At 38.8% G+C, this 72,089-nt stretch overlaps 1 protein-coding gene and 1 non-coding gene across 2 annotated transcripts; both read left to right on the top strand.

Annotated features, from left to right (window-relative positions):
• Nucleotides 1-38,646: 38,646 nt before the first annotated feature.
• On the top strand, nt 38,647-38,753 carry LOC142173124 (small nucleolar RNA R71). The gene has a single exon (XR_012702554.1). It is a non-coding gene; the product is annotated as a small nucleolar RNA R71 (small nucleolar RNA).
• Nucleotides 38,754-51,226: 12,473 nt separating this feature from the next.
• Nucleotides 51,227-58,296, top strand: LOC107777390 (GSH-induced LITAF domain protein). Its single transcript, XM_016597399.2, has 3 exons — nt 51,227-51,568; nt 57,737-57,863; nt 57,968-58,296. The coding sequence occupies exons 1-3, from the start codon at nt 51,321-51,323 to the stop codon at nt 58,049-58,051; spliced, it is 459 nt and encodes a 152-aa protein (XP_016452885.1). The 5' UTR covers nt 51,227-51,320; the 3' UTR covers nt 58,052-58,296.
• The last annotated feature ends 13,793 nt before the right edge of the window (nt 58,297-72,089 follow it).

Raw genomic sequence — 72,089 nt, 5'->3', positions numbered from 1 at the left:
AAAACCGAGGAACTTTCCCGAGCTTACGCCGAAGGCGTATTTTTCGGAGTTTAGTTTCATGCTGTATCATCTTAATATGTTGAAGGCTTCCTTTAGATGACCAATATGATCTTCTTTCCTTTTCGACTTAACCAGCATATCGTCGATGTAGACTTCCATTGTTTTGCCGAGTTGGTTTTTGAACATTTTGGTGACCAGTCTCTGATATGTCACCCCCACATTCTTTAGTCTGAACGACATTACTTTATAGAAGTATGTTTCCTGGTGAGTGATGAAAGTGGTTTTCTCCTTGTCTTTTTCTTTCATGAGGATCTGATTGTAACCCGAATAGGCATCCAAGAAGCTTAGCAACTCGTGTCCTGTTGTTGCATCGATGAGCTGGTCAATGTGTGGCAATGGAAAAGAATTTTTCAGACATGCCTTGTTTAGGTCCGTGAAATCTACACACATCCACCATTTTCCGTTTTTCTTTTTCACCATGACCATATTGGCGACCCATTGAGGATATTTCGATTCCCGGACGGAGCCATTTGCGAGCAACTTATCGACCTATTCGCTGACAGCTTTATTGATAGCGGCATTGAACTTCCTCCTCATTTGCCGTACCTGCGGGTATAGGGGGTCGACGTTTAACTTGTGGGTGGCGATATCTTTTGGGATGCCTAGCATATCTGCATGGTAGAAGGCAAACAGATCGGCATGGTCAGTCAAGAACTTACGAAATTTACCTAGTTCTAAGAGGTTGTGGTCGATATGAGCCTTTTTTGTGCTGTTGTTGCCGTCTAGCAGGACTTATCATTGATTCAGATGCTTCCTCGATGTCGGGGTCATTGATAACGTCTGTCCACACGTTAAGTTTGGCTCCCAACATCGTTGATTGTTATGCTTCCGTATTTGCTCCTTTGAGTTGTTGGGTGTGTGTGCAATCTTGGGCGATGCGATAGTATTCTTATGCGGTGTGTTGCTCACCTCGAATGCTGAATATTCCCCATGGGTAGGAAACTTGATCACTTGATAGAGACTGGAAGGGACCGCTCGCATATCGTGTATCCACGGGCGCCCTATGATGGCGTTGTAAGTTGTTTCCTGGTTCATGACGTGAAATGTTGTTTCCAGGGTGACTCCTCCGACTAGGACGGGTAGCACTATCTCTCCAGAAGTCCGTTCAATTGCATTATTAAAACCTGTTAGCGTTATACAACGCGGTATTATTTTATCTTCGAGTCTCATCTGCACGAGGACTCGAGGATGGATAATACATGCGCCGCTCCCATCGTCTACCATTATTCTTTTTACATCAGTATCTGCAATACGTAAAATGATAAAGAGGGCATCATAGTGAGAGAAAGACAAACCGTCGACATTTGACTTATCGAAAATGATACTGTCTTCGAGGTCATCATACCGTTCGTAGGTGATTGATCGTTTGAGTTTATGTGTGGTAGTGAACTTGACATGATTTATCGATGCGTCGTCGCCCCCGCCGATGATCATCTGTATGGTGCAAGTGGGAGAAGGCGATTTTGGAGGTCCTTGGGGTTGTTCGTGTCCGCGGGCGAAGTTAGTCCGTCCTCGATCGCTCAGTAGCCCTTTCAGGTGACCCTGGTTTAGCATTCGTACTACTTTCTTTCACAGTCCTATACAATCTTCGATTTTGTGACCCCTTTCTTAGTAAAATTCGCAGAAAGCGCTTTACTTCCGAGTGCTGGGGTTTGACCTCATCTTTTGCGGCCATTACACCTTTGGAACGAGTTTCTCCAGAGCGTATACTATTTGTGAAGTAGAAACACAAAATTGTGAGTGGATAGGAGTTGAGGCAAACCTTTCTCGTGTCGATATGGTGACGTATGTCGAGGAGGAGCATCCGTGCGCCGTGGTGGAGGCGGGGTAAATGTCCTGACGTAGGGTTGATGCCTTTACAGACCGGGGCGGGACTCCAACTGATCTCTTCGACCGTCGTTGCGACGATCTTTCCTTGCTTCAGTTTGGAGTGACGTCAACCGTTAGGTCAGGCAGTTTAGATCATCCTTGTCGGCTCGTACCTCGGCGCAGTAGGCGTTATGGATCACTTCCCAAGTAGTTGGAGGGTATTTCATGAGCCTGCTTAGCAATTTTCTGGTCGCTCTCGATCCATTTCTGTTTAATCCATTTTGGAAGGCTGCTACTGCTATTCCTTCTAACATATTCGGCAAGCTCATTCTCACCCTGTTGAACCGAGCTAAGAAGTCCCTGAGTCCCTCGTCGTGCATCTATCTTATGCAAATATAACATTTACCCTAGCCTCTGCCTTTTTGGCTCCTGCATGGGCGTTGACGAATTTGTCTGCCATTTCCTTGAATGTTGCTATCGAGTGTGCTGGTAATTGAGAGTACCATGTCAAGGCTCCCCCTGTTAGGGTTTCGGCAAACTTTTTCAACATCACCGATGGTACCTGCTCTTTTGAGAGATCGTTGCCTTTTACGGATGTAACGTAGTGGATGATGTGGCCTTCTAGATCAGTAGTACCATCATATATCTTTAAGTAGGGCATCATTTTGAAGGTCTTTAGAATGGTGTAGGGGGCCGCTTCTTCACTATATGGTTGCTCGATGAATCGACCAACATCGCGTTTTGGCACCAACTTTGGAGCGCCTGGTATTTTGTCAACTCTCTCTTGGTGTTCCTTCATTTGGTCACAGAGTGCCTTATTCTCATTTTCCATCTCCTCCATTTTCTTGAAAATGGTGCAAGTGTATCATTGCCTACGTTACTAGCAACATAAGTGTTACCTGCACGGAGGGCGTCTTACTCACCCTCGTTTATCGTGACATTTGCATGTGCCACATTCCTATCATCCTTTTGGGCGGGTTTATCAAGGATGGTGTTCAGATAACTTGTTAGCCATTCTTCCATTAGTCTTCTTACTATCGGTGGTACCTCTCCTATTGCAAATGTGGAGGCTTCCCTTTCGCGTGAAGCAGTCACGCTTCCGTGATGGGGAGGTGAAGTGTCTCCCCCGGGTGTGATGTTTGGTGTTTCATTTTCGTGATCCTCTCTGCTATCTTTGTTTATGGTGTTTAGGAGGTTGGCTGTGACGCATACTATGGCTTTTTGCCTTGCATCTCCTTTCCCTGCCATTGTTGGTTTGTACCAAGCTCGGAGAAGTGATTATCCCTTTCAAGAGTCTAGATGAAACTATAATCTTAGATAAAGAAATCCCCACAGACGGCGCCAAATTATTGACCCAAAAGATGTTAAAACCTTTTTGATTAAATCAATTAAAGAGGATGAAGGGGTAAATCTCAGCCAAGTATAATAAACTCTAGAATGAGAGACATAAGGGATGAATAAGGTAGATAATATTTAATGATCTCATGGAACCGAATGATTAAGCGTGAAAAAATGATCACTCAGAATGTAGAAAGATATTACAATGGATGCTCTTAGCCAAAAGTTCCTCTCTCATACAAGGGTTTCTACTCACCATATATAAGGGACAATCCCCTCCTGAACCCTAAAAGACATGCCATAGAGAATATTCAAAAGTATATTCCTACTGCCTCATGTTGGGCCTATACTACTGTGAAGGTCGTGCGTCCTTTAACCGCTGTCAATCGTCGCTGTCTTCAACGACCACAGGACGTCGTGTCGTGGAGACCTCGTCTCGTGTCGTATTCAACAGTAGCCGTGGTCGTCCAAATTTGGACCTATACAGTAGGTAGACATGAGACGTAGCAATCTCCATCTTTCTAAAGCAACAAAAATTGAGAAAATAGAGTAAACATAAATTAATTTTGGATGAACTTAAATATAAATCACCACTTCGAAACTTTTCAGTTGATTCAAACTTGGCCCAAAACTGGACGTGAAGTTAGTGATTGGTATTTAGAAAGTTGTTTGGATTTGTTGGACAAAATGGAAAGACTGTTATAAAATATAACTCAAAGTAACAATATGAGACAAGGAAATAAAAGCAATTTAGTAAAACATGAACAAGAATATGGAGATAGAGAGAAGGGAAAGTTTTTCTTCTTCAATTGTGTGTATTTTTCTATCTATTATAAGGCTTTTATATAGGCATAAAAAGTAAAGAAAAATATGTCACTCAATATGCCATTAAGCATAGAAATATGTCATTGAATATGTCATTAACTAGTTGAGAAGATGATGGATGAATAGTAGACATCCACCATAATTTGACTTTTCTTATAACACTCCCCCTTGGATGTCCATAGATAATGTGCATTTCGGTTACCTCGTTAAAACCTTGCAAAGAAAACCCAGTGGGACAAAACCTTGTAAGGAAAAAAGAATACAAAGCGTGATGGACATAAAGTGGAAATCCATCCACAAACTATTCATACATGGACTTCATCCACATACCATTTACTATACTCCCCCCCTGATTAACATATCACTTAAGGTCTCAGAGACGCTGCATTCCAATCTTGTATATTAACTTCTCAAATGTTGAAGTTGGAAATGCTTTAGTAAGCAGATCCGCCATGTTATCACTTGAACGAACTTGTTGAACATCTATTTTACCATTCTTTTGAAGATCATGAGTGAAGAAGAATTTTGGTGAAATATGTTTTGTTCTGTCTCCTTTAATATATCCTCCTTTCAGTTGATCTATACATTCAGCATTGTCTTCATACAATGTTGTTGGAATATTTCCTTTCAAAGAAAGACCACATGTTTCCTGAATATGTTGAGTTATTGATCTCAACTAAACGCATTCTCGGCTTGCTTCATGAATGGCTATTATCTCTGCAGGATTTGAAGAAGTAGCAACCATAGTTTGTTTCGATGGACGCCATGATATGGTTGTACCTCCACATGTAAAAAATTATCCTGTCTGAGATCGAGCTTTATGTGGATCAGATAAATATCATGCATCTGCATAACCAACTAATGCTGATTTGGATTTATTTGAATAGAATAAACCCATATTAATGGTCCCTCGCAAGTATTTGAATATATGTTTAATACCGTTCCAGTGTCTTTATGTTGGTGAAGAACTAAATCTTGCTAACAAGCTTACTGAGAAAGATATATATGGTCGAGAATTGTTGGCAAGATACATTAATGCCCCAATTGCACTAAGATATGGTATTTCGGTACCAAGAATCTCTTTATCTTTCTCATGAGGTCGGAATGGTTCTTTATTTATATCAAGTGATCTTACAACCATTGGGCTACTCAATGGATGTGCTTTATCCATATAGAATCGCTTTATGATCTTTTCGGTGTGTGTTGATTGATGGACAAAAATTCCACCTTTCAATATACTCAATTTGTAGACCAAGTCAAAATTTTGTCTTTCCAAGATCTTTCATTTCAAATTCTTTCTTCAAACAGTCTACTGCTTTTGGAAGCTCCCCAGGAGTTCCAATGATATTAAAATCATCAACATACATAGCGATTATAACAAATTCAAATCCGGACCTTTTTATAAAGACACAAGGATAAATTGGATCATTCTTGTACCCTTCTTTCAATAGGTACTCACTCAGGCGATTATACCACATGTGGCCTGATTGTTTCAATCCGTATAAGGATTTCTATAGCTTTATTGAACAAGTTTCTCGAAAACCTTTATGCACTTCAGGCATTTTAAATGCTTCAGGAATTTTCATAAAGATTTCATTATCTAATGAGCCATACAAATAGGCTGTGATAACATCCATTAGACGCATATCAAGTTTTTCATGCACTGCCAGATTTATAAGATACCTGAACGTGATAGCATCCACCATAGGAGAGTATGCATCCATATAATCAATGCCAGGTCTTAGCGAAAATCCTTGTGCCACAAGTCATGCTTTATATCTAACAACTTTATTTTTATCATTTTGTTTTCGCACAAAAACCCATTTGTATCCTACTGGTTTTATACCTTCAGGTGTTTGAACTATGGGTCCAAAGACTTTACGTTTTTCAAGTAAAGTTAACTCTGCCTGGATAACATCTTTTCATTTTGGCCAATCATTTCTCTGTCTATATTCATCGACAGATTTTGGTTTAAGATCCTCATCTTGTTGCATTATTTCAACAGCAACATTATCAGCAAAAATGTTATTGATAACAATATTATTTCGGTTCCATCTTTTTCCTGTTGAGACATAACTGATTAATATCTCTTCATTCTCATTATTTTCAGGTACCTGGACCTCCCCCAAGGTCTTATAATTTGTTATGTCTTGGGGCTCTTCTTGAGCTACTACCTCCGTGTTATGATCACTTTGATCATTTGCTGCTTTTCTTCTTTGAAGATTTTTATCTTTAGAACTGATTGGTCTACTACGTTTCAAATGTGACTTAGACTCATTTGCTTTAATTGATTGACCTGCCGGGATATCAACTCGAATAGGAGCATTAGCAGCTGGAATGTGTGACTTAGTCACCCTTGGTAGGTCAGTGAATGCATCTGACAATTGATTTGCAATATTTTGTAAATGAATAATCTTTTGAACCTCTTGTTCACATTGATTTGTTCGAGGATCTAAATGAGACGGCGATATTGCATTCCAATCTATCTCATTTTTCAACTGCTTATTTTCTTCCCCTAATGTTGGGTATACTGATTCATCAAAATGGCAATCATAAAATCTTGCCGTAAATAAATCTCCAGTCATCGGCTCTAGATACTTTATAATAGAAGGAGATTCATATCCAACATATATCTCCAACCTTCTTTCGGGGCCTATCTTTGTGTGTTGTGGTGAAGCAATTGGAACATATATCGCACAACTAAAGATTCTAAGATGGGAAATATTTGGCTCCTGACCAAAAGCCAATTGCACTGGGGAGACTTTATGATAACTTGTGAGCCTTATCCGCACAAGTGTTGTTGTATGTAAAATAGCATGACCCCATACAGAAATGGAAAGTTTTGTTCTCATAAGCATTAGTCTAACAATTAATTGGAGGTGTTTGATCAATGATTCCGCTAGACCATTTTGTGTATGAACATGGGCAACCGGATGCTCAATTGTTATCCTAGTTGATATACAATAATCATTAAAGGCTTGGGATGTAAACTCACCGGCATTATCAAGACGAATTGTCTTAATTGCATAATCTGGAAATTGTGCTCTTAGCTTTATTATTTGAGCCAACAATCTTGCAAATGCCATATTGCAAGTTGATAGTAAGCACACACGTGACCATCTTGTAGATGCATCTATCAAAACCATATAATATCTGAATGGTCCACATGGAGGGTGAATGAGCTCACATATATCACCTTGTATACGTTCCAGAAATGCAGGGGGTTCCATTATAACTTTAAAAGTTGATGGTCTAATAATTAATTTGCCTTGAGAACATGCACTACAATAGAATTCCTTAAGTTGAAGAATCTTCTGGTTCTTTATTGAATGTCCATGTGAATTCTCAATTATTTTACGCACCATATTAGAACTAGGATGACTCAATCGGTCATGCCAAATAACAAAATTATCTTGATTAGTAAACTTCTCGTTTACTATGGCATGTGTTTCAATCCTGCTAATACTTGTGTAGTATAAGCCAGAGGAAAGAGCAAGTAACATTTCAAGCACATATTTCTTACCAGACATTATTGTAGTAATATAAAGATATTCAATCTTTTCATCATTTGTGGTCTCAATATGGTAGCCATTTTGGCGAATATCTTTGAAACTTAATAAGTTTCTTTGAGATTTACTACAATATAGTGCTTCATCAATAGCAAAATTTGTTCCTCCTGGTAGTAATAAATTGGCTCTTCCAGAACCTTCAATTAATCTTGTACTACCGGATATTGTATTAACATTGGCTTCTTTCATTACCAAAATAAGAGAAACATCTCTTATCTCTTAAAATAGTATGTGTTGTGGCACTATCCAGAAGACATATATCATCTTTATTAATCTTGAGTCCAACTGAAGACTGGGGAATTTTCATATTTTGATCCGAGGAGGAGAATAAGCACAACTTAGAGATTATGGATTTGGTTAGAGCCTCGTGCTGATAACGTAAAAGCAATTTAGTAAAACATGAACAAGAATATGGAGATAGAGAGAAGGAAGAATTTTTCTTCTTCAATTGTGTGTATTTTTTTATCTATTACAAGGCCTTTATATATGCATAAAAAGTTAAGAAAAATATGTCATTAAGCAATAGAAATATGTTATTAAATATGTCATTAACCATTTGAGAAGATCATGGAAGAAGATTAGACATCCACCGTAATTTGATTTTTCTTATAACAAAGACAAACAAGTAAAAGGACTAATAGTTCAACAATTTTCTGTCTTTTATATTTATCCATCTTTTTGTGGGTTTGGTGGGGAAGGCGAGGAATATGTTAGACAGAAGATTGTGACAAGGAGGATGTATATAAGAATATGGTGTTTGGACCTATGGGTATTGTGGGTTTTGCAGAATGTTTAAGAATAAATGTATGCATGGACTAAAATGAAATTAAGATGGGGCGAGCAGTTCACGAGATAGATAGATATATTGTCGTGTTGAGCCAGAGCTAAAATTTGAAGTTTATGTGTTCTAAACTTGGTATCGCATTTACAGCTCGTTTTAGTTACTGTGCTCATAATTATATATGCATACATATTTTTAATAAATTTTTCGATACAAATACATAATTTAAGTAAAAATTACTGAGTTCATCCAACCTGATCCTATTATTGTAGCTTCGACCCTGTCGTCATGCACTCTTACAATATAGAAAACGAGAGTTGAGTTGTTATGCGATCCATTACGAAATATTCTTTTAATTATATGACCTATTTTATACAAGATTTTTAAATTAAAATACAAGAGATCGGCAATATAACTCAATGGCGCATAACTCAATGGACGAATGCCCATAACTCAATGGCGCCAACTGCTGAGGTTTGGAGTTGAACCCCAAAAATTGGTGGGGTCTCCTTTTAATTGATTTATACTTTTGGAGGAGATGGTTCATATCATTATATTTATTATTTTAATTTTTTTAGTAATTTATATTTTTAAATGAGATCGACAAATGTATTGTATAAATTACGAGTTTATCCAAACCTAATAGTTTCAGCTCAAATTTTGTAAATGTTAATAAAAATTTACTAAATAAGAACAAATAATAAATCTAATGGATTGTAATAAAATTTCATTCATAATATTTAAGGGGACATTTGGCCATAAGAATTGTAAAATTCCCAAAAAAGTAAAACAAAAATTCAAGCGAAAATGGTATTTGAAAATTAGAGTTGTGTTTGGACATGAATATAAGTTTGGGTTGTTTTTGAATTTTTGTGAGTAATCTGAGTGAAAATTTTGAAAAACAGCTTTTCTGAGTTATTCAAAATTTTGAAAAATTCCAAAATTCATTTTTAAGTGAAAATTAAAAATTTTATGGTCATACACGGATTTCGAAATAAAGTGAAGATTTTTCGAAAAAAAGTAAAAATAAATTTTATAGCCAAACGGGCCCTAAATCTTGAACTGGCCCCGACCGAAGTGGGGGTTGGAAGATTGGGTCAGTTTCTGTTGCTGCTTTGCTGGCCGCTGTGGTGCGTCTTTGTTGTTGGTTGGACACCTAGGCTTTGGGCTTAGCAAAAGCAAAGGCCAAACATAATTCGTAGTTTTCCTCATGTGGAATCTATTCTGAAACTCTTTGCAATCTTTTCCTCTGACATTCATGGGCCAAGGCAAAACATGCATTCCTTCCTCTTCTCCATTTTCTCAAAATTTTAGCATCACTTTACTCCTCTGGACATTGCCTCTTTCTTTTTCAGACTGCAAATGCAACAATATCTCTTGCTTCCTCTTAGGAATCTGGTGACTGTTATACATACTAATATGTGCCAGTTCTAGTTCATAATGCCTCCCCAAATGACAGACCTAAGATTACCATTATTTTTCCGACAATATTTTCATATTAATTATATTCAGAATTTTTAACTAGAATTGGCACATATGAATAGAAGAAACACCATTTCAATAAAATTGGTGAGCAAGTCTGTTGGCACATGAAAGTTCAGAAAAAAGGCCAATGCAATAATGTACCATCAGATTTTCAAAGATCTCGGACTACGGACGTATAAAATAATAGAGAGATGCATTTTGAGGGAATTGTAATTCTTAAAAATTTGGTGGTACGAAAGGCAAATGAATGATAATGTTGCTTAGAAAATTTAACTTCTATGCATTATCATCGTACATTTTTTTACACTATCAAATCAAGGTGACATATAACACATAGTATATGTCAATAATAAAGTAAATAACTTGAAACCAGAGGCAAATTTAAGTTGTTTTTATTGCGAACGTAAACTCATGATCTTTTCATAAAATTAAGTATTTTATGTATATATTTTATAAAATTGATCTAATATTATCTATTGGTCCTCGTGTTCTAAAAATATTGAATGCTACAACTAGTTGAATGCTGAGTAATTTTTCGGTGATGCACCCATATTCTTAAAAAATTTGCTCCGCCTCCGCCTGTAAGGGATTAAAATACAATATAAGTGTAGAAATTAATTAATTGGATGATAAAAAGGTGCAAAAGAGGTAGATTTTGAGGTTCCCAATTCATTCTCCCACACATTGCACGAAAAATTTGATCCGTGCAAGAAGGGAACATACTCTGCTGCTTCTCCATTCTTGAGGCCTCAAACTCCATGAATTCTTTAAAGCTCTTCCCAATACCTCAATTTACTCTAATCATTCTTTATTCCTAATATTTTATCCATGCACATGAAGGTATTATTATTCACCCTCTTCATTTCATGCTTTTGCCCACTGTCCCCATTTATTTTACTATATAAACTAATTCCTTTTTATGCTTTCAATATCTGTTTTCCCAATTTCTTGCTTTTCCTTTTTTTTTTTAACATGAAACAACCTATATGGGGTATCTCGTTTGACAGATTTGAGGTCCCGATGTACTCGAGAGTTTTTGTTCAAATCTCGCAAATGATGGGTAATATCTAATTAATTAGTGCCCTAGTCTAAGTGATCTTCTAGTTTTGAATGAATGATTTGTTTCACCTTGTATTCCTCCGTCTTATATAATGACGTTTGACTGAATATGTAAATTTAAACTGAAAGTTAACTTATTAATTATACTAATAGTAATAGATGAAAATATTCTTATTTGTGGGATAACACTAGTCACTAGGTATGCTGTTATTGTTGTTATTTAAATGAAAATATCAATATAATAAATAATTGAAAAGTAAGTATGATAAACAAAAATATCACATCAGTAATTTGAAATTTTGGATTATTAAATGAATTTGAATTCTTAAAATATATAAAAGTTGGAATGGTATAAGAACGTCCAAATATGAAAAGCATGTTATTTAGATTTGAAAGGAAAAAATCAGCAGTACCCGAGATTAATTGACCTATCAATTAAAAAGAGGGTTAATTTCATGGATTGTTACTCATTTTTTATTTTATTGCACCAAAGTTATTAAATTATACTCCATCCGCTCACTTTTACTTGGCATGTTTTGACTTTTCACACTCATTAAGAAATAATAAATAAAGTGCATAATTTACCATGATACACATATTAATCGATACATGTTTTATTGGATATGAGAAAATAATTTGAAATGAGTAATAAATATTGTGGGTATAACAGGAAAAAAATTGTCTTCTCTTGATATGCGTAAAGTGACAACTATGCCTTATAAAAAGGACTAAGAGGTCGTTGCAAATATATTTCGATTAAAAAGTCCGGAGTCGAATTCCACAGGGAATTAACCTATTAAGCACAACTATTAGACTCACACAAATTCACGTTATCAATCTTCAGAAATATTTAAGTAATAAAGTGAACGTTTACTAACTAAATAATACGTAATGAAAATGCAATAAATAATAACTAACTACGAACTGGTTATAGACAAGAATTGGAATGATCTAAGGTTATGATTTCCCCTAATGTTGGAATCCTTTCCGCTACGTTTTCTATAAATTTGCCTAAGTCTTCTCTACGGATCATGAGCACTCTGACTGTCGTAACTCTCTCCCGAGTAATTACCACAATATACTAGACATATTCTCCCGAATTACGCTAGTTGGCCTTAAGTACAGCTCACTCAGATTGCACCAAGGTTTCGTCATCCCTAATCCCACCTTTAAACCCTTCGTATTGATCCCTCATATACGTTAGGAGTGATGTTGTTCAACAACTACCTAAATATGCACTCTCTCCCGAGTACACACTAAATAGGCACAGTTAATTGAGGGTACGTCAACCAACAACAATAATAATATAGTTGAATAAATAGAGAAAATACTGTGGCAAATCCATATTAACGTAACAAAAAAGTCATCCTCCAATAGATTCCATCAAAACCCTAGATTAGGAGTTTAGCTACTCATACTCATTGTAAAAATATCCGAAGTATTTTGTATAATTGAATTACAAAGTAAGGATAAAGGAACGTAGAAATCGATGATTCTAACTCCCAACGGTTGTTCCACGAGCTATCCTTGTCTCTGGTTGCAAAAGTATCCTCAAAAGTGGCGTTTTTAGGTTTATTTATATATTTAGGACAAGACCTAAATGTGTAGGTCAAATCCTAGTCAAACCAGGAGATGAACTAAGTCTTTAAAACTCAGACTGGATCTCGCCCCAGGCCTGGCAACATCTAGTTAAGCTTGGCCTCTGCCTTGCCTCGCCAGTCTCTCTCCAATTTCAAGCCTGGCGTCGCCACGGATATCGCCAGCTTCAAGCCTGGCGTCGCCAGGTTCTCTCATTCAATGTTCCTGCGCACGTCAACTTGTAAGTATCCTTTTTTCTCTACTTTCATCTCCAATTCACCTACACACAAAATGGACCCTATTACGCGCAATTAAAGTGTAATTTATCATTAAAGCGTATAAAATGCAAGGCGAATAATGTGCTAAATCATGAATTATAGCCACACATCAATACCCCACACTTAGACATTGCCCGCCCTCGAGCAATCAAACTATACTTATAGACACAACCTATTAAGCAATCCCCTTAACTCATTATACCAAAAATCTTTAAAATAGTTTAAGCACAAAGGTGTGACATCCTCGTCTCAAGATTCAACTCACAACTACCATGCCTTATTCACAATTTACTTACTTACTCTAACATGGAAGTCAACAGATTACCTTTCCTTTATGAATCATGTGCCTTCACCCAATCAAAGAGCTTAGTTTCACACACAATGAATTCTAAGAATATGGGAACTCAAGGTAGACAAAATTCACTCGCTCTCAAAAATGATCTTCATATGCCACGAATGATGCACCATAGGCTTGCCCGTAGTGTAATACTCAACTAATCGAGTTTATTCAGTCTAAAATCAAGTAGGACTTTCATTGGTTGTAATGTAGGCTGCGGGTCGGGTAGGATACATTTGGATATGAGTGACTACACCTCCCTTAAGCACTTTAATACATACACTTTAACATTCAAGCCCATACTTATTTCAAACCAAAACTCCACCTTAACTTCACTATATTTTACCTCCTACTTCTTTAAGCACCAGCATATCACTAGCCACCACCATCAAGAATTATTTTTCATACAATACAACTATTATTTTCTTTATTTCTTTTTTTTCTTCTTTTCTATCCAAATGGCTTTTATCGACATATTTTTTTTCTTTCAAATGGTGCACCTTTCTCCTTATTTCAATTGTTCCACTCAAAAGCCAACCCGCCAACCTACACTTTAACTTTTTTGTAATTCATCACAATTCAAGTGCTCATGAGAGGCGACAAGGTTCAAATATATGGTCGATTCAAATAAAAAGGGTACGATTTGTAATGTGGTTACCAAAAAAACAGGATTATAGGCTCAAAAAGGCTAATTACGATATATAACATTTAGGTGGGTACTCTATAATATCTGGCTTAACAAAGAAATGTCTATATCACTTCTCAGACTGAACAAGACTATTATTTCACTTTGCACACACGGGACAAGTTCTAGACATCAAATGCAATGCACAGAATAGATACAAACCTCACACAGATATGGCACATAACTCATTCAGGATTGGTTTTTATCACGACACTCCAGTCAAAGCAGTTAAGCAAATTTAAGAATCTACGATTTAAGGTACTTATACTGGAGTCAAAAATTGAGCTTAAGCGTCAATACAAGAGTACTAACTATTCTCAAGGCATCACAAAGCTAAGAGATATTGTTGCGATTAAATGCATAGTCCCGTGGTTCCTCCTCTTAAAAATTAAACTTAACTACACTCGGTTCAACTAAAAACCCTTGGAAAAGAACCGCGGCCTAAAGAAAAACCAAGGGGGAATTACTACACTACCCAAAAAAAATCTTTTTGGTATTTTTTTTATACTTACTTCTCTCAAGAAAACTGTCTAGAAGATCCATCATCGGGAAGAGTCCAAAATTTTTATGTTATATATATATATATATTTTTATTCTGACCTAAAGCAAATAACAAGAAAAACAAAAATGAAAAACAAATTCTTAAAACAAATAACTAAAACAATTAGCTAACGAAAATGACATTTACTAAAACACCAAAAAACAACTAATAACTACTAATTTCTACAAGTCCCCACCCCACACTTAGATCATACATTGTCCTCAGTGCATGCACAAATTGACAAAACAAGAAAAAAGAGTAGGGTGCAAGGAAACTCCCTGATCAAGCAGTGTCTTCATCCTCTGACGCTCTCCACTCTTCATCATGTTCATCCTCCTCATCATCATCATCTTCATCACCATCTGACTGCTCCGGCTCGGCCTCAAACTACTCAGGTGTGTTGATATCCTCATCATCAAGGAGTCTGTATCCATCTCCTAACCCAACCAGCTGCTAGGCATGAGCATTGAGCGGGTACCGCTGCTCCAATATCGTCCTCTCCTTAGATGTGGCCGGCCGACCCCCTATCCTCAGCTGCAAATCCATCATCCCATAGGGATGGGCCATAAAACTATCATCACGAGTATTATGCTCAGCACCTATCAATGATGGCATGGCAGTCTCGTCTTTCAGCCGGAGACTATTGATGTTCATTTGTTGGATGGGCTGATTGATGGTGTGGTCAAAATCGGGCTCCTCCTCAACCTCCTCGTGTCTTAAAAACTAATTCAAAAAATTACCAAATGGCATTCGATCTACTTTCTTACTCGTTCTTACTGATGACATATGGTAGCGGATCAAATGACCTACATTCACCCTTTGACCCGTCATGAGGAAGTAGAGCACATAGGTCCTCTCATGGCTAATGAGCGTGTCATGATTGCACGATAGGAGCCGTGCATTTATCAGTTTAAGCCACATTTGAGCCTCCTCCTTCATCTTCTTCTTGGGAAATCTCTTGTGTCGATTTGTTACCTTATCCCGAACCCATGTTGTCATAGAGTCGACACCACATAGCGTGTGTCTCAACTCTCTATATGTAGGCCGGCAAATGAATTGGTCCAATGGCTCCACAGGAACATCTGGCACACCTAAAAAGTTATATATGGTTGTGGCTGAAAATTCTATTAAATGTCCACGAATTGGCACCAGTTGTTCCGTATCTTTTGGATCAAACCCTGCATAGAATTCCTAGACTAGATTGAGATTGATGTCCCATGTGTTCTTGAATACATAGATTAACCCTAAATCCTGGATGCCCCGCCAAATTGCCTGATACTTTGTTTTCAGGCTACGTTCCTCGATAGTTGCTTCCGAGTGGACATGTTTAGGCCTACAACGCCTATACCAATCCTTTGTATGCGGGAGTATACTGTTGATGCCAAACTCCCGTTGGCCTTGAGGTTGTGGACGCATGGCTGCTATAGCTGCCACAACTTGTGCTCCACTTAGAGTATAGGTAGATTCTCCCCCTTTTCTCTTCTTTGGGGGAGGTGCAGAGGTCGCCTTTGCTTTAGCTGGAGCAGTAGAAGTAGCCTTTCCTTTGCTTGTGTCTTTTTCGGAGGCATCTTCATTCCTACACAAGTAATCAGTAATCAGTTAAAATTGTATTACACATTACGCACATAGTCGTGCGCAACTTACCGAGGTTACTCAGACTTCACCTCGTATTTTCTTCATATTAGAATCAAGCAACAACACATAGGCTTCCCTTGAGCCACCCCACACTTAAGAGTTTAATGTGGTGCACGACTACACAACACTAGTCTATTAATCTTGGAGACTCGGGCTCCAATGGGGAAAAGGAATGCCAATGAGGCATTATATAAAACACTTAAAAAGCACTAGTGCCATGTGAGTGCTTGTAGAGATGAGGGATTTCCTCACCCTCCCAAATTGGTTTGGGAGTTCCGTACTACCACATGTCCATACAATCGCAGCATAATTCCTATGGGGTTCATGGGGTTGGGGCACATAAACACAATACTGCAATGAAGAACAACCACCAACTTATGTGTGGAATTGCATACCTTTACCCAACTCGAAATTGCAAGGGAAAGAGATAAAAAATCATACCTTAGAAGATTTGGGGGGAGGGGGGATATGCCTGAGAATTGCTAGTGAGTGTGAAAGAAATAGCAGGACCAAGTTTGACTTCAATAGGTATGGGAGAGACAACGATGGCAGTGTTCTGGTAAGTGTGTGCGGGTGAGAAAATTTGTGCAGTGTGCGTTTGATTGAGAGCAAAGCTGGTGAGCAGTGTTGTGCGTTTGAGAATTTTTTTTTTTTGAGCTTGATCTGTGTTTGGTATAAGTTAGGCTAGGGTTTGTTTTATTTTGTTCAGTGTTTTAGGCGTGTAAGTGAGGAGGTTTGAAAAAAATAAGGGGAAAATAAAAAGAAAAAATATTAAAATAGGTCGAAAAAAACTTACCTGGTGTCGCCATGTCCTTTACCTGGCCTTACCCAGGCGTCGCCAGTCCCAGCGCCAGCCTTGCCTGGCCTTAAACTAGATGACGCCAGCTCTAGTGCCTGGTGTACCTGGCTTTACCCCAGGTGGCACCAGGCTTATCGCCTGGTGTCCTTCAGGTGATGCTGAAACCATGCTCGACTTGCCCAAAATCACCTGTAAACTTGTTAGTACCTGAAAACAAAAAGAAAAATTCTAACTATACTAAAATTCAACTATGAATTGGGTTGCCTCCCTACGAGCACCTTAGTTAACGTCGTGACACAACGAATACAATAGTCCAATGGGTTGCCTCCCATGAAGCGCATGATTTAACGTCACGACACGATGTAGGTAAGTGCATTAAGGCACGCTCAATATCGGTGGCTCGAGCAAATGAGTCACCGACACTACTTTTGCATCATCCATGCCTAAATAATGTTTTAATCTGTGCCCATTGACTCTGAACTTGCGAGAGTCATTTTCCGTAGCAATATCTACGGCACCAGTGGGATGAATCTCTACTATACGAAACGGTCCTGACCATCTTGACTTTAATTTTCCTGAAAATAACCTCAGTCTTGAATTGCATAGCAATACCATATCTCCGGGTTTAAAACTCCGCTCAAGAATATTTTTGTCAGTATCATCTTCATTCTGTCCTTGTATAGTCTTGTGCTCTCAAAAACGTGGTATCAAAACTTATCAAGCTCGTGCAACTCGGTGACTTTACTCATACCCGCAACATCTTTATCGAGATTCAACTGCCTCAATTGTCACGACCCAAACTGGAGGATCATGACTAGCACCCAGGCCATACTTGCCGAGCACCAACGTACATTTTCTGAACTTCTTTATTATTTTTAAGGGCCGACGAGATCATTATAATGGTAGATATGGATCATGAACAACAAACAATGAAAGATAATGGAATGAACATACATAACATGGGATGAAAAGACTGCCAAGAAACTACATATAAGGTACGAGCTACCACGCTCCCATGAAAGACTATACAACAAAATCAGCCGACAAGGCATACCAAACTATACATGAGTCGACACCTGTCTATGAGCCTCTAAAAGAGCATAAGTGCTGCAACATTGCTGGAATAGGGCCCCGACATACCCATAATATCTATAATAAAAATACATACCAAGACCACGGCAAGTCCGGAGAAGGAATCTCGCCAATAACCGCTGAACTGGAAAGCCTACTGTAGTGGATGAGCTGGGTCTACCTATCTATCAGGACCTGCGGCACGACATGCAACATCCACAAATAAAAAGGAAGTCAGTACGAATAAAGTACTGAGTATGTAAGGCAAGAAAGCATAAGTACGAACAGTAATGTAAACAGGAATAGAGAATATACAACCTGTAACATCTGGGTACCTCTGAGGGCTACTGATAAGAAATTCATGATACATACATATATATACATAAACTTTTAAAACATACGCCTATGTGGGCATCCTCATCATCATATCGTACCCGACTGTAATAGGCTCAATAAAAACGTACCCGGCCATCATAAGGCTCGGTAGAATCGTACCCGGCCACGTGGAGCTCGGTAAAATCCAACTGATCAGTGGTTGCACAATAGGTGTCGTACCCGGCCGACTATAGCGCGGCTCGGTAGAGTAAAATAGATACATATATATAATGTATGCTCGACTCATGGAATCACATTCTAAACCTTTCGGAGTGACGTAAGGTCGGTATCCTAAGGTCGGTATCCTCCGTACACATTTTAGGACTAACTCTTCATCATGAATCTTGTAAGAATTAGGAAGTACCAACAACATTGATAACATAAGAATAAGAGAAGCAACATCAACATCAATCGTTCCATAAGAAGGGAAACAATGTAAGTACCGCTAGCTTCTAAGAGTAGAGTATCTTTGGAAGCTCGTTCATTACATTATGTACAATCGAAGTCGTGCAAAAAAAGGAAAGGGATAGCCTCACATACCTTGTATATAAATTGCCCAACCTTAAGCTATGCAAATGTCATGACTACTTAGTCTACAATAAGAGAAATGACACTATCATTATTTTTTAGGCATTGTAACTATTATGTATCGACCACAACCTATTTCACGATGAAATGGATAGCGCCTCCCCTATATATATGACTTCACACAAGTCAAAAAAATCACCAAATAGACCAACATACCCCGATCACTTCATACACAACACGACAACCATAATAGTGTCAAACAATCCGAAAATGTTACAACGAACGACCAACAAACAACCCTGCCATTATGTGGTGTTTCTCCACACCCTTTCTCCTCTCAACTCCATAAAAATAGTAGCAAAAGAGACAATCCAATAGCAACACGAAACATCCCACAAAACAGTCTCACAAGTTCGGCAACTCAAAATTAATTTTTCAGTTTACTTACACACATTTCGACTTATCTTTTCTTTCAAATTGAGAAACACAACCAAAACTATATAATTATACCTCTTATCTATTAAACCAGCCATGAATTCAACTTAAAAATAATTTCACAGCCAGCCAACCATGACACAAGAACAAACAACATACCACTCTTTCGAAACTCGCTAGGTCTATTCTTTACGATCGAGTTACAACTCGCAAACGCATAGATAATGGAAGGAGAAGAATAACCTTACCTTGTACTGAGTATATCCCACAAATCCTGGTCTTTCTTCATCAAAAATCAGTTCCTCAATGTGGCTACAAGAAGGAGAAAGAGAAACTAGCAAGCTGTCCGGACTTTTCGGCACTAGAATCACATCGTAACACCCGAAATACCCTAGGGTTTGTGTGGAATTTTTGGGGAAGAGTTGCAGGGGTTCAATTTGGTTTTCAAGGTCTGAAATATGGGTGAAATAAATGAGTTTATAATCCCTTAAAAGTCACCTCTTGGGCTACTTTGGGGCTTTTAACTGAGTCCTCTCATTTTGGCAAGTAGGTGATGCACCTACTTGTCACCTACCAATATGTGCAGTCTCACAAAAATGCAAATATATGTATACTCCGAGATCATATTGACAAACGGTTTAATGCGTTGGAAACTAGACTCATAGATCTTCAATTTAGTGGGTAGATAACCCTAAAATTTCCAGTAAATTGGGAGAAAAGCTTAGTAAAATTTGACCTAAAATTTAAGTAAAATTATGAACATAAGTTGCGACAATTTTTGTCGACTTTTGTTTCATAACTCGTTTGACTTCAAGACTTATGATACGGATATTATATGATTCAAGTACCATAAAATACAACCTCTTAAGAATATTAGCACCCCTAGGTTTACCCAAAAATACGGGTTACAACATCCTTGATTCGTTTAACTTCTAATACTTGTTAACCTTTCTTATACACCATTGTATCATTTAAGACCAATAGGATTAACTTCTTATCATCTCAAAGATAATATCTTCTCATATTTACATTGACTAACTTATAGCATGAACCAACGTACTTGAATATAGGTTGTAATACTCTCCTCCTCTTAGGAACATTCGTCCTCGAATGTAAGGGTTTATGGGGAGTCTAACTCATATTGGACACTTGCCAAACTTGCAAGCAGTTAAACCCAACGTATAGTCTCACAAGACTATACCAAGCATTATGGATATGTACATTTTCTATGTATCACCATTTTGTATTAAGGAAGAGTATTCTCAAGCTACTACTTACCTCATAGAGCCATTTCACCTTCTAATGTGTCCTGCATTCCCCCGGCATCCTCATTTATCTTGAATCTTGAACAAGTAAGGGTATTTAGACTTCATATCCTCTTCTGCTTCCCATGTCATTTCTTCCATGTTTTTGTTCCTCCACAATACTTTGACAGAAGCTACATCCTTTGTTCTCAGCTTGCAGACTTGTCGATCTAATATAGTCACTGGCACTTCTTCATATGATAGATCCTTTGTAACTTGTACATCTTTGATAGGGATGACCCGGGAAGGGTCTCCAATACATTTCCTCAACATGGATATATCGAATACCGGGTGGACAAATTCCAATTCGGATGGCAATTCTAACTCATAAGCAACCTGTCCAATTCGTCGAAAAGTTTTGTACAAACCGATATACCGCGAACTCAGCTTACCCTTCTTCCCAAAATGCATAACACCCTTCATCGGCGAGATCCTCAGGAAAACCCAATTACCAACCTCAAACTCTAGATCACGACGTCAGACATCAGAATAAGACTTTTGCCTGCTTTGCGCCGTCCTCAGCCGCTCTTGTATCAGTTTCACCTTCTCGATGGCTTGGTGAATCAAATCTGGCTTCCGACTTCCAACCATCCAAGTGCTGATCTACATCTCCTCCTGTATGGTGCCTCGTATGGGGCCATTTTAATACTGGAATGGTAGATATTATTGTAGGCAAATTCTATGAGTGGAAGATGGTCATCCCATCCCCCCTTGAAATCTATAGCACATGCTCGTACCATATTTTCAAGTGTCTGAATGGTACGTTCAACCTGTCCATCAGTCTGTGGATGGAATGTAGTGCTGAGATTCACTTTTGTGCCTAAAACCTTCTGAAAAGACCTCCAAAAGTTAGCCGTAAATTGCGCTCCTCGGTCTGATATAATAGATACCGACACACCATGAAGCCTAAAAATTTCATTGACATACAACTTTGCATAATCTTCAAGTGTGTAAGTTGTCTTAACTAGCAGAAAATGGGCATATTTTGTAAGTCGATCAACTATCATCCAGTTGGAGTCAAACTTATGATAAGAGCGAGGTAATATAATAATGAAGTCCATATTAATCACCTCCCATTTCCAGGCCGGAATCTCTATATTCTGAAGCAATCCACTGGGTTTCTGATGCTCGATCTTTACTTGTTGACAATTAGGACACTGGGCTAAAAATTCTACAATAGACTTCTTCCTGTTATCCCACCAATACTGCTCCTTAACATCATGATACATCTTTGTCGAGCTGGGGTAGATGGAATATCGGGATTGATAAATCTCTATCATAATATTCTCTCGCAATCCTGCCACATTAGGCACACAGAATCGGCTTTGGTATCTTAGTGACCCATCTCCCCCAATCTCGAAAGCCATAATTTTACACTACTGAATGCTCTCTTTCAATCTTACTAAGGTAGGATCTTCGTATTGCTGTGCTTTTACCTCATCTACCAAAGATGATTCTACTGTATTCTGTACAGTAACACCTCCATCATTAGAGTCTAACAATCTGATTCTCATATTGGCAAGCTGATGAAGCTCTTTAGTCAACCATTGTCTACCTGCCTCAATGTGTACTAAGCTTCCCATTGACTTACGACTGAGAGCGTCTGCCACAACATTGGCTTTACGGGGATGGTACAATATCTCGACATCGTAATCTTTCAATAATGCAAGCCACCTACACTGCCTCAAATTCAACTCCTTCTACTTGAAGATGTATTGTAAACTCTTATGATCAGTGTAGATGTCAACATAGACGCTGTATAAGTAGTTCTGCCATATCTTCAAAGCATATATTTGCTAGATCTTATTTTAATGATGCGAATAATATACATGTGGAGGAAATCAATTACAATTAAAGGAGGCCATCTGCAACACCCTTACCTATTTCCTGCGCCGCTAGCATACAATCGGCAAATCTGGAAAGGTCTCGCAAATCTAGGCGGAATCTAATCAACAAATCAATCAGCAATAACAACGATTAGCTGAGTTGGAAAGAATCAAATAAGCCTTGAGTAAAGGCACAAATCAAGGGCAGAATCACAGAAGATTGAAGGATACGAGGAGATTTGGTACGCGACCGCATTTGGAAGAACCAATAATCAAGGAGCAATATTCATTTGTATCTCTGTTGAAGGAAAGCAATCCAGAGAAGCAACGACTCATTCCTTATTCTTGGAAAGAATCAATTCTTTCCAGGGATCAAATCTCTTGGGTTGTCAAGTCTCTACCATCCATCAAAGCATTTATACCTCGTTGTAAACCCTAGTGTTTATACTTTGATCAAACCAAAATCACTTTCTTTATTATACTGCAAACAAGCATTGTAGTTCACTAGGATCTGCCGTGTAACAAGTCAGGGAAAGAAAGAGAGCATAACACTGGCGAGGCATTGTATCAAAAACGAGTGCTAGAGAACCAGAGTGAAACTCACTACAACTGTACTCGGAAGAAACTCATTTACTAACGAGAACTCCCTTAAAAACCAAGGGGACTGGACTAGGATTCACATTGAATCCGAACCAGTATAAAAATCCTGGTGTCTTTAATTCCTCAAATTACTTTCTGCAATTTACTTCCTGTTATTATTTCTGTCAATTTATCATATCTAGTCGACTACTTAAGTAATAAGTCAACTAATAAGCAATTATTTTTAAAAGAGTTACAATTCACCCCCCCTCTTGTACTTTCAATTGGTATCAGAGCCTGTTTCACATTTTACTTTTGCATAACAGCTTGTGAGAAAAGATCATGACAAATCAGTTTATCATAGGAGCCTTTTTCAGGAAGGAACTTCACAAGTTAGACCACCATACTTCAATGGACAACATTTCTCTCATTGGAAAGTACAAATGGAAATCTTTGCTAATACTTACGATGTCAAAGTCTAGAGAGTCATCAAAAAGGGAAACTATCCCCTACCGGCTAGCACTCGACCACTTGCTTATCCTGATGATATAGATTCATACTCAAAAGAGCAACTGGAAGCGGTACAAGTGAATAACAAGGCAAGAAACCTGCTTCATAATGCTATAAGTGGTGAAGAATACGAGAAAATATCGAGTTGTGACACAGCCAAAGAGATGTGGGACAAACTTGAGGTCACCTATGAGGGAACCAGCAAAGTAAAGGAAACACACATCAACATGCTAGTTCATGATTATGAACTCTTCTTAATGAAAGAAGGAGAATCCATTGAAGAGATGTTTGCTAGGTTTAGCAAAATAATTAGCGACTTAAAGGCATTTGACAAACCCTACACCAGTGGTGATCAAGTAAGAAAAATTCTTAGAAGTCTGCCAACCACTTGGCAGACCAAAGTAGTCATACTAGAATCTCAAGACCTAAACAAATTATCCTATGATGAACTACGAGGAGAACTCATTGCTTTTGAAAGAATGCATCTGAAAAAGACAAATCAAGAAGAGAAAAAGAAAATAGTTGCGTTCAAAACTTCTACTGAAATGGCTGAAAATGAAATTGATGATCCTGAAGCTCTACAAGATGAGATTGCTATGATGTCGATAAATATGGATGGACTGATGAGAAGATACAGAAACACAAAGAAAGGAAGATACCCACCAAGATGATCCAGACAATACAACAAACAGGACAAGAACAATGGAAAATGCTATGAATATGGAAAATTTGGGCATATTCAAGCTGAATGCCCAGAACTGAAAAGGAAGATCTCTAGAGGCTTCAACAAGAACAAATCCTTCGGAAGCTGGAGCAATGCGGATGACTCTAACCACGAAGAAATAGCAAATCTTTGCTTCATGACAATTCTGGAAAATGAAATAAACAAAACTTCAGGATGTTGGACAGATGAAGACGATTCAGATGACGAGAATGAGAACTGTTTCATGGCATGGGATGAAACTAGTGAGGTAAGATCTTATGACTGTGAAAGATGTAATGAATTGTAGGATATTCTTGATTCAACCTTGAAAGGGTCTCAAAAAATGATGAATGAGCTTAAGAGACTCACTAGGGAGGTTAAAGACTAGAAACTCAAACATGAAGTATGTAAAATTGAAAAGGAAGTACTTCAGGAAGAGTTTGAGGTTTTGCAAATGCAGCTCAACAGCTTGCGCAAATCCATCAGTCATAGTTCTGTTAAGTCAAACCCGACGACTTACAAGTCGACTGGAAAGGAACCAACCAGAACCAAGTCAACCAGTCGGTCGGACCAGGTGACTTACAAGTCAACTAAGAAAGAACCAGCTAGAACTAAGTCAGCTAGTTCAAACACTTATGAAAGACCTATAAGCAGGTCTGAAGCTACATGTCATTACTGTAATAAAAGTGGGCATAAATATTCCTTTTGTTATTTTCGTAAATCAAATGTGTTAGGATGGGTTTGGAAACCAAAAAATTCTAAACCTAGTACTACTAACCTTCCAGGACCCAGGCAAGCTAGGGTACCTAAAAGAAAGTAATCATCTTGTTTTGCAGGAACACCACAGAGTAAGCCGCAAAGGAAAATGGTATCTAGATAGTGCGTGTTCCAGTCATATGACAGGAGACAAAAACCTGTTCAAAGAAGTTACAAAAATCGATGGAGGAAGTGTTAAATTTGGAGACGATTCAAGGGACAAAATAGTCGGTACTGTAACAATTCCCTTCAATAACAATTGTGACATTACTGAAGTTTATCTCGTCGATGGACTAAACTACAATCTCTTGAGCATAAGTCAACTCTGCGATTCTGGATATGAGGTAAAGTTTAAGAAAACAGGTTGTGCTATTGAAGACGAATCAGGTAAGATAATTCTTCCTGGAAAAGGTATGGAAATGTTTATATACTTGATGGTTTTGAAAATATAGATGGCCATATTTGCTTATCTTCTATATCTAATGATCCATGGTTATGCTATAGGAGACTAGGTCATGCTAGCATGCATTTGATTGAAAAACTGTCCAAACATGATTTAGTTGTTGGTTTGCCTAAATTGAATTTTTCTAGAACTCATGTTTGTGATGCATGTCAAATGGGTAAACAGACCAGAAATTCTTTCAAAAAATAAAGATATAGTATCTACTTCAAAACCTTTGCAATTACTTCATATGGACTTATTTGGGCCTACTAGAACTGCTAGCATAGGAGGAAAGAGGTATGCATTTGTTATTGTTGATGATTTTTCACGTTTCACTTGGGTAATCTTCTTGTCTCATAAGGATGAAGCTTTAAGAAATTTTGAAGTTTTCTGCAAAAGGGTTGAAAGAGAAAGGGGACATCTGATCTCAAAAATTTAGAGTGACCATGAAGGAGAATTTGAAAGCAAAGCTTTTGAAGACTTCTGTAACGATCAAGGATACACTCATAATTTCTCTACACCATGCTCACCACAACAAAATGGGGTTGTGGAAAGAAAGAACAGAATTCTCCAAGACATGGCAAGAACCATGCTACTAGAACATTCATTGCCAAACCACTTCTGGGCAGAAGGTGTAAGTACTGCTTGTCACATCCTCAACCATTGCCTCATAAGGCCAATTCTGAAAAAGACCCCATATGAACTCTGGAAAGGTAATCGTTCGAATATCAGTTACTTCCATCCCTTTGGAAGCAAATGTTTCATTCATAATAACGGTAAGGATAATCTTGGAATGTTTGATCCAAGAAGTGACAAAGGTATTTTCTTGGTTATTCATTAAATAGCAGATCTTTTAGAGTCTATAATAAACGTACTTTATGTGTAGAAGAATCTATACATGTTATATTCGATGAAAATAATCCCTTGGTCGAGAAAGGAACTACTGTAGGTGAAGAAGATCAAACTCAAAAAGCTCAGGATAAAGGAAAATCACAAGAGTCGACTAATACATCTGGGGTTATCGAGTCAACTGGTGAAAATAGTAGTAATATTCCAGATCCACAAATCGAGTCGATTACAAATGCAATTCAACCAAATGAATGGAGAAGCGAACCCGAATATCCTCAGAAATTTATTATAGGGGATCCAAACGAAGGAATGAAAACCAGGGCTGCTCTCAAGAAGAAAGCAAACATTGCATTGATTTCTCAAATTGAGCCAAAAAAGATAGAGGAAGCACTAAAAGATTCAAGCTGGGTGCAAGCCATGCAAGAGGAATTAGATCAATTCAGCAAGAATCAAGTGTGGAAACTAATACCCAAACCTGATAATATGTCTGTAATCGGAACAAAGTGGGTATTTAGAAACAAATTGAACGAGGATGGAAAGGTCATAAGAAATAAAGCTAGACTAGTTGCTTAGAGCTATTCACAGCAAGAAGGAGTCGACTATGATGAGACTTTCACCCCAGTAGCTCGTTTGGAGTCCATACGAATTCTTCTGGCATACACATCTTTTAAAGGATTCAGGTTGTTTCAAATGGATGTTAAAAGCGCCTTTTTAAATGGATTTATCGAGGAAGAAGTTTTTGTGAAACAACCTCTAGGCTTTGAGGACTCAAAATTTCCATACCATGTATACAAGCTTACTAAAACACTGTATGGGTTGAAACAAGCTCCACGTGCCTGGTATGATAGGCTGAGTACCTTTCTTATTGATCATGGCTTTACAAGAGGTAAAATAGACACTACTTTATTTATTAAACGATCATCAAAAGGTAACCTCATTATTCAAATTTATGTTGACGATATTATATTTGATAGTGCTAACCCTCTTATGTGCAAGGAATTTTCAAATCTTATGCAAAGCGAATTTGAAATAAGCATGATGGGTGAGCTTATGTTCTTCCTTGGGCTACAAATTCAACAATCCAAAGAAGGAACTTTTATAAGTCAGACCAAATATACAAAAGGGTTGATTCAAAAATTTGGTATGAACAATGCAAAATCAATTGGCACTCCAATGAGCCCCGCTACAAATCTAGACAAAGATGTACATGACACCCCTATTGATGAAACCAAATATAGGGGAATGATTGGATCACTACTATATCTGACAGCAAGTCGACCAGATATTATGTTCAGCGTATGTAAATGTGCCAGGTTTCAGTCATCTCCTAAGGAGTCACATTTGACTGCTGTAAAGAGAATCATTCGATATCTCATTGGAACTGTATCTTATGGATTGTGGTATCCTCGCTCTAACTTTTTTAAACTAGAAGGTTTTTCAGATGCTGAACTTGCAGGTGATAAAGAAGATAGAAAAAGCACAAGCGGCACATGTCAATTACTAGGAAAGACTTTAATATCCTGGAACAGTAAAAAGTAAGCATCAGTCGCTTTGTCCACTACTGAAGCTGAATACATTGCTATTGGACAATGTTGTGCACAACTAATATGGATGTCTCATCAATTGGGTGACTATGAGCTTTCGTTTAAACCTATACAAATCTTTTATGATAATTCTAGTGCTATTTGTCTTTCAAAAAATCCTGTGCATCATTCCAGAGAAAAGTATATAGATATTAAGCGTCATTTTATTAGAGATCATGTTCTTAAGGGAGACATAGAAATATCCTTTGTTGGAACTTCTGCACAATTAGCTGATATTTTTACTAAGCCTTTGTTAGAAGAAAGATTTTGTACTTTGAGAAAATTACTTGGTATTATTTGCATTTCTAATAACTTTTAGGACCTATGTGCTTAGTTACTTTTAAAGTGCTATAATTGCCTTTTCCCACGCCTTAATTACGCCTCCGATTTTTTCCTCTCTTTTTTGCTTCTTTCACATCAATTCGCAGTTCAAAGATGGAAAGCCAATCATCACGTCTTCTCAACTGACAACTTTTCCTTTCTTGTACTCAACCGTCAAAACCCTCTTCTTAAGTTAGAAAACCCCATCTCCATCTCCTCTTCAATACCTCTAGCAAAGCCCCTTCTCTATAATGGTGAAACACTCCAAAAATCCCTCTGCCTCCACCAGAAAGAGTATCCGCTCCAAAGCAAAAGCCCCTTCTGCGCCTCCTGAGCAAGTAGACCCAGGGTCTGATTGCTCTGAAGGCTTCGCCTCATCTCAGGGAGATTTCTCTAAACACTCCCAACTTCTAAGAGAAAAAGCTTTAGGCAAGCGACCCATGGAAGATCCCCCTATTTTATCCACCCCAAAGAAATCAAAGGTTGATTTCTCCGCCTCACTCGAGTCTGACCTAAATTTCTGGGATACCCCAAATAGGGATCTTTTCATTACTCTTAAAGACAAGCCTATCGCCCATGGAAGGGTCGTAGATCTTGATGATATGAAAGCCCTTAACTGTAAGGTTAAAGAACTTTTTGTTTATCAAGGGTGGGAAAAATTCCTCTCTATTCATCCGCCTAAGGTATTTGAACCCCTGGTCAAAATGTTTTATGCAAATTTTTGCTCTAGTAAACCGGATAGGTTGGACTAGGTAAGCGCATTGTTCTTGATTGTGCCTTGTTTGACTCACTTTTTCAATGTCGTTGCTATGGTTTCCCTACTCTGTTTAAAAACGTGTGTCCTGATGACTTTGAAATCTCTTTTGACCAAGCCAAATAGTGCATTGTTGAGTGTCCCTCTGAAATCCTTCCAAACCAATTGGGCCTCAATGATGTTAGTTTTGAAACTCGGGTTCTGGCCCATATTATGGCAACCACCCTGCTTCTCCGAACTAGTTCCTTTTCAACCTTCTCTCAAAGAGATACATTCTTTGTCTACTGCCTTATCACCAAACTCAAAATCAAGCTTTCCTGGGTTATCAATTTCATGATAGAAAGTGCTGAAGATCCCACTAGTTTACCCTATGGCATGGCAATCACTCATATTCTGGAAGCCCATCAAATTTCTCTGTCCAACTATCCTTTCATCACTGTCTCCAAGTCCTATAATTCTAGAGCTTTTGCTAGTATAGGCTATGTGAGTATCAAGGGATCCTGAGTTAAGAAAAGTGAGAGTGAAGCAAAGTAGGCCCCTATAGAATCCAAACCTTCACCCGCTATTCCTCCTCCTACTCTTGTCAGTTCTGAGCTTAGTGAGAAGCTTTGCACTATTAACTCCCAACTCTCTAACATCAAGAACCTTCTTTCCGCCACTTAGTCTACTATGGGTGACATTCATGCTATTTCCAAGGAAACAGGGTCTGACGTGTCAAAAATCAGAGTTGTTGTTCTTAGAGTGAGGGAGAATGCTGTCAAAGCTTTCAAGGAGGTTCACGACAGGCTGGATGGTATGAGCGTCTCTGCAAATACAAGCTTCGAACAGTTAAAGGAGGTCATCTGCAACACCCTTACCTATTTCCTGCGCCGCTAGTGTGGATGTTTTTAAGACTATGTGTTTGTTTTTTATTGGCAATTTGTTTTGGTGGTTTGTGGGCTGTGGTTTAAGCCCCTAGATAATTATGTTTTTGCTGCTACTGTGGGCTGTTTTACCAGCCGCTGGATAATCTCTTTACCTCTTCTGCTTTACTGCTATCTATTCTCTTATTTCCTCTTTGCTGATGACAAAAAGAGGGAGAAAATCTATGTGTATAGGTAGCATATATTGGTATATTGTATAGGTACAATTAGGTAGCATATATTGGTATATTGTACAGGTACAAGTCGACTGCATACATTGAGGGGGAGTATCATGGACAAGTCAAGTCGACTAGTAAAACACAGGGAAGTCGACTGGTGTTTACTTCTTTGCATTATTATATTATTTTGTCATCATCAAAAAGGGAGAGATTGTTAGATCTTATTTTAATGATGCAAATAATATACATGTGCAGGAAATCAATTACAAGAAGTAAAGAAGACTGCTGGAGTGGTTCATGATGTATAAGGAAAGAAATCAATTAGCATACAATCGGCAAATCTGGAAAGGACTCGCAAATCTGGGCGGAATCTAATCAATAAATCAATCAGCAATAACAACGATTAGCTGAGTTGGAAAGAATCAAATAAGCCTTGAGTAAAGGCACAAATCAAGTGCAGAATCACGGAAGATTGAAGGATACGAAGAGATTTGGTACGCGACCGCATTTGGAAGAACCAACAATCAAGGAGTAATCTTCATTCGTATCTCTGTTGAAGGAAAGCAATCAAGAGAAGCAACGACTGATTCCTTATTCTTGGAAAGAATCAATTCTTTCTAGGGATCAAATCTCTTGGATTGTCAAGCCTCTACCATCCATCAAAGCATTTATACCTCGTTGTAAACTCTAGTGTTTATACTTTGATCAAACCAAAATCACTTTCTTTATTCTACTGCAAACAAGCATTATAGTTCACTAAGATCTGCTGTGTAACAAGTCAGGGAAAGAAAGAGAGCATAACACTGGTAAGGCATTGTATCAAAAACGAGTGCTGGAGAAACTGAGTGAAACTCACTACAACTGTACTCGGAAGAAACTCATTTACTAAAGAGAACTCCCTTGCAACCCAAGGGGACTAGACTAGGATTTATATTGAATCTGAACCAGTATAAAAATCCTAGTGTCTTTAATTCCTGCAATTACTTTCTGCAATTTACTTCCTGTTATTATATCTGTCAATTTATCATATCTAGTCGACTACTCAAGTCTTGTGATCTGTGTAGATATCAACATGGACGCCGTATAAGTAGTGCCGCCATATCTTCAAAGCATATATTACTGCAGCCAATTCCAAATCATGAGTCGGGTAATTCTTTTCATGCTTCTTCAATTGTCTTGATGCATAAGCAATCACCTTCCCACGTTGCATCAATACGCACCCCAAACCTATACATGAGGCATCACAATATACCACATAACCTTCTGTTCCTTCTGGGAGAGTGAGCACTTGCGCGGATGTCAATTGGTTCTTTAGCTCTTGAAAACTTCATTTACAAGCGTCAAACCACTGGAACTTAGTAGCTTTTTGTGTTAACTTAGTCAATGGTGCTGATATAGAGGAAAACCCTTCTACAAATAGCCTATAATATCCTGTTAGCCCCAAGATGCTGCAGACTTATGATGGTGTTGTAGGTCTCGGCCAATTCTTTATTGCATCGATCCTCTAAGTGTCGACACTAATACCCTTGTCAAATATCACATGGCCAAAGAATGCTACTGAGTTCAGCCAGAATTCACATTTGGAGAGCTTAGCATATAACTTATGATCCTAAAGCGTCTGTATTACTATCCGCAAGTGGCCCGTATGTTCCGCCTCCGAACGAGCATACACCAGAACATCATCAATGAATACAATCACGAACGCATCAAGATAGGTCCTGAATATGGTATTCATGAGAAACATAAAAGCTGTTGGGGCATTTGAGCCTGAACGACATCACCAAGAACTCAAAGTGCCCATATTTTGTCTGGAAGACCGTCTTTGGAATATACTTCTCCTTAACCCTCACCTGATAATACCCTGAACGTAAGTCAATCTTGGAGAATACTTGGCACCCTGGAGTTGGTCAAAAAGGTCGTCAATCCTTAGAAGTGAATACTTGTTCTTTATATTAAATTTATTCAACTGTCGATAATCGATACACATCCTTAACGGCCCGTCTTTCTTCCGCACGAACACAATGGGTGCACCCGAAGGTGAAGTGATAGGCCTTATGAAGCCCTTATCCAGCAAGTCCTTCAATTGCGCCTTCAACTGTTAGAACTCTGTCGAGGCCATCCTATATAGAGGAATAGATATGGGTTGAGTGTCAGACAACACATCAATGCTAAACCCAGTCTCCCATTCAGGAGGAATTCCTGGGAGTTCATCTGGGAAAACATCTGGAAATTTATTAACCATGGGGATTGATTTTAGAGTAGGCGGCTTCGCCTCCGCATCCCTAACGTGAACTAGATGATAAATGTAGCATTTTGAGATCATCTTCCTTGCCTTAAGATAGGAAATAAACCTATATTTCGGTGTCGCAGTGTTCCCTTCCATTCAACGACGGGTTCACCAGGAAACTGAAACCTAACCATCTTCATACGATAGTCAACATTTGCATAGTATGAGGCCAACCAGTCCATTCCCATTATCACATCGAAATCAACCATTTCTAACTCAAATAAATTCGCCAAGGTTTGACGACTACAAACTATCACTGTGCAACCCCTATATATGCTTCTAACAATCATAGAATCTCCTATCGGAGTAGATACCACAAGTGGTTTACTTATCAATTCAGGTTCAACGCCAAACTTATTAGCCACAAAGGGTGTAACATATGATAATGTAGATCCCGGATCAATCAGCGCGTAGAGTATCTTTGGAAGCTCGTTCATTACATTATGTGCAATTAGAGTCATGCAAAAGAAGAAAAGGGATAGCCTCACATACCTTATATATAAACTGCCCAACCTCAAGCTTATGCAAATGTCATGACTCTTTAGTCTACAATAAGAGAAATGACACTATCATTATCTTTTAGGCGTCGCAACTATTATGTATCGACCACAACCTATTTTACGATGAAACGGACATCACCTCCCTTATATATATGAATTCACACAAGTCAAAACAATCACAAAACAGACCAACATACCCTATCACTTCATACACATTACGACAACCATAATAGTGTCAAACAATCTGAATATGTTACGACGAACGACCAGCAAACAACCCTCCCATTATGTGGTGTTTCTCCACACCCTTCCTCCTCTAAACTCCATAAAAACAGTAGCAAAAGAGACAACCTAATGGCAACACGAAACAGCCCACAAAATAGTCCCACAAGTTCGGCAACTCAAAATTAATTTTTCAGTTTACTTAAATGTGTTTCGACTTGTATTTTCTTTCAAATTGAGAAACACAACCAAAACTACATAATTATACCTCTTATCCAATAAACCAGCTATTAATTCAACTTAAAAATAAGTTCACAACCAACCAACCATGACACAAGAACAAACAACATACCACTCTTTCGAAACTCGCTAGGTCTATTCTTTACGATCGAGTTACAACTCGTAAACGCATAGATAATGGAAGGAGAAGCATAGCCTTACCTTGTACTGAGTATAACCCATGAAACCTGGTCCTTCTTTATCAAAAATCAGCTCCTCAATGCAGCTACAAGAAGGAGAAAGAGAAACTAGCAAGTTGTCCAGACTTTTCGGCACTAGAATCACGTCGTAACACCCGAAATACCCTAGGGTTTGTGTGGGATTTTTGGGGAGGAGTTGCAGGGATTCAATTTGGTTTTCACAGTCTGAAAGATGGGTGAAATAAATGAGTTTATAATCCCTTAAAAGTCACCTCTTGTCCGACTTTGGGGCTTTTAACTGAGTCCTCTCATTTTGGCAAGTAGGTGATGCACCTACTTGTCACCTACCAATATGTGCAGTCTCACAAAAATGCAAATATATGTATACTCTGAGATCATATTGACAAACAGTTTAATGCGTTGGAAACTAGACTCATAGATATTCAATATAGTGGGTAGATAACCCCATAATTCCCAGTAAATTGGGAGAAAAGCTTAGTAAAATTTGACCTAAAATTTAAGTAAAATTATGAACATAAGTTGCGACAACTTTTGTTGCATAAGTCGTTTGACTTCAAGACTTATGATACAAATATTATATGATTCAAGTACCATAAAATATGACCTCTTGAGAATATTAGCACCCCTAGGTTTACCTAAAAATACGGATTACAACATCCTTGAGTCGTTTAACTTCTAATACTTGTTAACCACCCTCATACACCCTTGTATCATTTAAAACCAATAGGATTAACTTCTTATCATCTCAAAGATAATCTCTTCTCATATTTACGTTGACTAACTTATGACATGAACCAACGTGCTTGAATATGGGCTGTAACATTAATGCCCACAAAGCTCTATGCTCTAACTCCACTAGTAAGTGAAATGCCTTCCCAAACACCAACATGTACGGTGACATGTCGATCGTAGTTTTGAAAGCGGTACGATAGGCCCAGAGTACATCACCTAACTTTTTCACCCAATCTGTTCTTGTAGCGTTCACAGTCTTTGTCAACACGTTCTTTATCTCTCTGTTCGAAACTTCCACTTGCACAGTCGTTTGTGGATGATATGGGGTGGCAACCTTGTGGTGTACATCATACTTTTCTAACAACTTTGCAAAGGCTCGATTACAGAAGTGAGTGCCTCCGTCGCTGAATATTGCCCTTGGAGTGCCAAATCAGGTAAATATACTCTTTCTCAAAAAACTAATTACCCCATTCGTATCATTTGTAGGGAGTGCTGCAGCCTTCACCCATTTGGACACGTAATCCACAACGACGAGTATGTATTTGTTTCCATATGAGCTACGAAAGGCCCCATGAAATCGATTCCCGTAATATCAAACACTTCTGCCTCCTAAATTGAATTCATAGGAATCTCATGTTGGCAGGAATTATTCCCAGTTCGTTGGCATCACAACCCTTCACCCATAAGTGTGCATCTTTGAACAACGTCGTCCAGTAGAAGCCCGACTCCAACACTTTTGCCACTGTCCTTACTCCCCCGAAATGGCCACCATAAGGCGACGCGTGACAAGTCTGCAAAATTGAAGATTGGTCTATCTCGGGGATACATCTCTGGATCATGTTATCAACACAAATCCTGAACAGATAAGGCTCATCCTAATAATACATGCGACAATCACAAAAGAACTTTTTCTTTTTTTATAGAGGAAAGGTCATAAGGAATAATATTGCTCGCGAGGTAGTTTCCAATGTCAGCATACCATGGCGCTACCTCAAGACTTATGGCTAATAGTTGTTCATTCGGGAAAGTCTCCACAATCTCATCCACCTCAACCTTCTTCTCGGCTCCTTCCAGCCTAGACAAGTGATCAGCCACTTGGTTCTCCGTTCCCTTTCGGTCACGGATTTCCAAGTCAAATTCTTGTGCAGTAGCACCCATTGAATCAGGCGCGATTTTGAATCCTTCCTCTCGATTAAGTACCTGTGAGCAACATGGTGAATATAAACAATTACCTTCGAGCCTATCAGGTATGACCTGAATTTTCAAATGCGAACACCACTGCTAGCATCTCCTTCTCGATCACTGTATAATTTAGCAGGGCACCACTCAGAGTTCTACTTGCGTAGTATATTGGATGCATGACTTTGTCTTTTCGCTGCCCAAAACGTGCTCCCACAACATATTCACTTGCATCACACATCAGCTCAAATGGTTGCTCCCAGTCAGGGGAAACTATGATAGGTGTTGTTACCAACTTCTTCTTCAATTCCTCAAAAGCTACCCTGCAGTCATCAGAAAACACAAAAGGGTGATTTTTTTCAAGCAATTTACACAACGGGTTAGCAATTTTGGAAAAAACATTTATAAATATCCTATAGAAACTGGCGTGTCCGAGGAAACTTCTTATTACTTTGACGGAAGTGGGTGGTGGAAGTTTTTCGATCACATCAACCTTTGCACGATCTACCTCAATGCCTTTACTCGACACTAGGTGCCCCAAGACTATACATTCTTGTACCATGAAATGGCACTTTTCCCAGTTGAGTACCAGATTAGTCTCAATACACCTCTGCAATACTCTTCTCAAGTTCATAAGGCAATCATCGAATGAGTCCCCCGCCACTGAGAAGTCATCCATGAAAACCTCAATTATTCCTCTACCATATCTGTGAAGATGGCCATCATGCAACTTTGGAATATGGCAGGTGTATTGCATAGGACAAACGGTATTCTCCGAAAGGCATAGATACCATAAGGGCAGGTGAACGACGTTTTCTCTCTATGCAATAGAAATCTGATTATACCCCGAGTACCCATCCTGAAAGTAGAAGTGGGAACTCCCTGCCAATCTTTCTAGCATCTGATCAATGAATGGCAGTGGGAAATGGTCTTTCCGAGTAGCCATGTTCAACTTTCTGTAATCTATACAGCTTCGTCAACCTGTGATTGTTCGTGTTGAGATCAACTCATTCTTATTATTTTTCACTACCGTCATACCGGCCTTCTTTGGCACACACTGGACTGGCTTAACCTAGTTACTGTCAGAGATGGGGAATATGATTCCCGCATCTAACCACTTAATCACTTCTTTCTTCACCACTTCTTTCATGTTAAAGTTCAGACTTCTTTGATGTTCTTTGGAAGGTTTGTGCCTATCTTCCAGTAAAATCTTATGCATACAGAAGGTCGGGCTGATACCCTTAATATCTGCAATGGTCCAACCAATTGAAGTTTTGCACTCCATCAATACCTGCAAAAGCTGCTTTGCCTGCACATTTAACAAACTAGATGAGATAATAACATGTAAAGTTGAGTTAGGTCCCAAAAAAGCATACCTGAGATGAGGTGCTAGAGGCTTTAGTTCCAACTTTGGTAGATCTTCTATCGACGGCTTAGCTAGAGGAGTTTTCCTTTCTTCTAAGTGCAAAGGCTCAAATTCGAGCTCTATTCTCTAAAAACCCTGGCCTTGAGCAAGTACCTACTCCGCCAAGTCCTCTCCATTTTCTTCGTCTAAGTTCTTGAGACATGCTGCTAGAGGGTCCTTAGTGTTCAATGTCTCATCTTCCTCTTCCAAAATTACATCAACAACTTCTATTATTTAGCAGTTAGCAAATTAACTTAGTCACCGTATAGATTTCTACACATTGAATGTTATTTCTTCATCATTTAGTCTCATTTTGAGCTTTCCAGTTTCATAGTCAATTAAAGCTCTCCCATCCAAGAATGGTCATCCCAAAATTATAGGAATCTCCTCGTCAACCCGACAATCGATAATGACAAAATCTGTTGGGAATACAAACTTCCCAACCTGTACTAATATATCATCAAGGACACCAGAGGGTCTCTTTACTATCCGGTTAGCTAGTTGTAGTAACATGGATGTGGGTCTAGCTCTTCCAATGCCTAGCCTTTTGTAGATAGCCAGGGGCATCAAGTTTATGTTTGTCCCCAAATCACAAAGTGACTTAGAAAACACATAGTTTCCTATTGTGCATGGAATTGTGAAACTCCCTGGGTCAGACAGATTCTCAGCTATGGGTCTCGTCACAACAACACTACAAGTCTGAGTCAGTGTAACCGTGGCCAAGTCTTGAAATTCGAACTTACGAGACATCAAGTCCTTCATTATTTTTGCATAACCAGACATTTCCTTTAAGGGGTCAATCAATGGAATGTTCACTTGAATTTGCTTCAACATCTCCAAGAATTTCTTATACAGCTCGTCTTTCTAATTGGCCAATCTTTGTAGGAATGGTGCTAAAGTCGCTTCTTCCCTGTGATTTGGATTTTATTTTTCTCAGGCACTGCTTCTACTGTCATTTCTTGTACTACCTCAGTCTCCTTCGCAACCTCTTTTTCTTTGCTGGTGTTCTCTTGTTCCTATTGTACCATCACCTCAGTTAACCCTGTTGAATCATCTATCTCAATGGGTACTGGCACAAGTGTTTCAGTAGGTCGACTTTCACGAGCAATTTTTTTCTCTAGATCCAGGTCTTTACCATTTCGTAGACTCACTGCCATAAGCTGTTTCGGGCCCTACTCTTTTGGATTGATTTGTGTGTCTGTAGGTAACGTCCCTTGGGGATGATTATTTAGAGCCATCAAAATCTGTCCTAATTGAATCTCAATACCCTTTATTACCGATTCATGTAATTCTACTCTCTTAGTTATTTTTCCAATGGACCCAATCAGTTGTTGCAACATTCCCTTAAGTTCAGCAAACCCATCATCTTGTCTCACAATCTGTTGTTGTTGATAAACATGCTGCTGATTTTGCTAGTTGTAACCTTGTTGCCTTTGGTAGGGCACCACTTGATCCTGTGGTCGCATAGCTCCAGGATTGTTGCTGTTATTGTACTGCTGCTGTGCTAGTCTGTATTGTTGATTTTGCTGACCTCAATTCTTATTACCTTGCCTTTGTCCCCCATAGCTGGCCACATAGTTCATATCTTCCTGATATTGCTGGTTGTCACCTTCCGCACTCCACAAGAAAACATATGGTTGGTTAATGCATGGCGTATATAAGCCTCCGTTAGTTTCGTCAACTATGTGTACCTACTGCTTCTAGCCTGATTCGTCTATCGTTTTGGTGAGGATACTCATTTACGTCACTAGAGTGGTCATATTTTCAGCTATGAAGTTGTTTGGGTCCAAAGCCACTGAATGAACTACAGGAGTGATTGTAGAGTCTCTTGTCATCCATCCTGAGTTTTGGGCCATCTTATCAAGTAGGATATTGCTTTCTCTGAATGTTTTGCTCAAAATGCTCCATCAGCTGAAGCATCAAGATTGGCCTTTAAGCTATCTGCCAATCCCATGTAAAACCTCTACCCCAACATCTGCTCCGGAATGCCATGATGTGGATACTTAACTAGCATACCCTTGAACCTCTCCCACATTTCTTGTAATGTTTCTGTTAGTTTCTGCCTGAAGCTCAATATCTCATCAATTTACTTATCAGTCTTATTGGGTGGGTGGAATTTGTTTAAAAATTGCTTGACTAATTCCTCCCAAGTAGTGATAGTTTATGGGGAGTGAATTAAGTGATGTCTGAGCCTCTCCCTTCACCGAGAATGGAAACAACAACAACTTTATTGCTTCCGATATCACATTAGGTTGCCTTTGCGTGACATATATCGATAGGAAATTCTTCAGATGCTGCTGAGGATCTTCAACGTACGACCTTGAAAATAGTCCCTTGTTCTGCAAAAAATGCAGCATGTTGTTGGTGATTTGAAATGATTCTGCTTGTATCTGAGGGACTGCAATTGCGGTTGCTAGGTTGTCGGCGGTGGGTTATGCCCAATCATACAAGGATGTTTCTTGCACAAGAGGCACCACACCTTAATTGTTTGGGTCACTCGCATTGTTTCTGTTATTTACTTCATCTCCCATGTTTGGTTCGATTTGTTCTATTGAGTTCTGTTGCAGTTTGCCCTGCTTGTTTGGACGACTTAGTGCCTTGAAAACTTTATCAAGATCTGATAATGATTCGAACAATTCACTAGTTTTTGAGGAGTTTCTAGGCATGCACCTGTAACACCCAAGATTGCAAATGTTAGAATTTTAATGTATTTAGTTTAAATTAAAGAAAATTGACTACACTAAGAATTTTAGCTTTTTTTTAGCTGCATTTAATAGCATTGTTAACTCCCCGATAATGGCGCCAAAATTTGATCACCCAACTATGCCTTATAAAAAGGACTAAGCGGTCGTTGCAAAATATATTTCGGTGTTCAGAGTCGAATCCCACAGGGAATTAACTTATTAAGCACAACTATTAGACTCACACAATTTTACGTAATCAATCTTCAGAAATATTTAAATAATAAAGTGGATGTTTACTAACTAAATAATACGTAATGAAAGTGCAATAAATAATAACTAACTATGAACGGGTTGTAGACAAGAATTGGAATGATCTAAGGTTATGATTTCGCATAATATCGGAATTATTTCCACTACGTTTTTTTATAAATTTGTCTAAGTCTTCTCTACCGATCATGAGCACTCTGACTATCGTAACTCTCTCCCGAGTAATTACCACAATATACTAGACATATTCTCCCAAATTACGCTAGCTGGCCTTAAGTATAATTCACTCAGATTGCACCAAGGTTTCGTTATCCCTAATTCCATCTTTAAACCCTTCGTAGTGATCCCTCATATACGTTAGGAGTGATGTTGTTCAACAACTACCTAAATATACACTCTTTCCCGAGTAATACATACTAAATAGGCACAGTTAATTGACGCCCCGTCAATCAAGAACAATAATAATATAGTTGAACAAATAGAGAAAATACTTTGGCAAATCTATAATAATGTAACAAGAAAGTCATCCTCCAATAGGTTCCATCAAAACCGTAGATTAGGAGTTTAGCTACTCATACTCATAGTAACAATATCCAAAGTATTTTGCATAATTGAATTACAAAGTAATGATAAAGGAATGTAGAAATCCATGATTCTAACTCCCAACGGTTGTTCCACGAGCTATCCTTGCCTCCGGTTGCAAAAGTCCTTCAAAGTGACGTTTTTAGGTCTATTTATATGTTTAGAACAAGACCTAAATGTGTAGGTCAAATTCCTAGTCAAACCGGGAGACGAACTAAGTCTTCAAAACTCGGACTGGATCTCGCCCCAGCCTTGGCGTCGCCAGTCATAACGCCTGGTTAAGCTTGGCCTCTGCCTTGCCTCGCCAGTCTCTCGCCAAGTTCAAGCCTGGCGTCGCTAGGGATATCGCCAGCTTCAAGCCTGGGGTTGTTAGATTCTCTCATTCATTGTTCCTGCGCACGTCGACTTGTAAGTATCCTTTTTTCTCTACTTTCATCTTCAACTCACCTACACAAAAATGGACCCTATTACGCGCAAATAAAGTGTTATCATTAAAGCGTATAAAATGCAAGGCGAATAATGTGTTAAACCATGAATTATAGCCACACATCATATGCGTAAAGTGACAAGTAAAAATTAAAAATCTATTTTTAATATACATGCCAAGTAAAAGTGAACGAAGGGAGTATTTTGTAACAAGAAGTCAATCTACTTCACCGAAGTATCATAAAGTCACTAAAATCTTTTTTGTACCAAAAAAATCATTAAACTTTATTTAAGTATCACAGAAAGAGAAAGAAAACAAAGTTAATATGGTAAATTTGAAGGATGATTACTACTTAGTCTTTTCAAGAGGACATAAAGGTTTCTTTCTTAACCGAGCCTTTTTAGACAAAGATTGACAATCGGATTAGGGTCTAATATTTGAGCATTTCCACAACACGGCCCAGACATTTTAATATTGTTTCGGAGAATTAGGCCCAATATATGGGTTAGAGAAATGCCGCCAAGTGCAGAGAGCCGATTTTTGGAACAACTTCAGGACATGCATCCACTAAAGTTTCAAAATTTCGCGTTTAATTTTGCCTAAAGTTTGACATATAGCTTGTGCAAGTAAACTTTAAACATTCGTGTCTAAAGTTGGAACATATGATGTTAGCCTAAGACAATTGGAAAGCAAGCAAACCTAAAATCCCAAACTTATATTTGTTTGAAGTTTGGCCTAACAGTCTTAAAACGTTCGCATAGTCCATGTCCGAAGTTGGTTTTAAAAAGAAGTCCTGTAATAGCCGATGTGCGGAAACCATATGTATTGTATTAAAATCGGCAGTTTACAAAGACGAACTAAGAAGCGACGAAGATCCCTTACCATTCGCGTTTGATATGCTTTAATACTCTATAGTTAGTGATTGATTCAGACGGACAGAAAAATACAAATGGGCTAAAGTTGACACTTTCAGAGGGTGTGCCTATCTTCAGTCTAGTCAAACTAGATGTCGGATTTCTACTTATGAACGCCAATGGTATGCTATATATATATATATATATATATATATATATATATATGTGTGTGAGTATATATGTACATTTTTCACTCACAAACTAGGAAGTTATAAGAAGGAAGTAATTCGTAGAACGAAAAAAAGGCATTGCATCCTAAAATTTGCCCGAGACGTCCTATTTGGTCGCTCTCATTTAATCTATACCTATTTTTTTTAAAAGTTTTAATTTGTACCCACTTTTTAAATAACTTCAGCCCCCTTTCTCCTCTTCCTTCTCCTCCTTCGTTTTCTTAATATATTTTCAGTAGAATAACACAGGTTAGCATGTGGTCTTCATTGTTACGACTTATCAATAACAATGAATCAACCAACATAAGCTGCACGATTTCTTTTTATTTTTTTCACATTTTTGATGTAATCTTTTTTTTTTTGAATCAAATGAATTGATCTGTGGAGTTAAAGTAATAGTTTCACTTTATATCACTTAAACTTTATGATTATTTGATTTATTTCCATTGAAGGCACCTTTTTCTAATGTAATTACTGATATGCTCCATAAAAACGTTCAGAAAGAAGAAAAAACACGAAGATCCAATATAGTGATTGTATGAGTCAAAAAACTATTAAGCTTTTTCAAAAACTTCAGCTTATATAGTGGTGAAGTTTTTACAAATTAACTAAATAATTTCAGCATCTTTTGCTGAAGTTTTTGAAAAAACTTATCCAGGACAAAAAAACTTCAGCTTATTTAGTGCTGAAGCTTTTTTAAATGAACTAAATAACTTCAGCATCTTATGCTGAAGTTTTTGAAAAAGCTTATCCAGGACAAAAAAACTTCAGCTTATTTAGTGCTGAAGTTTTTACAAATGAACTAAATAACTTCAGCATCTTCTGCTGAAGTTTTTGAAAAAGCTTTATGACAAAACTAATGAATCTAGTTGCTGAAGTTTTTACAAAAGATATAAATAACTTCAGCATCTTATGCCGAAGTTTTTGAAAAAGCTTATCCAGGACAAAAAAACTTCAGCGTATTGCCTTTGCTACTTCAGGCACGTCTATTAGAATGCTGAAGTTTTGCGTGATTGTCTTTGCTACTTCAGCGCCGTATGCTGAAGTTACGCAAAAAAATGGGTACGCCTGCAATCTTTTTTGCAAAGCGGGCACAAATTAAACGTGACCCAAAAAGCGGGTATAGATGCAAACGCTCCCTAATACATCATCTAGAAATATCGCTAAGTTTTCCAAACATCGTCACGGGCTGTGACCACAGATTTAATTATGCTCACCTTCTAGATAGCATTTCTGTTACCAAATTCTTGATTCATTTTATTTCGTCTTAACGTAATAAATCAATTGAATACAAGTCTTTTGTTCTTTTTTCTTTCATATAGTTAATATGTAAATGAGCAATCTCAATTGAGATTGGGAATGCAACAAACTAGTTGCTAACCTTGTGACATGCATTATAGTTCGAATTATGATTAAATGTCTCTTAGCAAAGTTTGACTCGTAATAATCTAAAGACTAGCAACAATATATTTCTGTATTACTTAGCTATTGGTATGTATTTTTCCAAAATATTTTCTATTCATTTTTTCATGACTTGTTTAAAATGCTTTGAAATTTTGAAATAATCATACAACAACAATAACAATAACAACAACAACCCAGTATAATCCCACTTAGTGGGGTCTGGGGAGGGTAGTATGTACGCAGACCTTACTCCTACCCTGGGGTAGAGAGGTTGTTTCCAAATAGATCCCCGGTTGGAAGTGGGGAGACTCGAACTCACAACCTCTTAGTTGGAAGTGGAGGTTGCTTACCATCAGAGCAACCCCTCTTGGGAGTTTGGGACAAGAACAATAACGGAAAGTAAAAAAAGAAAAAAACAGAAAAACACACAAACGAAGTACTAATTGAAAGGGTCAAATAGTCAGCAGCCCCACCTACAACTTTAGTGTCGTGGGTTCGAGTCACCAAATGAGCAATAGCTCCAAAAAAAGGGGTTCAAAGAGGAATCAAAGAGGACCGGAATTTTAAAATATAGGATATTAGGTTTTAAGTTACGGGTCGTCCATGTGGACTGACCCAATCCGTTTAGAAAGAGGATAAGACTGGAAGGTTACAGAGAAGTTACCCTGGCAGTTTAAACCAATACAACCACTATTAGCGGTGGGGAATTAATGTATAGAGGTGTGAGAAAAATCTGAAAAAAATAATTCTCTCAATCTGCCCAAGAAGTAACGTACTTCTTCTCCTTCTTGAAGGAACTTCTCTTCTTCTTTCTTCTCCAAATAAAAATACACACACAGATAAAGAGGCATTTAGTTTGTGGGAATACACTTTGTTTCCTAGTGATTCAAAGGTTGATTTGGGCAATTGTTTTGATGGTGAGTTCAACGGTTTCCGCTGCGTCAATAAGGTACACGACTCGTTGTTCTCGCCCCTCGATTTTATTTATCAATGGCATCAGAGCCAGGTTGTGTGTTCTGTTGTTTGAATGCACAGTTGAAATAGAATGTGTGTTATTCTCATTACACTGTTTAAAAAGACACTATCGTTGAAAGTGTTTTTCTTTGATTGTTGACATTATTTTTTTGCGTAAAAGCCAATCTGAAATCGAAAAGGAATAGAGCAACTTAAAGTTTTCCTTTTGCTGCTCTCTGAAATCTTTGGTTTTCCCAAAGTTAATTGCTCCGTTCTTAATTGGAATAAAGTCTTTGAGATAGATATTGGACAAATATCTAATAAAGTCCCTGGAGAAATTGACTTCTAATTAACTCACGTTGGCTCCAGATTCTTATCTCTTTAGAGACATTTCTTAATTACTAAACACATCTAATTAAAGAAACCAAGATTAGTCTATTATTTGAAAATATTTTTTTTGTCAAAAAGTGTTTGGAGTGGGATTTTAGACATCCGCAATATAACCTATCTACAAAATCATATGAACAAAAGTTCATTGCTGCAGTATATATATTTACGTATAAATTATTTTTTTGTCATTTTGTGAAATTGTGATACACTTTTATGCGTAACTATGTATTAAATTGGAACTATCTATTTGTTTGTGACTTTGGTCATGAGATTGCCGCTATATTTGTTCCAATTTTGAAGTTAAGGCAGTAAGGCACAAATGCTTTGTAAGAATTTTTACATCTGCGTGTTGGATTTGTTACAAAGAATTGGTCTTCAATCAACACGTTGTAACTTAAGAAAAGAAACTAAGTCAAGTCTTTCTTATCCTTGAAATTAATTATTTTAGCCCTAATCCTTAAATTGATATACTTCTACGAGTTATTGTGACATATATTGTCACAATGAATGATTGTAGCCGTTCTAAGTATTCCTTGGTCCTATTTCAGATATGGCTGAACGGGGACAAGTTCGAATTACTCCAAGTGGGAGTTCTTGAAGTTAAGGAAGGAGACAACGTAGAAGAATACGCCGTCGCAGGACTTATTTCTATAATGATTCAGACTCGGAACCTGAAGTCATCGGGAATATCCCAAGAGCGAGGCAAAATGAGTTAAGGGATCGAAGGGCTGAATGAGGGGAATGAGAAAAGAAATTTAGGGAGTTTAAGGAATTTAAAATGGGTCCTGATACTTCCATTCCTGAACATGTACACCTTTTTAGGTTAAAAAGAGCTGAATTGGCTAATTACATAGAAATTACTAATTGAGAAGCATTAGCTATTTTAGCAGACTCTCTTTTTGAGAGCCTTGGGGTGAAATTTTAATTGAGATTTATCATGATATTTGGCCTAGTGTACCTTTTAGCGTATATGTGCAAGAGTTAGTGTTCGATTGGTACATGTATATCCTAGCAAACATGTAGATTGTTATTATGTTTTTTATCTTAATGAAATTTAAATTATGTTATTTGTTTCACCAGTTACATACATTGTTTATTGTATTCTTTTATTTTTTAATGGATTGAGACTTGAGATAAAGTACACAGTACACACTAAGAAGTGATTTTAATATTAATTAAAATATTTAGATATAGATGATGAATGGAAACGTAGTGACCTTTCGATTCTATACTAAATGCAGAATTAATATTATAATTAATTTACTTGAGTGTGTAATCATATGCATAAATTGACTGAAGTATATATTGATGAGTTAAACTTGTAATATTATCTCTAATAACAGACATGGTATCAAAAAGTATCATTGCTTACTTGAACAAGGGTGACAAACTGAATGGTGAAAATTACGACATCTGGAGTCGTAAGATGTGGTATGTACTCGAAGAGCAAGATGCTCTTGAAAGTATTAACCATTCTACAAGTCACCCAGAGGAGGGTAACACTGTCCAACACAGGAGGGATCTGGAAACTTACAATGTTTGAAAAAAGAAAGAATCCACTGCACGTAGAATTATTGTAAGTTCAGTTGCTGATGATCTCATCCACGAATGTGAGCATGCTCAAGCCATGTGGGCACATTTAAGAGAGGCATATGGGGGTACAACTTTGACTCGCCTTCGACAGCTGACAATCAAGTTTGACACGTACAAAAAACGTCATGATCACGATGTCAAGCAACATCTAAGGGTGATGTCAAATATGATTGTTCAACTCAAAAGTGTTGGCCATGTTCTCTCTAATGAGCAGCAGGTTCAAGCAGTGATTAGGTCTCTTCCCAATAATTGGGAACATTTGAAGGTTAACTTGACCCACAATGATAGCATCAAAACTTTTGCTAATGTTGCCCGTCATGTGGAGCTTGAAGACGAGTGGCTTGGTGTTGCTAAAGCTGTACCTAATGCCTTTGTGGCAAAATTAAGTGGTACAAAGAGATCAAGCTTCAAATGCAAGAGAAATTGAAAAAATGATGAAAAGGGTAAGGAGACCGGAGAAGGACCCTTAAAAAAAAGAAACAAGCTAAATTCCAAGAAAGGAAAATGGTTCTACAAGAAGAAAGACAAGAGCAATATGAAGTGCTACAATTGCCAAGTCCCAGGGCATTTTGCTCGTGAGTGCACTGAGCAAAAAAAAGGTAGCATTTCAAAATGTCTCTTAGTGCTATATATATTTCTAGCATTGTTTTACAAACTGAATCTTATCCTGTGTGGATTGTAGACTCATGGGCCAGCCGGCCATGTGAGCCGCGATAGAGAAGTATTTATAGAGTTTCGTCGAGTTCCACCTGGATCAAAGCATGTATATGTGAAAAATAATGCAAAGCTTGAAGTCAAAGGGATAGGCACTTGCAGAATGGACATGCATGGTGGCCGATCTTTGATGTTTCATGACGTCCTATATGTTCTAGAGATTCGACGAAACTTAGTCTCTGTATCTGTTCTTCTAGATTTAGATTTCAATTTGAACTTTAGATGCAATGGTCTTAGAATTACTCAAGACAATGTTTTTTATGGTTTTGGACATCGTTATGATGGTTTAGTTGTCTTAGATTGTAATCCTTCTACGTACAACTATTATGTTGACCGTTGTGTTATGGCATATTATTCTAGTAACAATGATGTTGATGTTATTACATGACATGCAAGATTAGGTCACATAGGACAGGATCGAATGAATAGATTGGCTAAGAAAGGACATTTAGTTTCTTTCTCTAAAATTGAAATGCCAACTTGCAAAATTGTCTCGCCAAAAAGATTACACGTAAACTATTTGGAAAGGCTAAGAGAGCCGATTTTTCATTGCAATTAATCCATTCTGATATTTGTGGTCTAATGAATGTGAGGGCTAGGCCTGGTGCTTTATATTTCATTACGTTCATTGATGATTTCACACTCTTTGCTTATGTCTATTTGATTTCTCATAAATCTGAAGCACTAGAATACTTTAAGAAATATTTGAATGAAGTTGAGAATCAATTAGATAAAAGAATTAAAACCTTAAGAACCGATAGAGGGCGTGAATAACTATCAAAAGAATTTGAAGAATTGTATAATGAAAAGGGCATCACCAGACAGTTAACTATTCTGTACACACCTCAACAAAATGGTATAGTAGAAAGGAGGAATAGAATACTACTGGACATGATAAGGTCCATGATGGCGTAGGCAAATTTACCTATCTCCTTTTGGGGAGATGCGTTATTGACTGCAACTTACATATTGAACAAAGTTCCTTCTGAATCAGTTTCTTCCACTCCTTATGAGCTATGGACTGATCATAAACCAAACTTAAAGGATTTACGACCTTGAGGTTGTGCTGCATATATAAAAGATTCTTTTTGCAAGTTTGGTAAATTAGATCCAAAAGGCAAGAAATGTATCTTTATAAGATATTCAAAACACTCCAAAAGGTATGTGTTCATTGGTGAATTAGACGATGGAGGAGTTACTAAGATTGAATAGCGAGATGTCATATTTTTGGAAAATAATTTTCCAAAGAAGGGCGAGGTAACGAATGGAGAGCCTTTTTATGAAATGTTGAACTGAGACAGTCAGCAAGTGTCTTCTGACACAGTTGATAATCAAATTGATCAAGATCTTATTCTTGATCCCAAAATCCTTCTAACGAACCTGAATTTCAATTACGAAAGAGTGCCAGGAAAATATACCCAAACATACTTATGAAATAGAAGATTATGCTTTCTTGGTATCTCCCATAGAAATGGATGAGCCAAAATCTGTGACCGAGGCTTTATTTATGACCAATGGGATGACCACATAAAAGATCTATTTATGACCTGAGGCAATCTTCAAGGCAATGGTATTTGAGATTTCACAAGAAGGTGATCTCGTATGATTTCACCATGATCAATGAAGACCATTGCATTTATTTGAAGAAGTCCAATGGGATGTTTGTAATTCTTTCTCTTTATGTAGTCGATATTTTATTAGCCGAAAATAATTTGGAGTATTTGAAAACTATCAAGTCATGGCTTTCAAAGTCATTTGACATGAAAGATATGGGTGAGGCAGACTATATCCTTGGAGTTAAGATCCAAAGAGACCGTTCCAAAAAGTTATTGAGTCTATCTCAAAAAACTTATATAAAGAAAATTTTGGAGCATTTTCGCATGAATAGTTGCAAATTCATTGATGCTCCTACATCGAGAGGTGAAACTTTAAGCCTTGAAATGTGTCCCAAGACTGAAAATGAAAAGGAAGACTTGTCTCGATTTCCATATTCAAGTGCTGTCGGGAGCTTGATGTACGCTATGATGTGTACTCGCCCAGACTTTTGTTATGCCGTAGGTCTAGTTAGCAGGTATCAATCCAATCCAATCCTGGAAGAGATCATTGGAAAGCTGTAAAGAGAATTTTTAGATACCTTAAGGGAACTGCAAATTATTCACTATGTTATAATGGAAACAATTTATCCGTGAAAGGATATACAGATGCTGATTGGGCTGGTGACTGGAATGATAGAAAATTAGCATTTGGTTATGCCTTCTTACTTAATGGTGGTGCTATATCATGGAAAAGTAAGAAACAAACCTGTACAACCCTTTCAATGAAGGAATCTGAGTTCGTGGCTTGTGCGTCTGCAGTACAAGAAGTTGTTTGGTTGAAGAGATTCTTTGAGCATTTGGATATTACAAAGAACTCTTAGGGTCCCATGGCTCTATATTGTGATAGTCAAGCGGCTATTGCATATACAAAAGATCTCAAGTATTACACTAAGGCCAAATACATTGACATCAAGTATAACTTTATGAGACACATGGTAACAAGTGCAAAGATAAAGTTACAGTACATTCCTATGCAAAGTATGATAGCTGATCCTTTTACAAAGGCGATATCTAGAGACCTAGGTTTGCGAAGGATATGAACATATTTATGTATGGTAAAATGACTTTAGTATTATAATATACTCATCAATATTTGACTCTTGAATTTATGCTTATATCTCGTATGCATGTGATGAATGTTTTGTTGATAAAGTGTGTCAAACAAGTCGCGATTTTGGCTTTCTCACACGAACGATCGCCTCTTACGTTAAGAATCGTGAAGAGATGAGACCTTATAGAACCTTGGATAATGCAAGGTTATATTTACTTGTAAAAGTCGGTCTTAACAACTAATCAGACTTACGAATTTTACTATTCGATTTTGATATGTTTTGTAAGCCAGATACGAGTTTCTCTAAGAAGATGGTTTGAGGATTATTGAAGTGGAAAACTCGGGTTAGACATTTGGAGGTGTCTAGACCAAATCTGTACGGTGTTGAATGATTAAAGGAATAAGGCACATACGCCAATATAAGGTGAGAACACTGTAACATATGTTTCATACCACGTGTGCTATCGACCACGGGATAATGAAAGAATGAATCCCTACTTCTTCATTGTGTGAGATCCCAAATAAGTTATATCAACTTTTATTAGAATACCTTTTGACCTTTTACTGTCTCTTAAGGTGCCAATCAGTGTTGCTACTTTAGCATGCCACTAATAGCTACGAGTGATTCAATAATGCAGTGCATGTCCAGGAAAGCAGTTGATTTGGAATGGAAAGATTCGAGTAGAAATGGAAGACGACTAAAATTTAATAATTTAACTTGTATTCATAGGTCGATCATTACACTTACCATGAGGGTATTTGGTGTAATTGTGGATACAAAGTTAAATATGAACTCGAGTTCATCTCTTATCGAGGATGAGGGATCGGATAACTAGCTACTAGAGTAGCCAACAATGTCGGTAATATTGCTAATAATAATAAGATCCTCATGATAGTAGTGAATCCTTTCTGTATGTGATTGGAATTCTACGTAGAGCTATTAAACAACCTTAAAGGGTGTAAGAATATTATAGCTCTTAATGCTCGCAAGTCGCACGAACTATTTGCTAGTATGAATTACGTGTGTTATTGTCATGGTACTAGCTTGGATCTAGTCCACCATGTGCAAAGTGGCAGATGTAGGATATTGGGTTTTAAGTTACGGTTCACCCATGTGGACTGACCCGATCCGTTTAGAAAGAGGATAGGATTGGAAGGTTACAAGGAAGTTACCCTGGCAGTTTAAACCAATACAACCACTATTAATAGTGGGGAATTAATGTATAAAGGTGTGAGAAAAATCTGAAAAAAATAGTTCTCTCAATCTGTCCAAGAAGTAACGTACTTCTTCTCCTTCTTTCATCTCCAATACGCACAAAGATAAAGATGTATTTAGTTTGTGGAAATACACTTTGTTTCCTAGTGATTCAAAGGTTGATTTGGGGCAATTCTTTTGGTGGTGAGTTCAACGGTTTCTGCTGCATCAATAAGGTACACGACTCATTGTTCTCGCCCCTCGCTTTTATCTATAAAAAAAAAGGTGCTAATTGAAAGGGTAAAAAAAGGTACTAATTGAAAGGGAGAAAGTGCGATTAACTAGATAATTAATCTTAAAAATTAACAAATAAATTAAAAATTTCCCAAAGTATATATACAAGGAATATGTGTTACATTAGTTGGCTTTGAGTAAACATCAAAAGTGAATAAGTTTTTGCCGCCTAGGTTCCTTCATTGGAAAATAGTAATGTCAAAAAGTCAGAGAACCCGAATCAACCAATAATAAGAAACACGTAGATATGGTCAACGATAAATGCCCTACAATTCAAAGTCAAATTTTTTCTAGAAAACCAAAGTTGGCCCTATAAGAATACAATTCTGCAAACGCGTAGTACCCGAGATAAACCAAATTACCAAACACAAAGTCTAAATTCTAAATCGTCATTCGCATAATAATCAGATCATCGATCATCGGAGATGTCGAATTACGAGGAACCAGCGGTAGGAATCCCCTACAACCCGGCTTATAACCAGGCTCCGATGCCTCAGCAAATCCACCACCAACAATATTACGTGGCTGAAAACCCTTATCAAGCAGGTATGATTCCATCAAACGTCATATATGGAGATCCCAAAGGTATTCCAATTCAGCAAACTATATACAGAGATACGCCTGCTCCTTTTAATTGCCTTCACTGTGGTAATACTGGTCTCACCCTCGTCAAGTAATTCTTCTCTTCCTTCTTTTTTACTTTTTTGTTAGATAATTGCAACTTTGGTCCTCATCTGTTGGTAAAATTTTAAATTTAATCCTCGTGATACTTGACCAAACAATTAACCTTTGAATAATTAGAACCTGTACTTTCACATTGGACTGAATTTGCACGTTTCAGTTTATGGAAGGATAAATTTGCTTAACTTATATCACAAGGACTAACATCACAATTTGGCAGTAACTGAGGGAGTAAAAGTGCAATCTATTTGTTTTTTGTTTGTCTTCTGCTTGTATGAAATCGTGTTGATAGATTTATTGTATGATCTTTTGGTGATGAGTTCTTGTTGGGAATAATATTCTGTGGAAGCATCATCAATAAAAGTAACAAAATATTTGTTATCGCCCATTGATTCAATTTCCATTGGGCCACAAACATCAGAATATACTAAATTAAGTATATTCAATTTTCTTTCAGACGATGTCTGAAATGAGACTCTATGCTGCTTACCAAATAAACAGTAGTCACAAGGTTTTACCGTTGTACCTTTGGCATAAGAAATGAGTGATTTCTTGGCAAGAATCTGCAATCCCTTCTCGCTCATATGACCCATTCTTTTGTGCCACAAATCTGCAGAAATCTCATCTTGTGCCGCGTTCAATTCACCTTGGCATATTTCTGCATTTGTCCTGTACAACGTGCCACAAGCAACTCCCTTTGCAATCACCAATGATCCCTTATTAAGTCTCCTCTTCCAAATCTCCATGAAGAAATGTAGTTTTCACATCCAACTGCTCCACTTCAAGATCTAGGCTAGCTGCTAAGCTCAAAATTGTTTGAATAGAAGTCATTTTGACCACAGGTGAGAAAATTTCGTCAAAATCAATACCTTTCTTCTGTTCGAAGCCTTGAACCACCCATCGAGCTTTGTATCTGACCAGCTTGCCATTTCCATCTTTCAAGGGTAAAAGACCACTATAACACTCAAAAGAAATAACCCTCTTTTGATATTCTCACCTTACTACAATATCACTCACTCTCTATTTTTCTCACAGACTATTTTCTTATACCCTGTCTGTGAAACCTCACTCTTTCTTTCTAACTCTCAGATATATTTTTCCTCTGAGATTGGTGTGTCAAAAATGAGAGCCGAAGCTCTCCTTTTATAGGCAGAGCCTCGCCTACTATATTTGACATTTCCTTCTGCACGTCTACCGAATTTGACACAAAAAAGAAAGAAACGTGGGCTACTAATCTAGAAAAAGAAGACAAAGGAAGAAAGTTGTCTTCCTTAATTTATGGGTTGGACCCCACAAATCTCCCCCTCCAGTCTCATTCACCTGAAGGAGGTAACACCAGAGGTTCTAGTTTGAGTGTATGCCGACAAATTCTTTGCATAGCTCAAACTTGTCTCTTGGTACCACTTTGGTCAGCATATCCGAAGGATTCTCACTTGTATGGATGTTCTTTACCTGCATAGACCCATCCTCTATCCTTGGCCTCTCTGATCTCCTCAGAGGTTGAGGTTGTTCTTCTTCTTGAGTGGGGTGCTCCACTTCCTCGATACCTTCATCAAGTTGCTCCCCCTGCTCGGCAACCTCATCGGTTGTACTTTCTGCACTTGTGGGATTGTTAGAAGTAGAAGGAATAGTAACAAGGTTAGGAATTATACCATTCTTCGCCTTTTCTGACATATCAACAGCAATTCCAATTTCACTTTCTCGGAAGACTACATCTCTGCTTCTGATGACCTTCTTCTTTACAGGATCCCACAATCTGTACCCGAACTCTTCATCTCCATATCCGATAAATATGCAGGGAACAGATTTATCATCCAGCTTTGTTCTCTGCTCTTTTGGTACATGAAGTTTGACTCATTCATGAAAAGTCAAACATACCTAAAGACCTATTCTGATCCATGTGTATACTTCAAAAGATTTTCCGAGAATAACTTTATTATATTGTTGTTGTATGTGGACGACATGTTAATTGTAGGAAAAGACAAGGGGCTGAACGCAAAGTTGAAGAGAGATTTGTCCAAGTCATTTGATATGAAGGACTTGGGCCCAACACAACAAATTCTAGGGATGAAGATAGTTCTCGAGAGAACGAGTAGAAAGTTGTGGCTATCTCAGGAGAAGTATATTGAACGTGTACTAGAACGCTTCAACATGAAGAATGCTAAGCCAGTCAGCACACCTCTTGCTAGTTATCTAAAGTTGAGCAAAAAGATGTGTCCTACAACAGAGGAGGAGAAATGGAACATGGCTAGAGTTCCTTATTCTTCAGCAGTCGGAAGCTTGATGTATGCAATGGTATGCACTAGACCTGATATTGCTTACGCAGTTGGTGTTGTCAGCAGGTTTCTTGAAAATCATGGAAAAGAACATTGGGAAGCAGTCAAGTGGATACTCAGGTACCTAAGAGGTACCACAGGAGATTGTTTCTGCTTTGGAGTATCAGATCCAATCTTGAAGGGCTATACAGATGCTGATATGGCAGGTGACATTGATAACAGAAAATCCACTACTGGATATTTGCTTAAATTTTCAGGGGGAGCTATATCATGACAGTCGAGGTTGCAGAAGTGTGTCGCACTCTCTACAACTGAAGCGGAGTATATTGCCACTACTGAAGCTGGCAAAGATATGGTATGGCTCAAACGGTTCCTTCAAGAGCTTGGATTGCATCAGAAGGATTATGTCGTCTATTGTGACAGTCAAAGTGCAATAGACCTGAGCAAAAACACCATGTATCATGCAAGGACGAAGCATATCGATGTGAGATATCATTGGATTTGAGAAAGGATAGAGAATGGGTCTATGCAGGTAAAAAAGATCCATACAAGTGAGAATCCTTCACATATGCTGACCAAAGTGGTACCAAGAGATAAGTTTGAGCTATGCAAAGAACTTGTCGGCATACACTCAAACTAGAACCTTCGGTGTTACCTCCTTCAGGTGAATGAGACTGGAGGGGGAGATTTGTGGGGTCCAACCCATAAATTAAGGAAGACAACTTTCTTCCTTTATCTTCTTTTTCTAGATTAGCAGCCCACGTTTCTTTCTTTTTTGTGTCAAAATCGGTAGGCGTATAGAAGGAAATGTCAAATGTAGTAGGCGAGGCTCTGCCTATAAAAGGAGAGCTTCGGCTCTCATTTTTGACACACCAATCTCAGAGGAAAAATATATCTAAGAGTTAGGAAGAAAGAGTGAGGTTTCACAGACAGGGCATAAGAAAATAGTCTGTGAGAAAAATAGAGAGTGAGTGATATTGTAGTGAGGTGAGAATATCAAAAGAGGGTTATTTCTTTTGAGTGTTGTAGTGGTCTTTTGAGTATTTTACTCGGACCTACAAAGTGTAAAATTTCTTGGTATAGTGATATCAGTTGCTCTTCTCAGAGCCGTAGTTTTTTCCCTTATTCAAAAAGGTTTTCCACGTAAAAATCTTGGTATCATTGTTACTCTTTTATTCTTGTTAATTACCGTATCTCGGTGCTACATTATTATTCCGCTTTTATTACCATGAATATTATTTTTGTAGGGGGTTTATTCCTAACAGTTCTCTCTGGATATTAATTTAGCTTACCTTTATTAAGGAATCAATTGATATCCCAAACGGAGTGGAATGGATATTAGTTGATTTCTGTAGCTGCCTAAACTAATAAAACATAAAATGTAGTTGAGTCTAACTAGTTTTAGTAATATTAGTGGTAGTTTCTTTCTTTCTTTTTTTGGTGGATAAAGGTGGTGTTCGGAACAACTTGCATGGACCTGAACTATAAAACCTGTATTTTTCCCACCAATATATGTATGGATAACTCCCACCAAGATTTAGGCTAATGAAAGAATCACATGGCTCTTTTAAACCTCCGGTGGGATTCACGGAAGTAGTAGTAGTGATAGTTATTACGTATCGTTTATTCAACAAATCCTCTAAAAATTGGAGTGGACTTTTGTGGAAGTCTAATATCCTAATATATTTCTAGCACTTCCAATGAGAATCAGGTTCCTGCATTAATGAAACACCAAAGTAGTGTACAGCGTATTTATGGACTAGTTTGGCATTTTTCCTGTAGAAGAACCGATAAATAAATAAACATGTCTCTGTCTCTCTTGTCCGCTAACTGCATCATCAGTTTAGATGGATGAGGAAAAATCAGGAAGTTGGAACAGAGTTTATAAGAGCATACCTCTGCGTATCCGGTAGCTTTAACTAAGGCAGGGTGCAGTAGTTTTATGCATATTGGGACATGGGGCATGCAAACACAGTGTTACTTTTTCTATCTGTAGATAAATCTTGGTGTAAAGTGAACAATCACTTTTTCATTCGATAGCTTAATCTGGATTGTAGTTTGTAACAGAGTGAAATTCTTTCTTCCCTTCCCTTTATCTTTGGATCTTGGCTAAAAAGCTGATGACTGTGCTCTATATCTTATTTTGGCAAACACAGTCCCTAACCCACTTTCATTGATATCAAAAGAAGTAACAGGAGTGAAGCTTTAGTATACCTAAACGGCCTATCTTCATTCCCTTGTAACTATGTATTGCAGATAATCATTAGTTTTACTGTTGCTAGAGTTAGACCATGTTTATGTAGATATTGTTGGTGATATGGATTTACCAAGCCCTTTCAAATGGGATATACCAATATTTGAGTAAATAGTTTTCATGCTTTCAAAGTTTGAGCATCAGAACCCATTTCTGAACTTGGTATACATTATAGTTTATTTTTGAGTTAAGTGTATCGGTGATCCTTTTGATAGGTACTTAATCAAGCTTCATCCCACAAACATTCTTCTCCAGATCTCTTCACTGGCAGGCCGTTACCCTTACCTGAAATAAAAGGGTTTCTTGTGGTCTTAAAGATGCTAAAGAAACGAACTGTTGCAATACTTACCGAGACTTGTGATATTTGCACCCTAGACAGACATTATGATGTTTTCCTCTGCTAGTTGTCTACTGCAGTCGCACTTCTAAGAGTAGAGAAGTGCCCCTTGGGGGAAAAGAGAACTGACTTCAATTTTCCTATCTCACTGGCTAGCCCCATATAAAAAATTGCATGGCTAGAGTCCACCAGCTCCTATAGTTAGAAGCCCAAAACAAAAGGACCTATACGACAAACCAACACATGCTTTAGCATGATTTATTTCGTGGACTGTGTAACTGGCCAAGTTTAATGTACAAGGAGCAGAGATAGATGGTCATATAAGGAGCAGACACGGGAAGATAATTAATACGCACACCTACATACTTGTACACCCACATGTATGTGTCTATGTAGGTTGTGCATGTGTATGCATATTGTGTTGTAGTTCATGGGTAATTCAGCTAAATTGACCTTCCAGTTGCATATCACAGGCAGCAACAAGGGATATTGTTGAGCTCAAAAGCGCTCACATGGTGCTTCTCTATCTTCCTCCATTTTATGCCTTGGCTATCTTATCTCTTTACTAGAAAACGTAACATATGCAATGATCCTTGCACAGAAAACATGGCAGCCTAAGTATATTCCAAAGTTCTAAATTCCTTCCCCATAGTGCAGTGGTTGCTAATCAATAACGTGCAACCTTGCATACAACATAAGTCAAGGTCAAATACTGCTTCAATCAATTAGTGGAGGACCAAATTCTGATTCAAGTGTTAAAGACGGGATTAAGTACACGAGAAGGAACTTTTAGAGACTAATTAGAACTTCAGTCCATCTTTGGGGACTATAACATGTTATAATCTAGAATATTTTGGCGGGCCTAGAAAATTGATCGTGCCTCTCATTGAGGAGGGTAGGTGATATCGCTTACCCAAGAAAGGAGCATTTCCTGTTTGGTTTTTTGGCTCAAGGACACAAAGGATACTTAGAAATCTAATGTTGATTTTGTTAGCACTTGTGCAGCATGTGAACATTGTATGATGCAATTTCCTACTTTTCTTTTTTGTGAATGTTTGAGGCAATATCGCTTAGTCAGTTTTTTGAATATGCGCCTTCTAGATCCAAACTATGTTCTTAATTTGCCTTCATCACATAACCGATGTGTTTTACAACAACTTTGCTTCCAACTTCTCTTGTAGAGGTCCATCCAAAGTATGCACGTCAGCTACTTTTGAATATATGTCAGCTACTTGTTTGTTGGTAATCTATTTCTTGTGAATTTCTGATTCCTCCAATTCGTATTCCGTTTAGATCAAAACCTAGTCCTGCAGCTTTTGTTGGCTGCATGATGCCATTTATGCTTGGAGTATGCTTTCTCTGTCCATCAATGGATTGCCTCTGGCATAAGTATCATTATTGTCCAAGCTGTAATCAGAAGGTAACCGTCTTTTATTAATCCAACTCTATTCCTCGCCTAGTTTATGGAACTTTTATCAATTCTGAATTCGATGGTTACTTAAGTAAGTTTCCTCCGTTTTGTAGGTTGCCGATTATGAGAAATCCGATATTTGTGCAGTGGTGGACCCTCCAAACTGGGAACAGCCAAGTTTTGCCTTACCTGCATGAAAGCACAATCCTGGACTTTCTCACAACTCTTTGTTTTCGTTGTGTTGTTGTGTATATGTACGCATTTCTTGTTTGGTCGAGAGAATGGATGACCTAAAATGCAGTTTGTCGTTTGTCTTATCTTGTACATCAGTAACTAGAAGATGATCATTTGTAGAATGCTTCTGTAGTACTGTGCGAACCAGACTTTAGAATTATAGAATTATGGCAATTGATTAATAATGGAGGAATATCAGTTCACTAAACGTTACTCCTTTTGTGGTGCTGGTTGTTAAAGTTGTTATACTCTAGACTAGAGTCGATTGCTGTTGAGTCCCACATCGGGCGGGAGTTAACAAATGGGTCACCTGTCTTAGGTCCTCACGAGCTAGCTTTTGGAGTTGAGTTATCCTCAAGTTGCTCTTTTGTGTATCTCATCAAATAATGATGGAATATATTTTAGAAAGAACTACTGCCGCTATGCGTTGTCATTAAATTCAAGAATCAAAAGATAATCATATTTGCAGCTGGGCAGTGCTTACTGATATCAAAATCTGGAATTTATTCATAAAACCAATCAACTAACAAATGAACGTGAATGTTAATTAAGACAATTAGCCTATACGCCAGTTGTGTACTAGTCATTGTTGCAGATATCTAAAGGGTCTGGCGGGGAAAAACTTGTGAAGACTCCCTCTCTTATCATGTGAATGCTTTAAAGGCTCAAGTAAAGAACATCACACCGTTCAAAATTTACTTCATTCACGGCTTTCCTTTCCTTTATGTTCAATGTGATCTCCACTACTTGAATTAATCTTGAAACTGAAAAAACTCCAATTTTCCTGTTTTGGGTTCTTTGTTTGATCATTAAACAAGATCCTATATACTATGAAGGACTTGTCTTTCTTTCTCTTGAAGAATGGCATGGCAGCTAAGATGAAGAAAGGCTTTAAAAACTTCTGCAATGATGATTACTCTACTTCCACTCTCAACCAGCAACCAAATACAATATCATCAGTTGAACATCTCGTCTCCTCTCCCTACACAATGCAAACAACTAGTCCTGTTAATCATAGGCAAAAAGAAAGCGAAAAAAGCCAGACGACCTTGGAGGAAATGTTGCTGAAGTTAGACTTGGAAGAGAAGATGGCAATTAGTAGGGCAAAGTTGAAGGATTATGGGCAAGTCAATCATAGAATGTCGTGTGTAAACAGTTCTGATATTTTACGAACAGCAAGAAATGCATTAAACCAATATCCCCGTTTTTCTCTGGATGGCAAAGATGCCATGTATCGTTCTTCCTTTCGCGACACATCTCCTATACAAAACACATTTACTGCTCCAAGAAAATCAGTTCAAAATAACCTGCCACCGACTATAGCAGGAGAAAAGGTGATTTGGTGTAAACCAGGTGTAGTGGCTAAGCTAATGGGATTAGAGGCGCTGCCAATTCCAGTAAACTGCTATAAGTATAGTAAGGAAAGATTTAGTGCAATGGTTAAAAAACAAAACTTGAGGAGAAGAGCTGAAAGATACGAGATGGAGAAGAGAAGAGAAAGGGTGAACAATGTGATGAGTTCATGTTCAAGAAATGGGTGCTGTGTTATGAAGCCTGTAGCAATGGAGGATTCAAAGGATTACCAAGAAGTAGGCTGGCCAATGCGAAGTAACGTTTTGTACAGAAATCGTAATGTTGTGTGAGTTTTATTGAGTAGTTTCTTTGGTTCCAAATGCTACCACCAATTTTTGGTTAATTGATGCAATTGTACTGTTTCTCATATATATGCTGCTTTCTTACACCCTTTTGTATGTGAGTCGTCAAATTTGGAATCCAATAATTGATGTGTAAATACTTTTTCTTTGTTTTTTCCCTAAATAAACTTTATGTATAAAGATCAAGTTTAAACATATGATGTATCACTGGAAAACAGACTCGCCACGTGGACCTATTTTGTGATGACAGGCGTCGATAAAGGCGTCGATGGAGTTATTACTGTATATGGGTGAACATGGGCTTAGCGCACACACTGACTTCCCGGTAGGTCAAACTAAGAAAGAGTATGAATGTATGAGATCGAGACCGAAGTTGGGAACTCGTTGGATCGAGACTGGAACGGGGTACTCGCCACCGGGCCCGACGAGATAATGCTCCCCGAACCCAGAACGAGCTCCAAGACCTCGGAAAGCACTGTAAACGGTTGCACATGACTAACAGAGGGCCGTAATATCCACACCCAACTGGATATCATGGCGCAGATTTCGTCCAATGTCGGTAGTGTATCGGTAATTGACCAGAAAAGAGGATTTTTACCTTTTTAGGATTGTACTAGGGATGAAACTCCCCTACTATATAAACGGGAAACTTTTTATTCAATGGGCACATTGTAACACGCATATCAATGCAATACAAACTTATTTCTCTACTTTCTAGCTACTGCAAAGTCTTGACTTTATTTTTGTTCTTTGCTCTTGTCTGGCTTCGAGCCTAGGACTCAATCGAGGGCAGAAATTATTGCTCAGTCCAAGTTCAATCTAGGCCATAACGTTACAACTGGTTTGATTATTCATTATGTCTTTAAATCATTTATCTAGCATTTTTGATTATTTGTGTTGATCAATCTACATATCTTTGAATTCACATATACATTCAATTGTTATCTATTTTAAGGGTAAATAATTTGGCGCTCACCGTTGGGCTAAGGATAATAGTGGTGGTTTGATACAAATTTTCATAACACACTCTATTTGACACTTGTTCGTTAAGGTTTCAATTTTAGGTGCTTAAAAATATCAAATTCTCAGTATATTCACTTGAACATTGAGGCTGAGTCTGGCCATCATGGCGAAACAATAACCTAGTGCCTAGCAATGAGGTGCGCCCTGCTGATCCCAACGGAGTCCCAGTTGCCGATCCAATCGACACCAATTCACAAATTGCTATCGACGCCCACCTGCCGACTGACCCCGAAAACACTGTTTGTTGAGGCCCTCGACTAGTAGTTCGAGAAACACCCGAAGGCGATGGGATAAGCCTGCAACTAATCTTTGAAATATTGCAGGTTCAATAGGCGGCAATAACACAACTAAAGAATCAAGGCCACCCCTAGTACGGTCGAGCCCGAATAATCCCGGAAGAACACCCGAAGAAACGAGCAAACCACCAAGAGGTCGGGTGAAGTTGAGCCCCGGGCCAACCCTGAGATAATAAAAATGCTTGAAGCACTGACGAAGCAGGTTGAATCAGGTGAGAAGAAAATTGAGGCCAATGACAAAAAGGTGGAAACATATAACTCCAGGGTCGGTCAAATCCCGGGAGCACCCCGGATATTAAAAGGACTGGATTCTACGAAGTCTATCCAAAAGCTTTTTCCTCCGAGCGTTGCACCGAAGCCGATCCCAAAGAGGTTTCGTATGCCTAATATTCCAAAGTACAACGGAACCACAGATCCAAACGAGCATGTGACCTCCTATACATGATCCATCAAGGGAAACGAATTGGAAGATGACGAAATCGAGTCAGTTTTTCTAAAGAAGTTCAGGGAAACCGTGTCAAAGGGAGCAATGATATGGTATCACAACTCACCCCCAAGTTCTATTGATTCGTTTGCTATGCTTTCAGATGCTTTTGTGAAGGCACATGCTGGGGCCATCAAGGTCGAGACAAGAAAATCAGACCTTTTCAAGGTTAAGTAAAGAGACAACGAGATGCTTAGGGAGTTCGTGTCAAGGTTTCAAATGGAACAGATAGACATGCCTCCGGTTGAAGATGATTGGGTCGTTCGGGCATTCACTCAAGGACTTTACCCTCGAAGCTCCTTGGCTTCGCAGTAGCTGAAACAAAATTTGGTAGACTATCCGACGGTAACCTGGGCCGACGTCCACAATAGATACCAATCAAAAATCAGAGTCGAGGGCGACGAACTCGGAGCACCTTCTAGGTCCGTCTATCCCATTAGAACCGATGACAGGTCTAAGAGGACCGTCAATCATGAACTTAGATTGATCCGAGATCGGTATCAACCATACAATGAAGATCAAAGGGGAAACGAGCTCGGGCGTCACCCTACGAGGAATGAAAAGAGAACCGATCTATGGCCCAATATCCAAGGTCTGATGAGCAAAAATGGTTTCGACAGGCCACTCGGGGCCAGGGAGGCATCGAGATTGTTAGAATATAACTTCAACGTCGATGCTGCCAGTATCGTATCAACTATCAGGCGAATCAAGGACACCAAATGGCATTGACCATTGCAATCCCACCCTATTCAGAGAGATCCTAACTTGATGTGTAAGTATCATGGCACTCATGGCCACAAGACCAAGGATTGCCGGCAATTAAGAGAAGAAGTTGCCCGATTATTTAATAACGGGTACCTACGAGAATTTCTAAGCGATCGAGCCAAAAAACACTTCAAAAATAGGGACGCCAACAAACAGACCGAACAAGAAGAACCTCAGCACATCATCACATGATCATTAGAGGGGTCGACCTCCCTCAAGGGCTAATGATAAAACACACTAAAAGATGCATCACGAGGAAAAGTACACCCGAGATTACGTCCCAGAAGGGACCATTTCGTTTAGCGACGAGGATGCCGAAGGTATCATACAACCTCATAATAATGCACTGGTAATATCTGTACTTATCAATAAATTTCGAGTTAAACATGTGTTGATTGATCCAGGTAGCTCGGCCAATATCATTAGATCGAGGGTCGTAGAGCAGTTGAGGCTACAGGACTAAATAGTGTCAGCAGTCCGAGTTTTGAACGGATTCAACATGGTATGCAAAACCACCAAAAGGGAGATAACCCTACCAGTAAGTATCGTCGGGACCATCTAGAAAACAAAGTTCTATGTGATCGAAGGAGACATGAGATATAACGCTCTATTCGAAAGACCATGGGTTCACAACATGAGGGCGATACCTTCGACCTTACACTAAGCGTTAAAGTTCCTTACACCGGGAGAAATCAAGATGGTAACGAAGAACATCTGGCTACAAAGGAGATGTTTACAATTGATGAAGTACTCCTGGTATCCGCTGTCTCGACATTACTGAACACGGAGCCAACTAGAAAGGCCGAAGTTAAATAGTAACCACCGACCACGGTCCTGGACAGACTAGAGGAACGAGGAGTCAACGAGGAGGATGATTACGAAGTTCCGAGATCATTCATAGCTCCTGATAATACCGACACCACAAAATCAACGGTCGAAGATTTGGAGCAAGTCTTATTGATCGAACACCTGCCGGATCGAAAGGTATACCTAGGCACGGGGTTAACCCTCGAGCTCAAGAAAAAACTCATTAATTTTCTTAGAGCTAACGTAACCTTTTTTGCTTGGTCACATCTTGACATGATAGTGATCCCGCCGGAGGTAACCACTCATAAGATGAGGTTGGACCCGAAGTTCCACCTGGTTAAGAAAAAAGAGGAGACCCCAATCCGAGGTCAAGCATGCATTCATCAAGGTTAGGTATCTAAAATCCTAAAAACAGGGTCCATTCGGGAATTTAAGTACCCGGACTGGTTAGCTAACATAGTGGTAGTGCCTAAAAAAGGAAATAAGCTAAGAATGTGTGTAGATTATAAAGACTTGAACAAGGCATGCCCTAAGGATTCTTTTTCTTTGCCTAACATCGATCAGATGATCGATGCAACGACCGAGCACGAGATACTCAGCTTTCTCGATGCCTATTCCGGGCACAACCAAATTCGGACGGAATCAAGAAAAGACATATTTTATTACTAAATTCGGTACTTATTGCTATAAGGTGATGCCATTTAGATTAAAGAACGCTGGTGCCACCTATCAACGCCTAGTAAACCAGATATTCGAAGAACATATAGGAAAATCATGGGAAGTTTATATTGACGACATGTTAGTTAAGTCTGTGCAAGCAGAGTACAATTTGAAACATTTGTAGGAAAACTTCGACATATTGAATAAATACAATATGAATCTAAACTCGGAGAAACGTGCATTCAGGTCGGATCGGGAAAATTACTCAGGTTCATAGTATCCAATCGGGGAATCGAGATCAATCCCAACAAAATTAAAGCCATAGAAGACATCACCATGTTGGACAACGTCAAGGCCGTTTAGAGGCTGATCAGACATATAGCCGCTCTAGGATGGTTCATATCGAGATCCTCGGACAAAATCCAACGGTTCTTCTCACTACTAAAGAAGAAGAATAATTTTTCCTGGACCTCAGAATGCCAACAGGCTTTGGAAGAGCTCAAATAGTACCTATCAAGCCCGCCAATGCTGCACACTCTGAAAGAGGACGAACAACTGTACCTTTACTTGGTGGTTTCCAAGGTGGCGATAAGTGGACTATTAGTTTGGGAAGAGGAAGGTACGCAATTTCCTATTTACTATGTCAGTAGATTTCTAGGTGAGGCCGAAAAGAGGTATCCTCACCTGGAAAAATTGGTACTCGCTTTGCTAAGAGCCTCCAGAAAGTTAAAACCATACTTTCAATGCAACCCCATATATGTCTAAACCTCTTATCCACTAAGGAACATCATGCACAAACCCGAACTCTTGAGCCGGTTGGCCAAATGGGCCATCAAAATTAGCGGGTATAATATCAAATATCGACCTCGAACCGCCATGAAATCTCAAATTTTGGCAGACTTCGTGGCCGACTTTATGCCGGCCTTAATTCTTGAAGTCGAAATGGAATTATTGTTAACCTCGGGGACTGCCTCAGGAATCTGGATTCTTTTATGGATGGTGCCTCAAATGCAAAGGGGTCCGAACTCGGCATCTTGTTGAAACCACTTACGGGGAGTATAATTAGGCAATCTATTAGAACTGTGAAATTGACTAAGAATGATGCTGAGTATAAGACCATGATTTCATGTCTCGAATTGGCTAAAAGCCTTGGGGCTGAGGTAATCGAAGCCAAGTGTGACTCTCTTCTCGTGGTAAATCAAGTCAATGGAACGTTCGAAGTGAAAGAGGAATGGATGCGAAGGTACTTAGACAAATGAAAGGTAACGATGTATTAATTTAGGGAATGGACTCTACATCACGTGCCTCGAGATCAGAATAGTGAGATCGATGCTCTGGCTAACCTAGGTTCGTCGGTCGATGTCGATGAGTTCAGCTCAGGGACAATAGTACAACTCATGAAATCTGTGATAGAAGAAGGCCAAGCCGAAGTAAATTCCACGAGTTTAACTTGGGATTGGAGGAACAAGTACATAGATTACTTGAAGACTGGAAAATTGCCCTCGGATCCCAAAGAATTGAGAGCTATACGTACCAAGGCTGCCAGATTTCGCTTGGTCAAAAGGACATTGTTCAGGAGAACATTCAATGGTCCACTAGCCAGGTGTTTGGAGCCGGTAGATACCAAATATACATTGATGGAAGTTCACGAAGGCACCTGCTGGAACCACTCAAGGGCGGAATCTTTGGTTAAAAAATTAATCAGAGCCGGCTATTACTGGACCAAAATGGAGAAGTATGCGAAGGACTTCATACGAAAATGCAATGACTGCTAGAGATATGCACCATCATCCATCAACCGGGAGAGCTACTCCACTCGATCCTGTCTCTGTAGCCGTTTATGAAATGGGGAATGGACATCGTCGGTACCCTACCATGGGCACATGGTAAAGCTCAATTCATACTATTCATGACCGATTATTTCTCCAAATGGGTCGAGGCTCAAGCATTCAAAAAGGTCCGGGAGAAATAAGTCATTAACTTCATTTTGGACCACATAATATGTCGATTTGGGATACTGGTCGAAGCCGTGTGCGATAATGGGAAACAATTCACCGGCAGCAAGGTAAATAAATTTTTTGGAGATCACAAGATTAAGAAGATACTATCAACACCTTACCACCCTAGTGGGAACAGGCAGACGGATCAACAAACAAGACTATACTTCAAAACCTAAAAAAAAGGTTGACCGATGCCAAAGGGAAATAGAAGGAAATCCTTCTTGAAGTCCTGTGGGCATATCATACGACATTGAAGTCTAGTACCGGGGCCACTCCGTTTTCGTTGGTCTACAGGGCCGAAGCCTTAATACTAGTCGAAGTGGGAGAACCGAGCCTCAGGTTCCAATATGCGACCGCAGAGTCAAATGGTGAGGTCATGATCACAAGCCTGGAACTATTGGATGACAGGCGTGAGGACGCCCTAGTCCAGTTGGCCACCCAGAAACAGCGGATAGAAAGATACTACAACGGAAGAGCCAACCTTCAACACTTCAAGATTAGGGACTTGGCCTTAAGGAAAGTAACACTACACGCTTGGAACCCAAAGGGGGGGGAAGCTCGGACCGAATTGAGAAAGACCATATCGAGTCGTCAGAATTACCGGAAAAGGCTCATACAAATTCGAAGCAGGAAACAATGTGCAACTACCGAACATCTAGAACGTGACACACTTAAAGAGGTATTATTGCTAAGGTACGATCTTAATTACTCTTTAATAATATTATGAATCGTACTAACACTTGCATGCAACGACCAAGGATGGATGCGACTATTAGGTTTGAAAGCACGCGTTGCACTTTTTTTCCCTTAAATCGATTTTGTCCCAAAAAGGATTTTTCGGCAAGGTTTTTAACGAGGAAAAAGTAAAACGTGCTAACTTATATTGAAGACTAGTCTCAAATCGTATTCAATGATTGTTCACTTCGTGTCAACAATATCCGAGCCTACTCAAGCTCGACCTCGAATATTGGAGGTCATTACCCTCGGATTAAGGTTTTTAGCAAGGAAAGAGGAAAAACTTTGTACTTTAGAAGGTAAGGCTCGGTGGTTAGGATTCACTGTAAGGGCCAAATGGTCGTGTGAACCGTGCCCGTATAGACCACTTCAGCCATGATACAAGTTTTTACGCGCTTTCAATCATGTACTTTACACATTGAAATGAAAGAAGGTTCCGCTTTGCTATTACACATTTTCTTGCCTCTTAAAATCTGGATCCTAAGAGCCCATGGGCAATCCCTACTCGGGGACTATCGAGCCCAAGGGCTACCACTACTCGTGGACTATCATCCGAAAAAAGTTTGGACAACCCAGGCTACCAAATCCCGGAGGCATCAAACCTATTAGGTGGTGCCCAAATACAAAAGGCTACGGCTATCCTAAAAATGGTTCGGAGACGTCCGAAGATCGTAATAAGAAAGTAAGACCTTTATAAAAATTTGAAACCTGAAAAAAGGTTACCCTCAGCAAAAGTATCATCTAAAATCACTTAAGCATATTGAAACCGGTCACACTAAGGTCTCAAAAATTCAAACAAAGTTGTATCGAAATCGAGTTCCGTTCGGACCACCGAAAAACAAACGACCTATAACTACATTTGATTCTATGCTAAGGCATCAAAAATATTACATGAATATAAATTATTAAAAGATGCTAGAAAAGTAAAGACAAGATGTTGCCATATATATATATATATATATATATATATATATATATATATATATATATATATATATATATATATATATATATATATATATATATATATATATATATATATATATATATATATATATATATATATATATATATATATATATATATTGGTTCGACATAGCAGCCTCAAAACAAAAAAAATATACATGGGACAAAAACTAAAAAAGCACTAAGGCATCTACGCCTGGTCTTCGTCGGGGCCCGACTCATCGCCAGAACCATCGGTTCCCTCAGAACCCTCGAAGCCCTCAACACCTTCAGGCTTGAAAAGCTCCTTTGCTTCGACTTCGAGTTTCTTCGCTTCCTCGATCTCGGCCAATAAATCGAAGCCTTGGGCATATATCTCCTCGAGGGTCTCCCTTCGGGACAACCACTTCATGTATTCAACCTTTGTCTTTAGGTGCACCTTGACTGCTTCCAGATCGGCCTTGTATTGGGCCACCATTTATTCGGCATCAACGGAAGTTATGTCCAACTTGGACTTCAGTGCCTCATATTCCCTATCGAGGGCATCCGCTATGCGACAGCCGAGCTCATTTGTGCTCGAAGATCGTCATTCAGCTGGGACCATTTGTCAGCTTTGTCTTTTGCCACCCAGGGTTGGTTCTCCATCGATGCCAGCTTCTCCTTTGCAGCCTCATTCTCCGAGGCCAGTCGGTCCATCCTGCCCTTCCACACTTCGGTCTGGGCCTTGACCTCGTCCATCTCAACCCACAACTGGACACTTAGATCCATCTTCTGCTGGACTTGCGAAGTTATGTTGTTAGTCATTGCGACTAGCTACTCGTTCTTTTCTTCAAAGACCTTTACCTTTTCAACTAGGTCGGCGTGTTTTTGGCTTGGAGAATCAGTAGGTCCTTAAGGACCTCGTGCTGATGCTCACTCAGAAGCCAGTACATGTCCATTTTTCAGACCTGATCCTTAAGCTCAAACTCGAGCTGGCTGGTTTCCAAGGGGTACCGAAGTAAACTCTCGTGGTCAAGCATTGAAGCCTATAAAGCGATGGAATTAAGTAAGAGGCATCAAAGGAAAATTTAAGTGATTCATAAAGGGAGTTTGATGGTGTTAGAACCTTACCCGGTTCAGCGCCTGCTGTGCCTCATTGAAGAGACTCAGCGTGCCTACCTCATTCATCTTCGTCTGGTCTTCCTCGGTCACCATGAATTAGAGGTAGTTGGCTATGCCTACCGGTACAGATAGGACCTGGGCATCCTTCTGGACTGTGAGGACAATCGTCCTCTTGGGCTCGGCACCCACATTCGGCGCCGGAAATTGCTTCACCAATCTCGGGCTCGTGCTCAGCCCGTCAGCTCCCGAAGGCACGTCCTTCTTCTGTATCTCCAGGTGGCTTAGCCTGGAGAAATTTTCTAATGTAGACATGTCCATGCCATCGAAGAAGGAGTGGAGAGGATCCTCCACACCCTAAGCTTTTTCACTTGATTTTTCCTTGCCCTCTTGGGCCTCTTCGAGCATGGACACGATATAGGAGGGCATCTTGACAATGTCTATCACACTAGTTGCCTCCTTCGGAATAGGAATGGCTTCTCGGGAGGTCACAACCCCCGTCTCCATCTTGGCCTCTCGGGTCGAAAGGGGATCAGCCTCGTGGTTCCTTCCTCGATCGCCGCCTGTTCCCTGGCAGGGGTCGATCCGTGAGCAACAAAAATGCCATCTTCTTCAGGCTCATCCTTGAGCTGGTAAAGCAAGTCAGATTCTGGTACCCTGGACTCAATACCCTTCTTGGGCTTGTAAGCCCGGGTGGCCGCCTCTTTTTTATCTTCACTTCGATCCCTCTAGGCCCAAGGATTTTGTTTCCTCTTCTTCTCCTCTACAACAACCCGGGGTTGTCCCGAGACAGAGGGTTCGTTGGGTAAGGACGGGTCCTTGTCACCATCCAGCGGCCTTAGCTCGGTGGTCTTATGTTACAACCCATATCCACATGTGTTAGTTCATGCCATATATTAGTTAACATAAATCCAAGAAGGAATTATCTTTTAGATGATAAGAAGTCAATCCTATTGGTCTTAAGTGATACAAGAGTGTATAAGGGTGATTAACCAGTATTAGAAGTTAAACGAATCAAGGATGTTGTAACTCGTATTTTCAGGTAATCTAGCGGTGCTTAATACACTCAAGAGGTCATTTATTAAGGTATTTTAATCATATAATATCCATATCATAAGTCTTGAAGTCAAACGAGTTATGAAACAAAAGTCGACAAAAGTTGTCGCAACTTAGGTTCATAATTTTACTTAAACATTAGGTCAAATGTTTCTAATCTTTTCTCATAATTTACAAGGAATTACGGGGTGATCTACCCACCAAATTAAAGATCTATGAGTCTAGTTTCCAACGCATTAAACCGTTCATCGATACGATCTCGGAGTAGAGAGATATTCGCGTTTTCGCGAGACTGCGCCAAGCACCTCTCTATGGGGCCCACTAAGGCGGTTTAAGATATTTGGACCTATATAGGATGCCTCCAACCCGTTTTAAGTCATTTCTTCTCACTATTTTCAGACCTTAGAACCCTAGGAACATCCTCTCAAGGTTCTCTCAAGATTCAAGACCCAAAAAAGGGCAAACAACACAAATCAAGTGTCGGGAATTCCGTGGCGCTAGTAAGTCTCTTGTTCTTCTTGTTGTTGCTCATTTTTGTGTCGTTCCAGCTCGTGTGGGAGGTTGTTTTAAAGGGTTTATGTTCTGTAAATACTCCCTCATGTTCTTAATATCAATCCTAAGTGATTTCAAGCCTTCTAAAGTGATTCTAGTGCCGAAAAACACTAATTGATCGCTAGTTTCGCTTTTTTATTGTTGTGGCAGCATTGGAGGGATATTTCATGGAAATTTAAGGTCAAATTGGAGTTGTTCTTTCTGTATAAAGGTAAGGAACCTCTTACTCTATATGTATTTAAGATTATCCAAGTTGTGGCTAAGCCATTGAAGCTAGAACTTGTGAGATATATATCGAAAGGCTTGGTAGTAATGTTATTGTTTTGTGGACTGTTTTGCGTTGTTGTTGGGCTGCGTATTTTACTACTATCTTGTGGAGTTTTGGAGGAGGAAGGGTGTGTATAAACACCATATATATTTAGGGTTATGGGCTGATAGTTATCCGTAACAGTTCCAGGTTGTTTGACACGACTACGGTGGTCGTCGTATGTATGAAGTGATTAGACTGTGTGTGGACTATTTTGGGAGGCTCAATATGTTTATTATTGATGTTGTTTGGGCTGTTTGGTGACTGTTTTGAATGGTGTGAGGTCATATATATAGGGGAGGTGCTGTCCGTTTCATCGTAAAATAGGTTGTGGTCGATACATAATAGTTATGACGCTTAAATGATAACGATAGTATCGTTTCTCTTATTGTAGACTAAGGAGTTTTGACAATTGCATAGCTTGAGATTGGGGCAGTATATACAAGGTATGTGAGGCTATCCCTTTCCTTCTTTTGCACGACTCCGATTGTACATAATGTAATGAACGATCTTCCAAGATACTCTACTCTTAGAAGCTAGCAGTACTTACATTGTTTTCCCTCTTATGGAACGATTGATGTTAATGTTGCTTCTCTTAGTCTTATGTTATCAATGTTGTTGGTACTTCCTGATTATTATAAGGTTCATAGTGAAGAGTTAGTCCTAATAACGTGTACAGAGGATACCGACCTTACGTCACTCCGAAAGGTTTAGAATGTGATTTCATGAGTCGAGCATGCATTATATATATGTATCTATTTTACTCTACCGAGCCATGCTATAGTTGGCCGGGTACGACACCTATTGTGCAACCACTGATCAGTTGGGTTTAACCGAGCTCCACGTGGCCGGGTACGATTCTACCGAGCCTTATGATGGCCGTGTACGTTTTTTTACCGAGCCTATTATGGTCGGGTACGATATGATGATGATGATGCCCACAGAGGCGAATGCTTTAAAGGTTTATGTATTTATACATATGTATCATGCATTTCATGTAAGTAGCCCTCAGAGGTACTAAGATGTTACAGGTTGTATATTCTCTATCCTTGCTTACATTACTGATCGTATTTATGGTTCCTTGCCTTACATACTCAGTACTTTATTCGTACTGACGTCCTTTTATTTGTGGACGCTGCATGTCGTGCTGTAGGTCCTGATAGACAGGCAGGTGCAGCTCCCCCACCACAGTAGACTGTCCAGTTCAGCGGTGATTGGCGAGATCCCTTCTCCGGACTTGCCTTGGTCTTGGTATGCAATTTTTGTTATAGACATTATGGGTATGTCGGGGTCCTGTTCCGGCTATGTTGCAACACTTATGTTCTTTTAGAGGCTCATAGACAGGTGTCGGCTCATGTATAGTTTGGTATGCCTTGTCGTCTAGTTTTTGTTGTATAGTCTTTCATAGTAGCGTGGTAGCTCATACCTTATATGTAGTTTCTTGATTATCTGGTCATCCCCTGCTATGTATGTTCATGCCGTCATATTTTATTGCTGGTTGTCCATGATCTAGGTCTACCATTTATATTGATCTTGTCAGCCCTAAAAGATAATAATGAAGGTTAGATGAAATGTACGTTGGTGCTCGGCAAGTGTGGTCGGGTGCTAGTCATGGCCC

The sequence above is a fragment of the Nicotiana tabacum genome, chromosome 18 (genome assembly GCF_000715075.1).
Source record: "Nicotiana tabacum cultivar K326 chromosome 18, ASM71507v2, whole genome shotgun sequence".
NCBI lineage: Eukaryota > Viridiplantae > Streptophyta > Magnoliopsida > Solanales > Solanaceae > Nicotiana > Nicotiana tabacum.
The sequence above is the reverse complement of the archived record's forward strand: the minus strand, read 5'-3'. Positions and strand labels throughout refer to the sequence as shown.

What these genes read in the sequence shown, in the direction of transcription:
- LOC107777390 (XM_016597399.2), top strand. Translation starts at nt 51,321, where the DNA reads ATGTCGAATTACGAGGAACCAGCGGTAGGAATCCCCTACAACCCGGCT. An exon ending in ACTGGTCTCACCCTCGTCAA is followed by an intron (nt 51,569 to 57,736) that starts GTAATTCTTCTC and finishes TATTCCGTTTAG; the next exon opens with ATCAAAACCTAGTCCTGCAG. An exon ending in GTCCAAGCTGTAATCAGAAG is followed by an intron (nt 57,864 to 57,967) that starts GTAACCGTCTTT and finishes TCCGTTTTGTAG; the next exon opens with GTTGCCGATTATGAGAAATC.